The sequence below is a fragment of the Benincasa hispida genome, chromosome 5 (genome assembly GCF_027475165.1).
Source record: "Benincasa hispida cultivar pf3 chromosome 5, pf3_genome.v1.1, whole genome shotgun sequence".
NCBI classification, from domain to species: Eukaryota; Viridiplantae; Streptophyta; class Magnoliopsida; order Cucurbitales; family Cucurbitaceae; genus Benincasa; species Benincasa hispida.
The window spans coordinates 61,556,951-61,629,039 of record NC_143482.1 but is presented as its reverse complement, the minus strand read 5'-3'; the positions used below and the strand labels follow the sequence as shown (position 1 = coordinate 61,629,039).

At 33.0% G+C, this 72,089-nt stretch overlaps 5 protein-coding genes across 9 annotated transcripts; 1 reads left to right on the top strand and 4 right to left on the bottom strand.

Moving 5' to 3' along the window:
* Positions 1 to 2,609: 2,609 nt before the first annotated feature.
* On the bottom strand, positions 2,610 to 7,266 carry TOC120 (translocon outer complex protein 120). Its single transcript, XM_039032784.2, has 2 exons — positions 7,065 to 7,266; positions 2,610 to 6,687 (listed from the first exon to the last, which is right to left on the bottom strand). The coding sequence occupies exon 2, from the start codon at positions 6,656 to 6,658 to the stop codon at positions 2,954 to 2,956; it is 3,705 nt and encodes a 1,234-aa protein (XP_038888712.1). The 5' UTR covers positions 6,659 to 6,687; positions 7,065 to 7,266; the 3' UTR covers positions 2,610 to 2,953.
* A 10,088-nt stretch (positions 7,267 to 17,354) lies between these two features.
* Positions 17,355 to 21,209, bottom strand: FIO1 (methyltransferase). Of its 2 annotated transcripts, XM_039030924.2 has the most exons (8): positions 20,838 to 21,209; positions 20,108 to 20,313; positions 19,546 to 19,999; positions 19,255 to 19,462; positions 18,991 to 19,098; positions 18,772 to 18,903; positions 18,614 to 18,683; positions 17,355 to 17,874 (listed from the first exon to the last, which is right to left on the bottom strand). In XM_039030924.2, the coding sequence occupies exons 1-8, from the start codon at positions 21,053 to 21,055 to the stop codon at positions 17,801 to 17,803; spliced, it is 1,470 nt and encodes a 489-aa protein (XP_038886852.1). In that variant the 5' UTR covers positions 21,056 to 21,209; the 3' UTR covers positions 17,355 to 17,800. The 2 variants fall into 2 exon arrangements, with proteins under 2 accessions (XP_038886852.1, XP_038886851.1); XM_039030923.2 differs by having other exon boundaries at positions 18,991 to 19,462; positions 20,838 to 21,200.
* A 7,755-nt stretch (positions 21,210 to 28,964) lies between these two features.
* LOC120078604 (cold shock domain-containing protein 4-like) lies at positions 28,965 to 30,132 on the top strand. The gene has a single exon (XM_039032892.2). The coding sequence runs from the start codon at positions 29,130 to 29,132 to the stop codon at positions 29,742 to 29,744; it is 615 nt and encodes a 204-aa protein (XP_038888820.1). The 5' UTR covers positions 28,965 to 29,129; the 3' UTR covers positions 29,745 to 30,132.
* An 802-nt stretch (positions 30,133 to 30,934) lies between these two features.
* LOC120078603 (auxin transporter-like protein 2) lies at positions 30,935 to 34,828 on the bottom strand. The gene is made up of 8 exons (XM_039032891.2): positions 34,434 to 34,828; positions 34,173 to 34,358; positions 33,961 to 34,073; positions 33,651 to 33,834; positions 33,160 to 33,257; positions 32,224 to 32,431; positions 31,821 to 32,078; positions 30,935 to 31,388 (listed from the first exon to the last, which is right to left on the bottom strand). Exons 1-8 carry the CDS (start codon positions 34,596 to 34,598, stop codon positions 31,122 to 31,124), a joined length of 1,479 nt encoding a protein of 492 aa, XP_038888819.1. The 5' UTR covers positions 34,599 to 34,828; the 3' UTR covers positions 30,935 to 31,121.
* Positions 34,829 to 43,238: 8,410 nt separating this feature from the next.
* LOC120077599 (protein NUCLEAR FUSION DEFECTIVE 4-like) lies at positions 43,239 to 54,260 on the bottom strand. 4 transcript variants are annotated; one of them, XM_039031536.2, is made up of 4 exons: positions 53,869 to 54,259; positions 53,687 to 53,785; positions 53,019 to 53,470; positions 43,239 to 43,837 (listed from the first exon to the last, which is right to left on the bottom strand). In XM_039031536.2, the coding sequence occupies exons 1-4, from the start codon at positions 54,202 to 54,204 to the stop codon at positions 43,390 to 43,392; spliced, it is 1,335 nt and encodes a 444-aa protein (XP_038887464.1). In that variant the 5' UTR covers positions 54,205 to 54,259; the 3' UTR covers positions 43,239 to 43,389. The 4 variants fall into 4 exon arrangements, with proteins under 4 accessions (XP_038887464.1, XP_038887463.1, XP_090169834.1 ...); XM_039031535.2 differs by having other exon boundaries at positions 53,019 to 53,785; positions 53,869 to 54,260; XM_090313708.1 differs by having other exon boundaries at positions 43,432 to 43,832; positions 53,019 to 53,785; positions 53,869 to 54,260.
* Positions 54,261 to 72,089: the final 17,829 nt, after the last annotated feature.

The following is a 72,089-nucleotide window of genomic DNA, read 5'->3' as shown; positions in this document are numbered from 1 at the left end:
GAAGATATTGCTTTGTTTTGCTGGTTATTCTTTGTGGTTGTTGTGTTGTTGGGTTTTCTGAGTGCAGGAGGTGAAAGATACTAATAGACTAATTGTCATCATTCCTACCTATGTGCTATCTAAGTTGTTATTGTCCCTTGATTACTCAATAGCATACAACAATCATTTGCTCAATAATATTTTCGAATGTTTTCCAAAACATTTTCTCTATTATTTTCTCTAAAACAAGGATGAAGGTTGCGAGATAGGCTCATTATGCCATCTACTATTGAAATCTGAATTGCTTAACCTACTCGAGGAGGAGAGCAAGTGTCGAACAATCACTTTGCAAGTTTCAAAGAAGTACGATTGTGGCACTTGATACATATGAGATGTAGTAATATGAAGAAGTGCCCTAATAATGTCATACAAACTTTAAAAAAGATGTCGAAATTGTATTTTAGGAGATACCTAAGTTGATACAAAATAGAGTTACATCCAATGCATTTATTTATAGCAAACTCAAAATGAAGTATAGATGTGTTTATGAAATTAAAAGTTGGAGACAAGAAACATTTAATAAACTTAAGTTTAACTCAAGTTGCATTTAATGAATTTAGGTGCAACTCATGCATGCAATAAATTTATTACATGGGTCATAGCCCAATATGAAATTGAAAAGCATGTAACCTAAGCGCTTGTGGTGACTGGTGAAAGATGAATAGAAAGAAAAGATTTGCATTTTGTTACAATGAAAAATTCTTGCTAACTCTATGACTTTAAATTGCTCCATATTACAACCTATGACCATACTAATATTAATGTGGACACACAATCAGTCCAATTAGTTGTTGCATCAAAATTATGAGCCCATCGCCCTCCTCATTGGACCTCTTCTTGAAACGTGAGATCTTGCATATGAATTTCTTAAGAAGTTGTTTGAACAATGTTTTCTTTAGACACATGAAGTTATACTATACCTATAACGCAAAGCGACCTTTGCACCGATTTATACCAATACTTTCTATGATTTGAATTTATTTGATTTGTTAAAACCAAACTTATGGCCAGTTCAACTATTTTTATGTAAAAGTATCATAATTCCTTCTAAGCTTTATTGTTTTACCTTTCTAGTAGCTCCGTGACATTAAATCAGTTCATGATGACTAGCTTTTATTTGGGTATAATTGATTAAAAGACTCATTTTATAAATCCAAAATAATTTTTGTCCCACTTTTTAAAACTTAAGTTTTCAGAACTCTCGTTTATATCATCCTCAAGTAATTTTACAAAATTGCTCCCACTTTCTTTCTCTTCCTGCATCTTCCTTCTACATTTTTCTTTTCTTTCTTTCTCTCTTCATTCTATGTTAGACCTTTTTTTTTTTTTCTTTTTCTCTTCCTTCATCTTCCTTCTACGTTTTCTTTCTTCTTTTTCTACTCCTCCTCCGGACTTTTGTTTTCCTTCTTCGTTTTTTACTCCTCCTCCGAACTTCTGTTTTCCTTCCCAACGAGCAACTAGATCCAACGATGTTGCAAAACTAAGAGTCGGAGAGTGAGAAAGAAGAGAGGAGAGAGAGAGATCGTGAGAGAAGAAAGCGATATCATGAGAAAAAAGGGGGTGAAGAGAGCGATATCTGAGAGAAGAAAGAGAGCAAGAGGACGAGAGAGTTAATTCGCATGTGTGAAGATTTTGTTTTGGTAATTTCACCCGAATTTAACGTCGGCAAAGAGTCAAAAAAAATCTCATTTTCAAAATGTGGGGAAATCTCATTTTTCTCAACGATAAAACTGAATCCCATATATATATTCAACCTTAACCAACAATTTACCTTTCTTCTCATATCAAGGCTCTAGAAGGCAACTTAATTTCTGAAAACAAATAATAAAAAATAACTTATCGTGAAAACAACTCGACTCAATAATTTGACTCCAATTGATATTTTATTATCACAAAATTTCAATCCCGACAATGCTATAAAAAGAATATTACAAATAATTTGATTAAGAACAAAAGAACAGAAGTCCTAAGGATCAGACAACGACATGAAGCTAGAAGTGATGTGGCCTATTTAACAGTACAGCCATTGGCATGTAGCAGGCAGCCAAATTCTAAATGGAAGTTTATAATAATGAACCTGAAAAGAGGAGAAGAAGATGCTTGTTGTTCAAAGCTGAATCAAAACAAAGCAGCTACGACAAAAGGATATCAACAACCATCTTAATCAGCTGGTAGCTCAGCTGGCCACTGAAAGTGACTCAAAGCTTCCATCCCCACAGTACTATAAACAACCGACCAGATTGACAACAATTATTCACCTGTCTCATATAGATGTCTTGAGGGGGGCAATCATCTGCACCGGCTAGATCCTGAGACACGAGGACAGTGACTCGAACAATCTCTAGATTTATCGGTTGAATCATCAATGGACATGGACTAATTCAGCATTCATGACATCCAACAAGATGCATAGAAGCTTTAAATGTGAAAAATAGGAAAAGGTTTAACATGGGTTTTACCAGTTCAATCGATTCAGTGTTTGTTTCGTCTTTGCATACGCTAGAGACGTGCCAAGATGAAGTGGTATTGGTAAGGTAAATATTACATCCAATTCCATGCATACCAAGAACTAATAATGGTAACGGGATTGGATTGGAAAGGAGAAAGGGAATAGAGTTGTGTACAGTGTAATGCAAATGAAACTCAACTCCAGAAAAGATACTTTGCATAAAAGCATGACTTCATTTAACAAGAAACACAACTTGACCAGTGAGAACAAAAATACCAAATATGATATCTAACAACGATACCTAAAAGCACTACAGAAGAAGAAAGCTTGTGAGGGGTGGGGAGAGATGGGAGGAGCAGAGCTTAGAATCACTTGCATTCAAAGCTAACCGGTATGAGACTGCCAATTACCAACGTTATTACCTATATTGCAAAAATTCAGGCTGCATCTGTAACCAAAATTCCATTATTGTCCATCCTGCCAGTATTGATAACAACCCAGAAGCTTTCTGAATAGAGGAAAGAGCCCAACAATAGCTATCTGAAGTTGTTCTGAGCTGTTTAACCGAAAGCTGACTTGCCCTGCCCCCCTGTTATTCAAATTCACACGAGCAATCAGGTTTGTTGATCGTCCAACAGGAACTTGAGATTGTACATTGCAACCAATAGCAAGATCTCCGTGCCAATCCATGACCGAGAGCCCGAGAGTTGAAAGTGAGCGACCCAAAGGATAATCTTTATCTCTCAATTGAGCCTCCAGGCTGCCACCATAAGCTACATCTCCCCTACCAGTCATTGCACCCCCAGTCACAACTAATCGAAATCGCTTATTAGCAATCAATTTGTCTTCAACTTTGAATCCGGCAGACAAGGCATCGCCTAATAGGGCAACTGACAGACCAGCAATTGCCTTGTTCTTCCTAAAATTGATAAATGTTGTCTCACCACGTAATGTATAGGCCAAATCCTTCCCAACAGTCTGCATATCAAAACCAATGGAAGATGCTTTAGTCTCCCCATGCTTTATCGAACCGGTCATCTCTATTTGAACATTTGCATCCTTCTTATCCTTTGTAACTTGGCCACTAAAAGAGATGGGTACTGTGTCTTTGACGACAAACAACTTCTCTGCATTGATACCTTCATAACCAACATCGTGATCCCATCCATGTGTTTCCAGTACAGGCCTTATTAGCCACTGGTTAGATGAATCAAGATAACGATACCGGTGAGTGGGATTATCAGAATCAAAAGAGGCAGGTAATGCCAAATCGGGCATAGGAACTGGTACTGACGCAGCAGCACCAGCATCTTCTTCTACATTCTCACTAACATCGCTGGGTTGATCTTTTGCCTCAGCAGCCATTTTCTTCATCATCTTCCTTCTCCTTTTCTCTTCTTTTAGTTGCTTCTTCATAAAAAGTTTTTCCCTGTATTCCAACTCGTCAAAGTATGCCTTCTTCTGTGCTTTGGAGAGCTTTGCCACCTGTGCTTTTGTTAATCGTTTAAAAGGTGGCAATTCATCGTATTCGGATTCATTTTCAGAATCTGACGATTCATCGAGGTCATCCTCAAGACCATCATCATCAGCAAACTGTTCCTCTGGCAGTTTAACTTGAGGTCTGGATTGAAGAAGGGAAGAGAGAAGGAACGGTAAAGGAGGTGACTTTGACCTAGGAGTAAATGGCCTCCCAGGAGGACTATCTTGCAACTTCAGAAGAGTATTAGCTTCGGCCAAAATCTTTGAGGCAAATGAGAGCAATAATAAATGAGGTTTCCAAACCTGGCCATTTGGCAATACCCTTTGCCCAGCTCTGTTCGTTCTGCAAGCAGAGTGATTCTCCACTAATGAGACAGGATTCATAAGGCGCATATCCCCTGCAGCCTGACGTATAGCTTGCTGTACAACATGAGATCGCTGTGTGACAAACATATCATAACTAGAAGCAGTACCATTGGGACCATCAGGTGGAGCAGATGCTGCATGAGTAAGAACCACAATCGCATTGAACCATATTGATGGTCCAAATATTTCAGTAATTGTACGCAAGAGTGGCATGTCACTGAAATCCCGGGTTTGCATGTCCAACCTATCAAGATACAGAACAATATCTGGAGGCGTCTTCTTTATAAAACGCTTAACAGAGAGAAGGATCTTCTCATTTTGGCGCTGGTCTGACCAAGAGGAAAGAAGGCCAGGAGTGTCAATTACCCGTACTTTGATACCCTGCACAGTTCCTACAACATCTTGGACCTTTTTTGTGCCCATTTGAAATGCATCAGTACTGAATTTAACTTCGTCAAATATGGAGTTGATGGTAGCGCTTTTACCCACACCTGTCTTTCCAAGAACCATGATCGTACAAGAGAAATCAAGTGGTTCCTGCCCAGCTGCCTCCAGCTGCTCTGCCATGGCACTGGCACGGTCAAAGCTGAAGGCGCCAACCCGACCTCCATTTCTTCCTCGAAGTTGCTCAGCTAATCCAAGACGGTATAGAACTTGTGCCACAACAACATTGTGTGGAGTTTGCCCAAGCCTATGTGCAAGACGCAAAAATTTTACTCTTATCATCTGGAGTTGCTCGCGAGTATCATCATTTTCCTCAGCATCCCCATTAATAGGATCATCAATTTGTTGCATTTGAACATGGGATACAGTACCATTAACTCGAGGCGGCTGCACCACCCGAGGGGCAGGTTCCAATAATGGAGCAGCACGCCCAAGACCAGCTGGACGGGCAGGAGGAATGGGATTTGTAGATTTTCCGGATGATGAAGCAATGATTGATGCAGGTTGAATCTCTGGATCCCTGTTCACTTGAGTTTTGTCCTGTCCAACCTTATCTTTGCTCTCTGTCTTTTCAAGCCCTCCAATGTCGGGGCCATTATTGGAACTATCAACAGGATGCTGATGTCTAGACGTATTGTCTTCCTTCGTAGTCACATCACTTTCACTGCTCTGGATCTTCTCAATTTCCTCATCTGCTATCTTTTCAGAAGCTGAGATATCCTTAACTGTCTCCAGAGAAATTTCATTTTCACCCACAGGTTCATGTTGGTCAGCTGTAGTACCATTCAATTCACGAGAATCTCTAGACTGCTCTTCTGAGTCTTTCCCAGTAGAAGCATCTTTCACTTCCTCAATCCTGTGATCCTGATTTGTGGTGGTCATGCAGGCTGCAGAGCTTTCTTCATCTTTAATATCCTCCTTAGGATCAATTCTAGTCGTAGCCTTTTTTATGTCTTCACTCTCATTGTCTGGCAGTTCCAGATCCACGTGAAGAGAATCATCCCTTAGCTCAGCATTCGTACTATCCAGATTGTCCAAATCAAGAACAACGGGTGCATTTAATGGCTCCTCAGTCTTCTCAACATGATCTGTAGACTCTGTACCTAAGCTCTTCCCATTCAATTCCACGTCATTTCGATTTTCAGTAAGAATCTCACTGGTAGAATCCAGGTTAGTCCCCCCTACCAAATCGGCACTCTTATTCACTATTTCATCATTGATAGGCAAAACTACATTCAAATTGTCACTATCTTTATTTTCAGACTTCATAATCGCCAAACCAAATTTCAAATCATCCTCATCCCCACCCTTCAGCACTTCTTCGACCTCTGGGCTAGCACCGTTCTCTGATGTCTCCTTTCTTGAATCATCTCTACTGAAATCCAACTCATTATCCTTCCTCTCATTCAACTCAGGAGTCATAGCTTCCTCTTCAGTTCCTCTCTCATCAATTGTAGAAGCCACGACTACATTGTCCACCAATTTCCCACCCAAGCCGTCCTTCTCCTTCTCAGAAATCACATCTTGTTCCTCCACCGCTGCGTTTCCATTCACCCCACTAGAAGCCTCTATTGCCTCTTCAAACTTCTCTTCATCGTGAGCACCATTAGGATGATCAGAAGTCACTCCAGACGTAAAATCATTGATTTCTTCTTCTTCTTCAGCAACATCGCCATTCACTGAACTATATTGCGGACTCTGCTCTATTAAATGATCTTTCCCATCTAATGCCTCCTCAAAAACATCTTCGCCTTCCGTATCCTTAGATTCATGAGAACCAACTACAACTGTTTCATCTACCCTATCTCGTGAAACACCATCTTCCACAAATTTCTTCTCTCCATCGTGCAATCCATCAACAATCTCAACCCCATTTTCCATCACAAATCTAGAACCTCAGCCTCAAAGTCCTATATGCACAAAAACCCAACCAAAAAAAAAATCCGCATCAAACCAAAAACAACAACAATTCAAACAAGAAAAAGAATAAAAAGGGCATACTCAACACAATCAGAAAATCCATCACAAACCCAGAATTCAAAAAACCAAAAAATCGAAAACCCTAATGCCCAAAACCAGAAATGAACAAGTATTCCACATTCCCAATCCCCACAACAAAAACACCAAATCCCGCGTTCTCTTAATTCAGGGCCACTAGATCCTACTTAAGCAACAATGTTCCGGAACAGGGTTTCACACGAATCAAACCAAAAGCAAATAGAGACCAAAAGAAACACAAAACACAAAAATCAAATAGTTATAATCAGCAAAAGCTTAAGAAACTCACCAGATTTTGAAGGTGGGAAAGAGAAAGATAGATAGAGAAATAGAGAGAGAGAGAACTTTTAGGTAGAGAAAAAAGGTTTCTAGAGAGAGAAAACAAGTCTGTGATTGTTCAAAGTTTTATTAAGAAAAGAGAAGAAGAGAGTTTTCTCTCTCAAAATGCTTCTTTCTTACTCTTCATTCTCCATTGCTTATCTACCTTCACTATATGAAAATACGAAGAAATTAGAGATAAGACTTCCATCGACGGCTGACATTTAATCACAGTATTTTAATCCAACGGTAGAAAAGAGAGGATTAAATCGCCAATTGTGATGACGTGGATATTACGGTGGAAAAATTACCTGCTCCGATACTTGATTAAGCAGGTGTTAAAATCGTTCACGTGGGATGAATCTGAGCCGTTTGTTGATTGTTTCGTATGCAAATTGAACGGTAATGGTTGATATTGATGGTCACGGGTGTTTCACGTGGCTGAAATGGGCCACCTTTTCGGGAAATAGATTTGGAAGGAGGAATTCGAGGCCATTTTTCATTGAAAAGTGGGCATTTTATGTGTGAATTTTTTTTTTCTCCCTTTCGTTGGGATAATAATAATTTGTGTTTTCAATAATATAAAAGCATTATTTCTTCTTTCTAGGCTTCTTTTCTTACTTTTGGTAATATTATCAACTTAATTTAGTAAGTTAATAATAATTGATTTTATAAGTCAGAAGTTCGAACCATTACCTAATATGTAAGGTTGGCAATGGGATGAGGTAGAGTCAGGATGTATCCTCCATCTTCATCCACGTGGAAGATTTGTAATCTTCATCCCCGACTCATTCTTCGTTTTGAGGAGTTGGGGTCGAGAATCCCCGTTCGAGGATCAGATCCCCACATAAAAAATTTCTCGTCTTTTATTTTTTTTAATTATATTTTATTTAAAATAAATAATTTTTTGTATTTATATTAAAATGATGCATTTTTAGGTTGTACTTAGTATTATTATTGTTTTATTTATTTCAATTAATAATAAAAATAATTTAACATTTCCTTAATTTAAAATCTAATAGAAAGTTAAAGTTACTCTATTATGAATGAAATTAAAAATAAAGTAAAAAAAATATTTGAGGTGAGGTGGGGGTCAAGAATGGGGCGGGGATATCCTCCCATTTGGGATCTATTTTGTATCTCCGGTTTGACTCCGTTTCCAATCAAATCAGGGAATTCCTCACACTGATTCCACGTAGATTTTTGCCAATCCTACTAATATGTCGATAGATAAAGGTTGATTGAAACTATCTCTAAGATCACACTCATAGAAAAGAATGGTAACCATAGTTATTTATCTACTCAATTCATGCATATCTAAATTAAACAATATTTGAAAAGAAATGAGAGACTAAAGAGATATATAGTGTGATGTTATTACAATGATCCATATAATCAAGTTAATACGTCGGTGTATCTAGTCAATAATATATTTTACATGAAGAGAAGATGAAATTTCTACATGAACATTATATATAGCCTTAGAATCATTAATATTCCAAGGCTTGCATGAAATAGAAAAAGAAAATATATGGGGTCTTTGAAAAAAAAAATGAAGAAGAAGAAGTTGATTAGGAAGCAAGCATCCAAACCAAATGGGAGAAATAATGTTAGGTTTATAGGGGAAAGCAAGTCCATAAGAATGCGGTAATATTACACATTTTTACCATCTTTTCATGCACCAACTTTGCTTTTTACTTTTAAATTACTATGCTAGCAAAACATTTAGCATGTTATGCTCTATAGAGAATCTATTCAAAGTTGTTGAAGTAAGTTTATCTCCTCTGGAGACTGAAATTGACTTACTTATTATTTGAAATCTCTTAGATCAAATTACGATGTGTGATTAAGGTTCAAAGTCTTTATTGATTTCATCTGTGATATCTATGTCTCTAAATTTATTAAAGACTTTCTTTAAGTTAATCGCAAGAGTAACTCTGTTGCTCATAATTTAACTTACCACATTTGAAGATTTCATTTTCCGACGATCTGGCTTGAAAACCATTCTCTATGGACGAATTCTGCTTTGTTTGATGATTTGACAGTTTTTGAAGTTCTTTAGTTGTTTGTCTCTATTGTTGTACTAAAAAAATATTATAACCATGTATTTCTATTCTCCCATAATATAATTGATAAATTAATGAATAATATGCCAAAATGGGAGCATAGGTCATGATTCTCTCAATCCTTCAAAGATTAAAAAATCAATTAATAATCCATCTATATTCAACAATATTAGATATATTGTAAAATTTAAATAAATAAATAAAATAGAAACACACCAATGCTCAGAAGTTTGAGCACCTCAGATTTTGGTATTGGAGACAGTAAGGTGGCAATGGTTTTAAATGAAATACCTAACTTGGTAAAGTACTAATTTTCACCCAAATTTTGATAAGTATTGCAATTTTAACTGTAAAATAATAAAATGTTGGATTTTGTACCATTTAATAAAATCGTTTTTAAAAATATTTATCATGTGCTTTGGATGAATTGTAAATATATGTCTAATTAATGATGCTTTTCAAGAAAATAGACACTGCAATTGAATTTTTGTTGTGTGAATTTTGAAATGTGTATTTAATTGTCAATCTTGTTGATCGATTAAACCCTTATTTTGTGCAAAGTTTTTGTTAAAATAATTAGTGAGTTCTACAATATAAATTCAACGCGAGATATTACCTTACTGAAGGAACTCTTATAAAAGAGTACCTCTAAGCGGAAGCAAATCGTTCCAAACTCATTGTGACAAAATTACCGCATTTACAATCTAACAGAACATATATGCATTTAACAACTAATTAACGGCATGCTTTTAACAAATAAACAATAAGAGAACGCATATAAACTAGTTGAAGACTCTTCTTCAGCAAAACTCATTTTCCTCCAAGGAATTGCTCCTCTCGCTCTTGTTGGAACGTCCAAGCAATCGTTCACCAAAATACCGCCGTTTACCCATGAACGGATTCTACATGAACACAACAATGGGGATGACACCACCACTTAGAACCCTCGGTATTCTCGCTATGAGAATCCAGGAGGTGTGGGCTCTATTGGATTTGGTAGAGGGAAGGAGGAGGAGAGGATCGTATGCCATGACCAAGCAAGTGGGAGAAGGCTGATGTCTATCATATAGACGATGCTTGATCGTTTAGGAAGAGATACACGATCGTTTAGTAAATAGGTTGCGATCGTATAGACTATCGTTTAGCAAATCTTATGCGATCGTTTAGAAAGAGGTGCGAGTGTATACGATCGTGTAGAAACGTTGAGCTATCGTGTAGTCTCTCAATTGCTATGCGATAGGCTGTATACACCAAACGTGAGCGAATGACCGATCTCTTTTCATAATGAAAACAATTTTCATTTTATTCTTTAGTTACAAAAACTGAATGAAACCTTCCACTATCACACGGTTACGAAGAAAACGTCGACATAATTGTCCCATAATTGTCCAATTAAAAATAATAAATATAATCATATTATATTCATTAACCTATGGTTTAATATCACATATAAACCATAGTGTTTTCTCCTCTACTAGATATAAATCATATTCATATCCATTTTCCTCCAAATAATGTATCTCATACATAATGTCAATCATATCATATATAATTAACCAATTCAATCATATCATATACAATCAAACTCCCTCTTATCATTTTGAACACTTCAAACTGACCCAAAAACTGATTCTCAACTTAAATCCATTGAACTACTAAGAGGACCTTATAGACCTATGGCTCGAAACTCCAACGATACGTGAATAGCTGACTAAACTCTTTAGCCACGAGATCCACTATTCGTTAACTGTCAGCCATTCCACTAAAGATCAACAACTAAACTCTTCTTACCACAAATATATTTTTGTGTCCATCGGATATAACCAATCAACAGTACAATAACTCTTCACAAATGCTCGTAAGTACAGCTGAGCCAATTTACCGTTTTGCCCATGTATTTACATCTAACTCCTTAAGTACCACTGATCCCTCTAATGAATAATACAACATAGTCCTACTATGTGTGGACACCTCTCGAGCCATAAGAAGGTGTGTGGCGCCACATCGCTCAAGCCTTGGAATCAGCCCTTAAGGGAGCAATCTATCTACTTATTCCTGCTTTAGAGAAGGAGTGAATTCCATCTTGTGTAGCTGAGTTCCTAGCTCCCAAATCAGACGAATCCCTAAAGTCGTAAGTTTAGTTCGGTCTTATACAAACTCCTTTGTAAGTTTATATGAATCCCTACGTATAACACTTCGTAGTCCGGTCTTATACAAACTTCTTTGTATAGGACGCCCCCGCTCGCATGTCCCCACATAAATGATCAGGATCATACTATCTATAGCAAGTCACAACACTTACAACTATTCTACAAAGCGGGCCGCATCCGTAGTGTTACCAGGATAAGGTTTCCCTCCTATATCCATATACTACGGACCATTTTGGTTATCACTTAAGACATGATCCACTTGTATGTCTCCACATACATGCTTAAGTTACAAACAACAACCAGGGATTTTAGTTTATTGGTTTGTGGTAAAGTAAATAAAACATCCAATGTTCAAAGACAATAATTGAAAAAAAATATCATATATTATACATCACAAGCATTTGTTCAAAACTGTGTTTACAAACTACAGGACACGAAAGTTTAGGGTATCATCCCCAACACTTACGTGTTTAAGTTTAAAATTCAATTAGATAAAATTAAATTATAGATGTTAAAGGTAATTTGGATTAAGGGCAAAAGCGACCTAAAGAAAAAATAAGATAGCAGAAACAACCATGGAAAGACTAGAATAGGTCTAGGAGAACCAGGCTGGCTTGGACCTGGGCAAACGCCTAATGGGGCATGCGTACACAAAGTAACATTTTAGGCACAAGATATGTCCTAAGGAATATGCTCGATCTCAACCTCGGGTTGAAGCTCACCCTAGCCAAATGCGAAACCGGACACACCCTTGGCCCGGTAGGTTGTATACTTATCCTAAAACGACTTGAAAACCTTAGACAATACCCTAGGTTAGGTCAACATTCTCTATAAATACATCATTATAACTTCATATAAGGTAACTTGAATCCTGCTCTCAGACTCCCTAGCTTCTACATACTTTCACTCTCTGATTTAAACATTAGAGTACGTGTGGCAAACACCATACCAATGTGCAGGTTTACTCTTTTGTAGGTCACATTCTTCTCCTCGTATTACAAATTGAACCGATGGTGTCATGTGAAAATCAGATGTGTTCCTCTTGCCCCAAATTTGGCATCAACAATAGTAAAAGGAGTTTTTATTTATTTATTTATTTATTTGAAAAATATTGTGAAAGAGTTACACAAATTAAGTATTAATTTCTTTCTCCTAAAATTTATTAATATTATAACTTTAAGGAGTCGTTTGGGGCTTTGAGATGAGATATAATGTTTGTAGTTCATATGTTTGTGGATTTGATATGTCTATGTTTGGGTGTTGGAGTGTTGTGTTGAATTGAGTTCATATGTCATGAATATCTGGTATAATTTTTTTTTTTTGACATAAGTCATTTTTTTTAATTGTGATTCCTTTTGTTTGGAAACTTATTTAGTTCTACATACTTTTATTTTTTTAATAAACTATGGATTGTACTTTTTTTTTTTTTTTTTTTTAAAGTACATGTGCACATTGTTAGGAGTTTTGGAAAATGGGGTTTAGGGTTTAGGGTTTACTTTTGGATCATGCATTTAAAAAAAAATTGTAATTTAAGCAATCATTTTACAAATTTTTACATGTAACATTTCAATTTAAATTAGACAAAATTATATAGGATTCTTTGGAACAAAAGAAATTTGAATTTATATTGTAAGTGAAACATCCTCCAAATGTAATCTTTCTATAATGATCCTATTAATGATTATGTAACATGGTTGGCACAAAAAATATGTTAAAGGCCACATATTTCAACCCAGTTATTTGCTATAAAAAAATATTTAATATATGATATGGTCAACAAATGACCAAGTTTACATACATATAAAAAAAAAAAAAAAAAAACATAAATATTCATCCAAACCCTATATCTAATAGATATGTTTGACAACTTTCTTCCGCCTCCCAAACTCTAGTTCATAATCTTTTGCCATGATACAAGCTTTTGTTTGGATGAACTTGGAAAAATATGTTTTTCAAAAATCTATTTGCATTTCAACACTTTTAATAAAAATTGTTTAAAAAAAACACTTACGTGTTTAACAACTCTTTTTTTAAAGTGTTTTTATATACACCATTTTTTTATTTGTTATCTATACTATCTAAAAAGGTTACCAGAAACTTTTGATTTCTCATTTTGCCCATTTTAAATGATGGTTAGAGGGTTATATTAAATAACTCCGAACTTTAGTTTTAAATGATGGTGAAATCACATTTATTAAAGCATTAAATAATGTTTCCGCAACTTTGAACATCACTTCAAAATAAATAAACATATATATATATATATATATATATAATACTATTTTTGGCAAATTAAAAAGATCACATTTTATCCTTCTTTTTTTTTAGCATTACGTATGAAAGAACAAAACATTAAAAAAATATATCAAAATTTATACACGTAAAATATTTAAAAAAATAAATAAAATCAAAATTTGATACTATTTTGGAAAATTAAAAAGATCACATTTTATCCTTATTTTTTTAGTATTATGTATAAAAGAACAAAACATTAACCAAAAAAAAAAAAATCAAAATTTATCTCTATTTCAAAATGTATACACGTAAAAATATTTTTTAAAAAAAAATAAATCAATTTTCAAATATATCAAAAATTGATATTATTTTTTTACAAATTAAAAAGATCACATTTTATTCCTATTTTTTTAACATCACCTATGAAAGAGAAAAAAGAATCAAAATTTATCTTACAATCTATCTATATCTCATGCTATATCATGTTGATATAAAGTAAATCAAATTATAATATGAAATCTAATTTTTTATATAAAATAGCGTAATTCAACCTCTTATTTTCTATAAATTATCTCATCTATTTAAAAAAAAAAAAAAAAAATTGTTAGCCCGCTCTCCCAATTTTTTTGCTTTCACTCTTTTTTTTTTTCAATAAATTTTGTTATAAGCATTCATGTTTTTTTTAAAAAAAAAAAAAAATGTTAATAGTAACCTCTTTTCTTTCCTTTTTTTTTTTTTAAGAAAATTTTAATTATTGTGTTTTATGTATCTCTTCTATATGTAAAGAAAATTTACCTCTCTCTCGCTCATTTTTTTAATACATGTTCTATTTTAAATTTTTATCACTTTTCAATTTTCTAAAATCATATAAGGTGGTTTAATGTATTTTTTATATGTTATCGTAGTTTTTTTTACATACAAATTCGCCTATTAATCTTAAAATATTGAAGAGGGTGGAATAGAAGACCATGCTTGTGAAATTCAACAAGGTTTGAGTAATTTAGAGGTATGTACTTTTATAGTATTTTCACTTTTTAATTTTTGTATATGCACACCCATTAGTTTAGGGGTTATAATCATTATTATTATTATTATTATTTCTCTTTTCATAAAATTTTGAAATACGGTTTAAAATAGAGAATTTTACAGATCAAAAGTTAATTGGTTTTTTGGGTTTTGATAGAAAAATATGATATATTTTTTAATTAAATTTTAAAAACTAAAATTAGAAAATAATTAAATCATATTTAAATTAGAAAATAAGCAAATCATATTTTTCAACCACGGAAAAATTATTACAAAATTGTATGCATGAATAGGAAAAAAAACAATATTTTAGTTTAAATTAAAATAATAATCACATCATCAAAATCAATTAAAAAAATTAATATAGATATCAAACAAAAAATAATAGGTTAAATTTAAAATTAAGAGAATAATCAAAATATCCAATCCAAAATAAATACAAGAGTAGAAAAACAATTTGGTTTAAGTTAAAGTTTAGAATTAAGAGCTAATAAAATCATTTAAATAAAAAAAATTAAAAGAAAGAATTATCACCAAAGTCATTTTTTTTTAAAAAAAAAAATTGTTTAAATCAAAATTTGAAATTAATAAGATAATCAGATCATCAAAATTAATATATATATATATATATATAACTAAGAAACAATTATTGTGAAATTTTAAGTACAAAAATTATTTTATCTAGTTTAAAAATCAAAGTAAGAAGGTAATCAAATTATCCAACAAAAAAAAAAAATAATAAATGATTGTCACGAAATAAAAAATAAATCTTGATTTAAATCAAAATTTGAGATTAAAAAAATATCAAATCATCAAGTCATCAACACCAAAATAAAAATTAAAAGAGAATTATCATGAAATTTAAAAAATAAAATAAAGAAAAATAACAAAGTTGTTCATAATCTTATTTAATTGGTTGACATCTATAGATTCTATAAATTTCAACATTAACATTTAATAATATACATATATTTTCCTTCAAATTCAATTTAAATATGAATTTTGTTAGTTTTATGGATATATAGTGATTTTATTGTAATTATAAAGATTAAATTATTTAAAATATTGATTTTTATTATTTTCTTAATCATTTTTAAAATTATTGTTTAATCTCTACCTTTAAAAAAAATTATCGGTACCACATTAACCAATTCAAAAGACTTGTCCCTTCTATTTGATGGTTATATGAATATATGAAGTATTTTTATATTAGTTATAAAAATTAAATCATTTGTAAAACCCTTTATTTATCATTTTAAGATTTTTATTTTTATTTTTTTTAATCGTCTCTAGATTTATTTTTCAATCTTCACATAAAATTTTTTTAATCAACCACCACATTAACCAATTCAAGAGATTTATCCCTATCACATTAAAATATTTTATTCAAAATAAAATCAAATTAGTATTTGATATCTAAATTAGCTAAGTTAAAGTTATTATTAAAACCTTATAATTAAGTTCTATTTTTAAACTTTACACAATATGTACATTGCACGTAGTATCAAACTAGTATGCTAAAAGTTTTTTCTTTAGTAATATCAAATTACTATAAAAAAACAACTATAAAATACTATCACATAATAATTTAAAATAATGGTTGCCAGACTTGGCAGAGGTGGTCAGCGTTGGAGGTTGTCAGAGTTGATCATCGACGGTGATGGTCGGAGTTGGCCACCAGAGATGGTGACCATAGTAGAAATGGAGGCATTGTTAATAGTAATGAAGGTTGAGTGTACCGTTGGTGGACATGGGTTTAAAATATTGGTGACATACAAAATTGGCCTCTCAAATACTAAATCACGTTCATATCTACTCTCATATTAACTCATATCCTCGCACCAAACACTTCTAAGTCTTTAAAAAAAATTGTTTTTTTTCCTAAATAAATTGGAAGTGTTTTTAGCAACACACCAAAAGGAAGTTTTGACAGAACTTTATAATCTCTTATATTGTGCCACTATCATCCTCCGTGTTTATTTTCTTTACATATTTACTTTCGCTTTCGCAAATTGCATTTATTAAAACTAAAGTTGTCATACCCCATTGTATCAAAATAATAATAATAACAAAATAATAATTCAAATAAAACACCAGAATTACCACCTAACTATTTCACCACATTACTAGGGAACGTTTTGCACGTAAAGTTGAGTTGGTAGTTAGTATAGAAGAAGAGTGATTGAGAGAGTTAATGCGAATAACGAGATGAAAAATGTGAATTAAAATGAATAACAAGATAATAAACTTCTTTAATAATTGGTGAACTAAATAGTGGGTGGATTTTTTTACCCACCCAACCCAACTTGGGACCAAACACCCCTAAATGTGAAACATTTATAATGGTCAACGACAATAATAGAACTTTGATGAATATGAATATTTTTTTAAACACGTGGCAAAATTTCAGATAGAAAAAATGTCTGAAATAACATAAATAAAAACTAATAGGCGTTGATAGAAGATTAAGATTTCTATAACCAATAGACTTCTATCAACCAAAAAAGATTAAAATTTTACTACTTTATGGAAATAGTTTCTCTTATTTTTCTATTTTTGAAAATTTCCCTTCTTAAGATTACGAAGAAGCTCCAAAGATAAACAAACAGAAATCAGTTGAAGTAGCCATCGACATAATGCGAGAATCGTGAAAACAGAGAAGCATCATCACGTTGAGCAAGACAGAGGCCAGAGAACAGGGAACAAAATGAAACAGAGCAGAAGAAATGTGAGTGAATATGATAAACAAAAAAAAAAGGTGATTCAAGCAGAAAAGAAAGGGTGTTCTAGCAACGTGCTTTGTTAAAATATTGAGAAAATCTTCTACTGTTGTTCATGGGCTATGTATTGGAATCAAACTAGTAATAATACAATGGTAGTTTTAAGGCTCACCCACTACAAACTATTGACTGTTCTTGCAGAAGACTGGAATTCAAGCTTCAACAGATCCAAAAATAATTAGCCTCGTTAGTTATTATGACAAGAGCAGAGCCATAATGTTTGATACGAAGGATCAAAAATTTCCATGTGAACTTTCTATATAAATTATCTTTCAACTTTAAAAATTTAAGGGAGAATATTAGAGAAAAATTACACATCACCCCCTCTTTTCTTCACTGCATCCCTGCATAGAATGCAATACAGGTCCCCTGTTGTGGAGCTTCCACATAAAGAGGATCTGGTTTATAAGTTATGCAACTGTTTCCTCGAGTGTTGAGGGAGGGGATTTCTTATAACACCTTTTCTTTACAAGATTCGGCTTTCAGGAATTCCTCTAATCCGTGGAAAATCAGTGAGAATGAGCCTGCAAGCAATTATATATACCATGGTCATGTTGCTATTTCATCTATATTAAATAATGCTGAACTGCTTGTTGGTATGGTTAGCTTGTAATCTATGACCACCCTTGCTTTATGGTTTGTTAGTTTGGTTACCACCCCTATCACAGTTTAGGATTGAGTTTCCGCTTTGGTCGGTGATTTATCCTTACTTTTACAGCTATCAGGTTGCACTTTTACCCAATTTGGTAAGCTGCTTTCTTTGATGTATGGTTATACAATGGCGGCCCTTATAAGCTAATTGTTCTACACCATGTTACATACAAAATCTCCTTTTAATTCTTGGCTGTTGGATTTCTTCCTATAACTCTTGAGAATATAATAATAATAATAATAACAACAACAACAACAACAACAGAGCCAGATGCTTATGCCACACAAGAGTAAGAGGTTTTAAACTCACAAAACTTGCTGTGTTGTTTTCTCTCTATTTTATGATAACAATTCTAGTGTTGTGTGAAAGTACTAATAGGGGATATATTGATTATATCAGTAGGGTATCGATAAGGGTATAGTAGCTAGAGCTCTTGATTATAAATAGAGGCAGTTAGAGGAAGAGGTCTATTTTGGTGAAGGAGAGATATAGCCCTCTCGAAAGACATTGATATCGTAATTTCTTTTGATATTATTGAATTCAGTCAAAAATGAAAATAGTTTTAAAAATTAAAGAAAGGTCCGAACTTTGGATGCATGAGTGAGTAGTACCTGCAGAAGGACTACTCTTATGATGCAAGGAGCCTTTCACAAGAAGCGAGCCAGGGATTTGCTGAAAGACCTATAACAAAGAAAATTGCCACAATCAAAAAGTATGGGCCTTAGTAGTAATGAAGTTGCACAACCAGAAAATGACAAGCAAGAAATACCGAAACTCGAAAACACAAATCAGAGGAGGGTTGAGGCTCTGATTTCTCCACAGTTGCAGAACTGGCTCCCTTGTCCACTTCACATGCCCTATTCTTGAGAATTGCTCGGCAATGATCCTCAGATGCAGTAATCTACCAAAACATTTGTTGTGAAGTAACTTGTAAGCATGAAATCATCACTTGCAACGATATTAAAAGAAGCCAAGTGAACACCCATACATCTACTGTGAATGAAGAAGTGTTCAATTTACAAGAAGCTCCGCTGGCACTAAGAAAACGTTCAACTGATTGCAGTATACTTGTGGCACTGACTTGTGGAAGGAGGCCCTGAGCAACAGAAACGTACCAAAACTGAGCTACATATCTACAGAAAAGGATTAGTATCTGGAAAAACATAGGAAAGATTTGATTGACAAATCTGAAGCGTGTGTGAGCCCAACATAATGTTTCTTTTTTTAATTGGGGAAAAAAACATCGATCCACCTCGAGCATGAAAGACATGACACTCTTGTTAGTGACATGAGGAGATATAATCTTTCGTGCTGTGGGCATAAAAGACCAAGCAAGTCCCCATCGGCAAATTTGGCCTTGAACAAATTCTGTAGTCTTGACTACCGTCACTCCAACTTTCCAAAGTTTAGATATCAGGAAGCTGAGGTTTGATTTCTTCCCAATCATTGAAGTATACCACCTGCAAAGATCAATGAAGATAAGAAGATAAGATTTCTAAAAGATGTATAGAAGAATCAGAAGCAATTTTGCAATAAGGAATACCGGAAAGTCTGCCTCAAAACAATGCTGTCTTCTATCATACGGCTGATAAATGCCCTCTCCCCACCTGGACAAACCATCTCTTGTGGAGTTCCACCACAAGAAGTCTTCGGATTCAATCCCGCTTCATCCATGCTCTCAAAAAAGGGAGGATTGCACATGCAAAAGTCAAACTCTTCACCATCTTTGACAACACCAAGAAGAATGGGAGGACCATGATATCGCTTCTCCAAGTGGACTGTCTCCTTTGACAAGGATGAGGGCAGGGGAGGCGCTACTTCCATACCATCCTTCTCATTTAAAATCTTGAATTCACTATCGACTGCTACACTATTATGTAATTCTGTAGAAAGATCGTCTGAGATATCATCTACCTTTCTAATTTCAATGAGTTCAGAAACATGTGGATTACTTTTAACATTTCTTTCAGCCCACTCTAGTGCTACATCAGTCACATCTGCACCAAGCCGAATGGAACCCAAAATCTGGTCATCATTAAACATACAAATCAATGGGTAATATATAAATTTGAGAACAAAACCAACTATATGTTAAGGAAAGTCACCTGTCCCAACGAAACTCCACCCAAGAAGAGAGGCTCCAAGAAGCGGGTAAATGCAATTTGCCCCAGTTCCTATGTCCAAACCTCTTACAGGGCCACTATCACTATTTTTCTTAGCAACGATATCAGATGACAAAAGATCTTCAAGCCAATGGATATAATTCGATCTATTAGGTACTGTTGGACAGAGCTGTCCATCAGGAATCCACCTGAGATGTAGAGATCTACTTACACTTCAATCATAAAGACATCCTAATTTGACAAACAAAGCACCTTCAAATTGCCAACAAACTAACAAGCGAAACACAATCAAAAGACTCTCAACACATATGATTTCTCAAATCAAGAGACGTGATTTGAAACAAGTTCAAACTTTAAACAAAAGTGTACAGTACGGTTGGTCCTCTTAAACATAATAACATGGATTGGGTCCTTAGGATTGTATTGATTTGATCCCACCATTAGGATGGTTAGCTCAATTGCATCACATAATCAGTTAAAAGGGGATAAAACCAGCCATTACCCTACGAAATCCTAAATAACAAAATTGAATGAACCCATTATCAGTTCAAAATGGAAGTCCAAATCTAACTTAGCCCACATAGTTTGCAGCAGCAAAACAGTTCTCATATGAACAGAAATTAAAACCTTCAGCTATGGGAAGATAAAACATGGAATATAAACAGGGAGACAGAAAATAGAGCAGTGGAAAGCTAAAGGGGAGGAGTGATACCAATGAAGAGCATGGTCATGGAGAAGCAAAACCCGGGTAAGTTCACGGGTGGCATTGAAATCGGTCCAGTCGATTCTGGGTCGGGGATGGAGAAAAACGAAGGGTTGAAAGGAAGGGTATAGAGAGGCTAAGAGAGCGAAATCTGGGGGATTTTCAGCGTATTTGTTTCTGGGGTGGATTGTGGCTGCCTCTCTCGTCTTCCTCTTCTTTCTCGTCATCGCCAAATTTCAAACCCTCAGCCTCGGACTCGGGGCTCCCTGTGTTGTTGTTCGGTGTTCCCTCCGGCTGATTGTAGCAGAGGGATGTTTCAATTTGCTGTCATTTTTTCCTAAGTAGTAAAGTGTGAGTATGAATTTTGAATTTATTCCGATTGTTCTTCTTGATTTGCCCCTTTTTGAAAATTAAGCCCTTCAATATTTCTAAATTTTTCTAAATTTTTGTACTTTATTTTTTTAATTTTTAAAAACGCATTTTTGTTTTTAAAATCTGATTAAAAATTCAACTTTTCGAAAGACGCAAATTAAGAAAATGGGAGGAGTAGCTTAATTTTTTTATAAAAAAAAATAAATAATTATCAAATTAGACTTAAGTTATGATATTTTTCCAAGATGACCTGTATAATAGAGATTTAATGTTCAGTTACAAATAAAATTCAATTTTATGTCTAATATATTTATTTAGTATGAGTGAATTTAACGAACCCCTAAATTAAGGTGGATTGTTACAAGAATGCTAATATAAAATGAATAAATTAAATATTTCATTCAAAATTATCATAATAATTCGTCTATATTAAAAACCCAGATTTCCAAATCACTCTAAACACAAACATTTGTGATTTTTAGATTTTAGAACCCCTCCAATAAACTTCTAATGATTTGATTTTTAGATTTATGATTCTAGACATGCACACAAAATGGAGCAAAGAGCATAGTTTTGAAGTTTGAAAATTTATAGAGCATGCAACATAAGGAGTAATAGACATGAAATTAATATTTTTTTAATCGTAGAGTCCAAATTAGTTCAAAACATCCCATAACATATATAGGAATGACGGGTGCTTTTGCCTTCAAAACAACTTCTTCATCTCCTAAAGAGAAAAAATGATCTCCCTAGTTAATACAAAACTTGGCAAATCCTATCCTTAATGTAAGAAAGTAATTTACATTCGTCACTGCCCGATCAAAGACATGAACTCAAGTATTTTTTATAATATTATTCTCACAGCACTAACCCAAGACATTGTTCAATGTCATTTTTTTTAACAAAATTATTAGGTTAAGAGTCCAACGAGATCGATAATATAAATTTATGTCAATTAAAGTATTAAATTCATATTGACTAATAAACAATGTCATTTATTACTATATTTCAAATATTAGGCCAAATGCGTATGGCATATTTGTTAGGTAATTCTCCTAACCTATGTGGGAGAAAGAGAAAATTGTCATGAATAAATAACAATAATAATTAGAGAATAATATCATTTTGGTTCTAGATTTTTTAGTTTAGTTTCTATTTGATCCTTATGTTTCAAAGTGTATGTTTAGTTGTTAAATTTCGAGTTTGATTTTAATTTAGTCTTCAAATTTTAAAACATTACAATTTTACTCGACATATGAATTTTGTTTCAATGTGGTCTTTAGATTTCAAGTTTTGCACTTTTAACATCAATTTTTTATTAAATACTTACTTCATTTTTTTTTTAATCAATGTCTATTACTTAATTTAAAATAATTATAAGACGAAAATTTAAATTTATTTTTAATAGTAATGAAAAAACAATGCAACTTAATTAATTATAATGAAAAAAATTGTACAACTTAATTAATTATAACTCTTCTGGATTAATTAATATATGTTAAAACTAAAATCTGAAAGTGAGTATTTGTGATAATCGAAGTTAAGGTAGTATATTTTGAAACTTATAGACCAAATTGAAATAAAACTCAAATCTCAATGAAAGAATGACGATGACATTTTGAAATCGATAAACTAAATCGAAGTCAAACTTGAAACTTAGAGAATTAAAGATGTCATATTTTGAAACATATGAACCAAATAAAAACAAAATCCAAAACCTATGGACTAAAAATATATTTTTCCCTAAGAATAATAATAAGGTTTAACTACTACTTTATTCTATATACTTTTGACTTTTATCCATTTTAGTCATTGTACTTTTAAATTATTCATTTTCGTCTCTATACTTTTAACTTTGGTTCATTTTGGTCAATGTATTTTCATAATGTTCATTTTCATCGTTGTAATTTCAACTTTTGTTCATATTAGTCATTGGACTTTCAAAAATAGACCATTTTGATCCATTTAAGAATGAAATGAAAATGAAAACGAATTGACCAAAATGATCACTTTTTGAAAATACAAAAACTATAATGAACATTTTAAAAGTATAAGAACTAAAATGAACCAAAATTGAAAAATATAGGGACCAAAATGAATATTTTGAAAGTATAGGAACCAAAATGTAGGAATGAGCATCGGTCGATTGGAGTTGATTTTTCGACCAAACAGCCACTGAATCGACTATAGTCGGTTTAGTAAATATTCAAACCAATCTTGATTATGAAGGAGTAAAAGTCAGTCCATCGGTTTGGTCGATTTTATTCTTTATTTTTATTTTTTTAAAAAACTTTCCAATTTGTAATTTTCCCAAACTGACACCGATCAACCCCTCTCTTTCTCCGACCGACCGAATTCATTTCGATTAATCGGCTAATTTTTCGGTCTATCATGCTTATCTCTATTAGAATGAACTAAAACCAAAATTATGGGGACCAAAAGTAATATTTAAACTTAATAATAAGGTTTAAATCTTATTTTGGTCTTTGAACTTTGAATAATATTATATTTTGGTTTCTACACTCTTAAAAATGTTCATTTTAGTCCTTAAACTTTGAATATTATTTTATTTTGATCTCTAGACTTTTAAACTATTCGTTTTGGTCCCTTTTAAAAATGCTTATTTAAATTCATGATATATTAAGATTTTGTTAACTTTTTAACAAAATGACCATATGACTCGTATATTTTTATGACTATGCTACCAGATAAGTTAGTCACACTAAAAAAGTATAGAGTTTCGATTTTGAAGGTGGCAAAACGGGAGAATTTTTAAAGGACATTTTTAGTTGAAAATTTGGTGGCTCAATATAAGCGTGTTGGTTATTGACATTTTATTCATTTTACTCGATACATCTAGAGTCTATTCATAAAAAATTACAAGCTCATTCACATTTATGTTGAAAAGTTAACATAATTTTAATAATATAGACTCAATTTTTAAAAGTTTATAGATTAAAACAAATATTTTTTAAAGTTTAGAGACCAACATAGAATAAGATTTAAAGTTTAAGGATTAAAATATGATATAAAAAGATAATGATATAATACATAAATAAATAAATAAATAGAAGTGTCATAATCAAAACATTACCAAATGGCACACATACACACTTACATCCAGTCAGCTATATTTTGACCCATCAATTGAAATTTTGACTGTATGTCTCTAAACGTCTTTTCGCCTTTATTTATTTATTTAAATTTTTAAGATCGCGAAATTTTTCTTTCTATATTTTAACAAACAAACAAAGAATCCCTATTTTCTTCACTTCTACGTATACTTATGAGGATGTAATTTATTTAATTCTCTGCCCCTTTTTTTACTCTCTTTTTGGTACTCACAGAAAAAAGTCATGTAAATTTTTTTTCCAAATAAATTAAAAAATTACGCAATTAAATTTTTTAACCATAATTTTTCTCAATAGTATGATTGGGAGCGTTTGGCCTAAAAAATTCGAGTTTGAGGAGTAAAGTTGCTTGTTTGGTCCACGGGTCCCATGGCTAAAAGACATTGATTTTATAATTTATTAACTTCTTATACTGTGTGTCCTATTACTTCATAATTCATCCAAATTCATAAGTGCACTTTTCGTCCCAACATCTTTTAAATATTATTGGTAGGGTGGTTTACAATTTCAAATAAAAAATTAGATTTGGCTATATTGTAATTAATATCTTATGAAACATAGTCACATATGTTACAACAATGCAACATCATAGAGTTGCAAATACAAAGTGAGTATGTGTTATTATTATATAAGTAGACAAATTAAAAATATATATAAAAAAAAACTCAATATTTGGTGCCCACAACTTGGGCATTGCTACTATAACATAAGTAAGAAAATTAATTCTTCAATTTTTTCATGATTAGAAAGTCATATTTCTTTTTTCTTTTTTCTTATTATAGTACTTGATATATGTACGTATTTGCTTATTATCGTAGTATTTTGAAGTACAAATTTAAGTATCCTTTCTTTCTCTACTATTATATTACATGATATCCTTCAAGAATAGTTGGATTGGGAAAAAAAAACCATATCTATATTATTTGATACAAATATATATTTATATGAGCGACCTTTAAAGTCCCATAGTTTTGAATTCTACTTCACTGACTTTTGTTTGATCTCTTGATCACGATTTTTATGTGGACATTGATTGTCGTGTTATGTTTCTTTATGTTTGTTCATGCTTTTGCATATTTAGACTTTGTATATGATGTTTGAACTGACGACTATAAATATTGTCATGTTATATTTTCTTTATATTAATTGCAAGCAATGTTTTGACGGTTTATAAACAATTTTCTCACTCTTAGACTATAAAATGAAATCATTCATTCAACATTTCCTTGAAAAGGCGACCAATATTATATTAAGAATTCCACCATTCACAAAATATCTACTATAAAATAAGAGATCATCAAAATGTCTCTTTAAGTTCGCAATTTTTGGGTTAGATCCTAAAGTTTAACTGAATATAGTTTGGACATCATAGATTATGACATCATATTAGATAAACATGAGATTCCATCTAAAAACCAAATGATAATATATGAAGAGTAACTCACGTATCTTATAAAGATTGTGAGATCTCATATTATTGATTTCAAAGGTAAAATTGTAATAGCTTGAAACCTAAAAATTAAATTGAAACTAAACTTAAAATTTAAATATTAAATGTGTAACATTTTGAGATTTATAGACCATATGAAAATTAGACCCAAAACTTAGGGATAAATTTTTATTTTTTTCCCCTTTTTTTTCTAATGTTTAAAGAAATCGATTTTGCATATGAAATTTTCAAAACATCAATGTTGGTATTTTAGGCCTATTTAGTATCATTTAGTTCTAGTTTTTGTTTCTCTTATTTATTTATTTTCTAGCTTGAAAAAAAAAAAGGCTTATTTTTTACCTATGTGTTTCATCTTGTTTTTTCATTTACCTTTTTAAACATTACAAATTTTGAGTTATATTTTAAAAGTTTAAAAATAAATAGTTTTTACTTTTCAAATTTGGTCAATAATTTAAATACTTTTTTAAAAGAAACGTGAAGATATATTGAGAAATAGTGAGAATAAAACATATTTTTATTTATTTATTTAAAAGAAACTAAAACTCAAATTGTTATTAAAAGATATCTTAGGATACTTTTGATTAGCCATTTGAAAACAATGGATTTGATGTTTTAAAAAAAATGTATTCCATGTTTTCTACTAATATATGCCTGGTATCATATTAGACTATTTCTATTTAAACAAATATTCCAAATATGTTGAATAATATATTTATAAATTTCAAACCATAAAAATAGTGATAATTTCTTTAATACGGCAATTGTGATAGTTAATTACCAACTAAATATCATATTCATTAACCTCAACTATTATCAATTAATTAATCTTTTAACATTTTCTATGTTATAAATATTGTATATCATATAACACATAATAAATACATTTTACTTACTTTAATTTAATAAAACCAAAATAAGTTTACATCATCATATAACATATAAAGTTAAAATAAGTTCATATCATCAAGGTTGTGTTTAATGTAATTCTACCTTTTTAAAATTTTGAAACTATAAAATAGAATCTCGTTTGAGAAACAAGAATTTATTTTTTTTGAAACAACATATAAAAATTAAATGAAGATAAACATGATAATTTTTTTTTGAATTCCTATTAAGTAGGATGTCCATCCTCTCCCACATGGAGGTCGAGAAATGGAGAGGGAATAAAAAAAAATCTCCGTGAACTAAATGAGGTTTGGGACGAAAAATACCTGTCCCGTTTTTTATCTCTATTTTCCACCATATTTATTCCATCTATATGTAGTTTTATTATTTTTATTGTAATCATATATACATAATATTTAAATTTAAAATTTAATTTTATAGGTTTGTTTCACACAATCGAACATTAGCTTTATATCAATATTAAATTATTTAGTACTTTTTTTTTTGCTTAGATTAGAAGGCTTAAGAAATGAATTTTTGAATGAAATGCCCTATGAGAGATTGAACATCCTATTCAATTCTCAAATACTGTATTTTGCTTCACTAGTTCCACTTCAACCTATTTTGTTTTATTTTTAGCCAAAATTAAAAAAAACATTTTGCTCACAGATTTTGGGATTTATTTGATTTATAAGTTTCAAAATTTCATACTTTTAGTTATTAAATTTTGAGTTTGATATAAGTTTAGTCATTACGTTTTAAAATGTTACAATTTCATTCTTAAAATTTTAATTTTGTTTTAATTTAGTTAAATAGATTTCAAAATTTACACTTTCAACATAATTTTGTCACCAAGTACTCACTTTAGTATTTAATGTTTATGTCAATACTTAACTTAAAATAATTATGAAGTGAAATTTCAAATTTAATTTTAATAGCGATGAAAAATTATTAAAATTTAATTAATTATATTTTTAAAATTAATTAATAGACAATAACACTAAAGACTCGAAGTAAATATTTAATGAAAAATTGAGGGTAAAAGTGTAAATCTTGAAACCTATAAATTAAATTGAAACAAAACTCAAATATCAAAAATAAAATTGTAACATTTTCAAACATGAGACTTAATTGAAATCAAACTCAAGATTTTAAGATTAAAAGTACAACATTATAAAATCCAAATACTAAATAGAAACTAAACTAAAGCTTAGGACTATTTGGGGCACCCATTAGAAGTTGGTATCAACTCCATGTTTGGGAGACCAACAACAATAGTGACGTGTACAACAATGGTATTTACTGTTTTTTTTTACTATTTTGTTTTGTTATAGTGTTTGCTATCTCTACCCAAATAAAAATAATTTACATCCCCATACTAAAATAATTTGGTGTGTTTGGATAAAAATTATCCTAAGACTACAATACCACCTTTTAGTATAGTAAATACTATTTTGTAGTCTCCAATTAACTACTGTAAACACTATTTCAAAACCATCATTTACTGTAGTTTTTATTATTTTACATTAATCATATTTTTTATTTTTTGCTATAATGTTTACTATTTATTTATCAAACTAAAATAATTTACATCTCAAACACATACTATATAACACAAATTAAAATAATTTACACCCAAAACACAAACTATTATAACTAAAATTAAAATGATCTACACCCCAAACACAAACTATTATAACCCAATTAGACTATAATAACCAACTTCTTGCCTATCCGCTAACTATTATAACCTATTGACTATTATAACAAATTGTGTAAGATAATCATCGATTATAATAACCAACTAAATACTCCAAAGACAATTATGGGACAAAAAATATTTGCCCATGCCCCCTATTTATTATAACTATTATAACCAACTATCTATGATAATCACCGATTATAATAACCAACCTAATGCTCGAGAGACCATTATGAGACAAAAAATATTTTCTCATATTTTTATTTTACTTGATTTAAGAAAACATCACCCCAACAAAATTTGTTATACTAATTACTTTACCAATTATCATTTACCACTGTAAAAGATGATAATAAAAACAAAATCCCAAAAACTGCAACGAAGATATTTTAGGAGTGAAATCCCAAAACTACCCTTGGCCGTTCGCAAATCCCACGGCGAGTTGCTCCATTCCAATGAAGAGAAGCGGAAGAGCCCTGGCCGTCAGATCTCGTCGGAAACCACCCGCCGTCGCTGAGAATCGGACGGTCATTATCGAATAATGTGACCCCACAAAATCACAAATGGAAAAAGCGTCGTTTACGGATGACGGGGCGCTCTTCCCGTTTCCAAGCTTTTCGATTCACAAAGTACGTTTTTTTTCCCTTTCTTCTTATTATATATAAAAACCCTTTTTCTCTCAAATCTAGAGAGAGAAATTTTGGTGATTAGGGTTTTGCAGTTGTTGGGTTTTCTTTGTTTGAGAGAAAAAAGATCGAGAAATGGCCGAAAGGGTTAGTGGGAAAGTGAAGTGGTTCAGTGACCAGAAGGGCTATGGCTTCATTTCTCCCAACGATGGAGGTGAAGATCTTTTCGTTCATCAGTCTTCCATCAGATCCGACGGTTTCCGGAGCCTCGGCGTTGGTGAGGATGTTGAGTTTCTGATCGAAGCCGAGTCCGATGGCCGTTCCAAGGCCGTTGATGTCACTGGCCCAGGAGAAGCTTCTGTGCAGGGAAGTCGCGGCGGCGGCAGTGGAGGTGGAGGTGGTTACTCCAGCGGAGGAGGTGGGTATGGAGGAGGCGGCGGTGGTGGAAGAGGGAGACGTGGTGGTGGTGGATATGGGTTTAACGGTGGCAGTGGCGGCGGTGGCCGAGGTGGGTACGGCGGTGGTGGAGGTGGGTACGGTGGTGGGGGTTACGGAGGAGGTGGTGGCGGCGGCGGAGGTGGTGCTTGTTTCAAGTGTGGTGAGACTGGTCATATGGCTAGGGACTGCTACCAGAGTGGATCTCAAGGCGGTGGAGATAGGTACGGCGGAGGTGGCGGTGGTGGTGGAAACTGCTATAGCTGTGGTGAATCTGGGCATTTCGCAAGGGAGTGTCCAAGCAGTGGTCGTTGATCGCGTAAATTGATGAACTAGCAAGGCGATTTACTTTTGTTTGCTTCAATCTGGGGGTGTTTTGTTCGGTTTTCCTTCGCCTTTCATCTCAGTTTTGATCTACTGAGGTCTGTAAGGTCATCTTTTAATAGGATTCGAGTAGCAGCTTTTTTTTTTTTTTTTTGTCATCTATGGATTATCAGTTTAGTATCTGGTTTGACTATCTTTTGGGTGTTGGATGATTATGTTGGTTGATGGATTTTAGGGGTATTTTATCAGCGATCCTTAGAAAAAGAGATGATCTATGTGGGAAGTCTTCCTTTGATTACTCTGGTTCTTTAACTGTTGATACAAGTGTTTCGATCCATCTCTAAATTTCTTGTGTAAATTGAATATGGATTTTCATCTACTACTCTATACCCTTTTTTCTTTCCAGTTCATTTCAATTGAACATATCTCTTGATTGAATCAATGCCATGGGGACACTGCTTTTCTCCGCTTTGCTTTTTTTCCCTATGCAATTATTGTTGGAATGAGCAGAGACTGGGAAAGGGAAAAGGCAGGCTGGAAAGAAATAAAGTGGTTTCACTTTTGTGAAAGAGCTCTTTGTCCAATGTAGATGGATTTTGCAAACTGTGATAAAAAAAATTAATTGAAATTAGAAGCTTGTTTCCATTACTGCGCTCTAAATGCCCTTTAAAAGGATCCTGTTTATAGCAGTATTATTTATTATGGAAGATGCTAGTACTTCTAATTAAGAATTTGAATGGATGTTCAAAATAATCTTCCTGAAGGAAGAAGTAAAGGAGATTGCTTCATTTACTAGATTCACAGTTTCTTGTCTTTCCCACATTGTCCAAGAAAACCAAAGAATTAAACAAAGCAAAGCAAGTTTCTTTTTGGTGTAAAAGTTGAAAGCTTCTTCTCATGTTTTTTTTCCCTCCCACTGTGAAGCAGACTTATTATGAATACAAGAATTCTGAATCTCTTTGCTTTTTATTTACATTTTTCTGTTGTTTCCCATTGGTGAATTCTGAAAACTCTCGAGTAAACCCATATTTAGTTGGGGATGATTGTGATTATGGAAAAGCAGCTATATTTGCATCACTGGGGTGCAGGCAGGTTGTAAATTTTTAGATACAAAAATTTCTCAGCTTTTTTCTTTTTTAGGTACCATTAAAGAAGAGAGGCCCTACGCCAAAGTAAAAAGAGACAGAATAATAAGGATAATGTACTATTTTGGATGAAAAAGAGCGACATTCGCCAACTCTGAATTTTACCCCTCTTCTCTCTGTCTCTCTAATCAAACCAAAAGCTGCAGTACAGAGCAAAGAAAACACATCCCAATCACCCCTTTCCTTAACCGCAACAAATTCATCATTCTGCTACCTTCAATCATCAATGGTTGCCAGGATGGTGGAGGTGGTGCTGATGCTGTGGAGGTGGCGCCGCTGTAACATTGAGCAGAGACGGCGGCGATTGTGGTGGGCATTGGTAACACTTGGTGAAAAGCCCAAAAGTGTCGATTTGATGTACGAAATTGGTCACACTAGCCCACCCACCAAAACCAAACCCAACGACCAACACCCAAGCCACCACGAATGCGTTGATCACATATGCTCCGACCCATCTTCCGGTGAACTTCGGCGGTTGCTCCACCGCATTCTGCAATGACAAAAAGGTTCGTTCAGTCTCATCATAAACAGCCATTTGACATGTGGAAGGTGTCAAAAGGACTGTCACAGAACAGGGGTGGTGAGAATCAGGGTACGAACAGATACTCTGTCGCATCGCATGCATATGGCAGCAGCAAAGACAAAGAATCTCGTGCCTTTATCTTTTTCCCTTTTTTTCCCCCTCTCATCGTATTATGAAATGGACTTTTCTAGGAGAGGGCAATTCCAAAGACGATATCTTTTTCAAAAACCAATCGAAACTTTTTAAACCAACACTAAACTACTAAATTAATTAAACTAATACCAAAGACAAAGACATAGGAGAGTGAGCCGTTTCTTGTCTGCTAGACTGTGACCACACGTTACCAAAAAAAAACAACTCACAGTGAGAGAGAGAGAGTAACATTTCAGTGCGGCGTACCTCACGGGAAGCAGGCGATCGGAAGGTGAACATGTGGGCAAGAGCAGGAATGATGTAGACGGTGAAGCTAACGAGGAGAGATCCAACGGTGGAGTTGATAGGACCAAAGAAAGGGAAGATTATAGCCAAAAACCAAATGGGAATGACTACAGGCAATCTTGCAGCTGCCCTTTTGCACAAGCTCTTACATTCATGCATTCCAATGGCTTTCTCCCACACAAAGTAAAGAGGTGTGCAAGCAAATCCAAATGTGATGAACTGCAAGAATTACAAAGAAAGCATGTCAATTTTGAACAACTCGATAATTAGCATGTACTCTTATCGTGGTTAGAAGTTCAAACCTCCATACCCCACTTGTCCTATAAATAAAAAGGTAAAGTAAAGGAGATGGTGATGATTATGCCTGGTGGATGAGCATTAAGATGACAGCCATGTCTCTGAGGGGTGATTTTGGGAGAAGAGAGAAGGCATTTGAGTGATTAAGAAGCATGTCTCCAAATGCCCAATACACAGCAGCTGCAGATGGGAGTGTCAGTGTTAGCACATACACAGTGGCCACCAAGTAAATTGCCTTGAATTTCTGAGGTTTCCACATTGCATGCATGATTTCCCTGCATTTCCACAGCTTTTCTTTAGTTAATTCCATTGTACAATACAAAAAATTAATTGGAGTTTTAAGTCTTGTTCAGATGACCCGGTTCATAAAAGGTTTGAGTTTGATGGGCTTTTTTCTAATTGGGCCAGTGGAGAAAAAAGGCCCATAGAAGAATACTAAGGTATGGAGACACTGAGACATTCTCCCTCATACTTTTTCAGATTCTTCATCAGGGTTTATGATAAAAGAGAAAGGCAATTAGAGAGAGAAACTTCACTTTCAATGTCTATTAGACTATTACTAAACATGAGAAAGAAAAAGGGTTTTCTCCAGGAAAAGAGGATATCTTTTTATGCTGATAAAGACAACTCAATTCAAAAAGTGTAGTTAAAATTACAAATATTAAATTCATAAAGGTAGAGAAAAGGGGAAAGATGAATATTTCTACACTGGTGAGTGTAAAAAGAAATTTAGAAAGACAATATACAATTGATAATAGCATATTGGTATTGATTTTAAAACATGGAATCCAACTGGTATTGAGATCTATAATGGCAACATCAGCCAAAAAAAGGGAAGAGATTTTCATAAATGACAACAAACAATGGAGTTTTGACATTTTTAATTGGCACAACAACAGAGACGGCCAACAAACATATGCACATTCCACAGCTAAAATTTGAAGACACTAACAAAACCAACAAGAAAACATAAATAACATAAAAGATTTTGAGATTGTCTTACACTGTAACAGCATGCCCACCAAATGTGTAAAGAATGTTGGTGGCCCCAGTGAAGTAAAGGACCAACTTGGTTGGACCAGAGTGCTTAACTCCCTCCACCTAAAAACACATCATTAAAGATTAAACCCCAAACAACCTTCATTACTTACCACCACAACCAAATCCATTCCAATCCATGCTTTGACAAAATGTGTTCATTACATTTTTTTTTTAAACATCCATGAGTGTCCACACCAGTTTACATGCACTCAATTAATGGGACAACCCTTGACTCTACAATGTCTGGGTGTTAGTAGGCTATTAAATCTTAAATAGGTGATTATCATGGATTGAACCAATTTTCTCTTAGTCCTCTATCAAACTCATGCTCTTTATTTATAAGTAGGCCAGCCCACGATGGTTCATTAGCATTACAATCTATGTTTAACAAAATGAGTTCACTACAATCCATGTTTTACAAAATGGGGTTTAGTATAATGGAATATGTGGTACCTGGCCATGGAGGATGGAGGCAATGGTGAGGTACCAAGCTGTGTAAGTGGTCATTAAGAGACCAAGAAAGGACCAGATTCTGTAGTTTCTAAAGGAAGGAATGAAGACAGTGGTGGCACAGCAAGCTCCAAAGATGTATGTCCAAGTTCTCTTGTCTAGGTTGTCATTTATGTAATAAATATTACTGCATACCAGATTTTAAGAAGAAAGGATAAGATTAACAATGTCAAGTTGAAGATGGTGAAATTTACAGAGATGGAATGAAATTAAGTAATGAAACAAAAACAAACAAACAAACAAACAAGAATACCTTGCACAAGCTATAAGTTGAATAACAGATCCAAACAGAAGAAAAGTGCAGTTAAATGCCAAACCCACATTCCTCCAATGTTTCCCAAGCAACCCATCAAGAACTTCAAACCACTGGAACAAAAGCACCATTAGAAATCAATACTCCTAAAAGGGGTTCTTCTAGTAATGGAAGTAAAATCAAGGCAACAAAAAGAAGTTGAGTTAATGAACCTGAATAACATGGTTTCTGAAATCAACTTTTTCCCTTTCTTTTCTAGTTCTGTATTCAATATAGAGTACACTAATTAAATAAGCAGTCCAGCTACCAAGCAAGCCATAGAAGAGCTGAAACAGAACTCCAGAGAGCATTCCCAGTTGGGAAAACGAATAGGGTAGAGTAAGCAAAACTTGGGCAACCTGTAAGTTGGGGGGAAAATGATCAAACCCCAGAATGTAAATGAGAACTCAAAATGAAAAGGGGGGAAAATAGACCTGATTTGAAGCACAGCTAAACCAAGCATCGTAAACGGAGCCGCCATGCCAGAAGAGCTTGGAGAGCTTGGTTTTGACATTGGGAGGGTTGCCGTCGGCTTCCATTTCGACATAATTTCCGGCGATCACTGTCTCCACCACTTTATCTGTTGCTGTGGTGGCCATAATGGTGTGAAGCTGTAGATTCTGTATGAAATGAAGAGGGGATTTGGGGAAGAAGAAGAAGAAGGGGATTCACTGAAGAGGAAGTTACAGAGATTTGTGGGTATATATATACTACATAAGGGCAGCATGTGGGCTCTTCAAGAGTGGGAAAAGCCTGTATTTTCAACTTCGAGAGGAATTTTGGAGACCCTCTTAATAAATTAATCTCTACTTTTTAAAAAACTTTTCTTGTTGGTTCTTCAAGTTTGTACTAATTTAAAGTATGTATTTTCAATCAGAGATTAAATTTATTAATAATAAATAGAATATTTACTGCCGTTTTAATCTTTCTTAGAAAAAATGGATGATAAAAGCAAAATTACAATAAAATATGTCTCTAGGAACCATTACATCCACTTATAGGGGATCTTCTTCAATCTAGACATTAGAAATGTTGATCATCTTTGCATGACAAACCAAGCAATGTGTTGCATTATACGAACTTGAGTTAGACCTTGTCGTTGGAAAGTTTGGGTATCAACAAAAAAAAAAAACTTGAACTTCATTGATGAAATGAACCGAATCTTATAATAACTGCCAAAGGATCATTGATTCAGTCTCAGTCCATACATGGGCAACTACTGCTTCCTTAGTGAAAATAATACCATCGAATAATGCAATCAAATTGATAGTTGAACTTCTTTTTACTGAAGACAACAAATGTGAGGTATGGAGACTTGAACTTTAGACTTAAAATTTATCAATTATTGTTGAACTATGTTCATATTGACATGTATATTTTGAACTATACTCATCAACATTGACATAATTAAATACATAAATAAATAATGTACTTGTTACAATTTTTTTTTCAAAGTAAAACAACAAAATTACAATTTGACAATTGGTTAAATTTTAACATGAATTCTAGAAATTTACTCGAAACCAATAACTAAACTCAAGAAAAAAAAATATTGATAAAGAAAGAAAGAAAAAAAAAAAAAACTCATGAAAGAAATCACTTGTCTTTTATTTGCTTTTCAATTATAATTAAAAAAAACTAAGGGTTCGTTTCGCAATTATTTGATTTTTGATTTTTTGTTTTTGAAAAGTAAACATATAGACGCTTCTTCAACCTCCAAATTTCTTTATTTGTTACATAATTTTACCAATCGTTTAAAAAAATTACGCCAAAATTTGAAAAATAAAAAAAATGACTTTTAAAAACTTGTTTTTGTTCTTAAAATTTGGCTAAGAATTCAACCATTGTATTTAAAAATGTACTCATGTAAGAAATTGGGAGGAAATAAGCTTAATTTTCAAAAATTAAAAACAAAAAAAGACGTTTGGAGCAAGGAATTGGTTATTATAATCCTAGGTTATTATAATTGGATTATAATAGTTTGTGTTTGGGGTTTAGATTATTTTAGTTTGAGTTAAATAGTATGTGTTTGAGGTGTAAACTATTTTTGTTTGAAAGGAAATAGTAAATACTGTAGCAAAGAATAAAAAAACGATGAAAGTAAAATAGTAAAAATTGTAGCAAATAGTAAATACTGTAGCAAATGAGAGTTTTGAAATAGTATTGATTGTAGGAAGAGATGATTATTATAGACTTAGGATAATCCTTTTTCTAAACGTCTCCGAAATAATTACCAAATGGGGCCTAAATTACAAATTTTGTTCTTGTGAATTTTTATGTTTGTATTTATTAAGTCTTTAAACTCTTAAAAATATCTATAGGTTCATGAGTTTTCAAATTTTTTTTAGTATAATTGGGGGTAGGGAAATTTGAACAGCAAATCTCATGATTTCTAGTACACTCATATATCAATTGAGCTATACTTGGTTTGACTTATGAACTTTTAATTTGTGTCAAATAGGTCAACTTTATTTATTTATTTATTTTATTTTTAAAACACGAATGAATCTATAAGAAATAAAATTGAAAGTTGTATTTAATAGGACGTTAAATTTACGATTTTTTTTAATTTTATAAAATAGGTTTGTCATTTTTTAAAAAAATTGAAAATGTGAATGATCCAATACACAAAATCAAAAGTTTTAAGGCTCATTAAACAAAATTAAAAGTTCAAAAACTTATTATAGAACACGTATATTTAAAAACTTAGGGACTTATTAAACATAAAATTAAAAGTTTAAAGATCTATTAAGCGCTTTTTAAAAGTTCACGAAACTAAACTTATAATTTAACCTCAAAATAATACCTTAGAACTTTGTAATTAAAATATTTTTACATACACATTTTTTTTATGGTCCATAAGGAAGCTACTGTGTTACACATCTATAAATAGGTTTGATAGATTGATGGTTTATCTGTACTAATCTTTATGGATGACAAAGATGCATGGTGATGAAAATTTGTGCTTGAAGTGACGTATATTTAAAAGCTGATATGGGTCTTGAAGGAATTTAACAAAATTTGAGGCCCCTAATTGTTATTAAAGAAAATGTAGGGGGTGTTAAAATAGTAAAAAATGATATTTTTTTAAAAAAGGGAGGGGGTTATATAATTAGAGTGAGTGGGTTTTTTCGCACGAGTGGCTCTATTTTTAGGTTCCCAAGCAGATTAATGTATTATTTAATTAAACATTGATTATTGTTCCTAATCACTAGAATGCCACCCTCTATTTTTCCAAACAACTTGTGCAACTAAATTTTTAAAATAAAATATATATATATATTAGCCAAATTTTAATTTAAACATAACTCAATCGGTTAAAGAGTTCAGAAAAAAAAAAGTAAAAATTTAAATTTTATCGAGAATTGAATTATGAAATTAAATAATGGGTAAAAACAATATCCTTGATTATTTGAAATTTTGTTTTATTTTATTGAGAAAAATCGTGTACGAAAAGACTAGTTTTGTAAATTGTGCTTTTATAAGAATTTGCAATGCTCTAATGTTAGCATTTTGTTGTCCTTTTAACTTGTTTGATTTTCTAGCTAGATCGATGCATTTTTTGCTTCAAACGAGTTATACTTTTTAGTAGCAAACTCATAAATTTATGTATATTCATTTTAAATACGAATTTTTCCATTTTTCTCAATTTAGTTAAGTTATATTTAGATAATATATTAATATGAGCATAATTCAACTGATTATGACATGTGTCGTCAATGAAAAAGTCAAAAGTTCAAATTTGCAAATTTCAACTATTGCATCAAACTAAAAAAAAGTTATGTTGTATTAAAACTCCAATTCAAATGTCACTATTCACTAACATAGAATAAATACAAAAGTGCAAATCTATGTAACCTATAGAATAATACCAAGATCAAGACAAAAAGAAAAGTTCATATGAGAAAGAGCAAATAAGCTAAAGAAAAATTCATATATATATATATATATATATATATATAATTTTTTAAAAAAATTTAGGAGAGAGAAAGGGAGACAAAAGGGAGTATAAAGAGAGAGAGAAAAAAAAAAATAATAAAGAGATGTTTGGGAAGAAGAAATAATAAGAAAGTAGACCACATGATTACAAACCAAAATCACTTTTCTCACATGCCCCTCTCTCTCTCTCTTTTTCAAAAAAGCCCCTAAAAAGAAAAATAAAAGCCAAACAAAGGGTAAGAACAAAAACATGTTGATTGTATTTTGGGAGACACTCAAAAAACAAACTTTTTATTATTTATTTATTTATTTAATTTTCTTTGCTTAAACTTTGTATATTCCTCTGCAAATTCACACACACCCCATTTCCAAGCATTTCATTTAGTTTAATCTATAATTATCACTAACCTCTTAAGTCTTAACTAATAATCATCATTTGTTATTCACTAATCTCTCTTTTAATTTGTGTTTTCTAATTATTATTATTATTATTATTTTCACTTCCTTTAGCTTATATTCTACATCTTAATTCACTTTCACTACACTCTCTTTAAACAGAGATCTCATTATTATGTTTTTTTGTGGTGCATTTGGTGCCCATTTTGAAGCTATAATTATGTGTTTTGTTTTTCTTCAAGTTGGGGTTTTTTCCATTTGCATCCCAATTAACTTTCTAATAGTGTTGACAGACACATTATTCCATTTTTTTTTACATGTGTTTCCTTGGTTGGACCTCAAGATTTTGAATTCAAAAGTGGTCAATTTTTATACTCTTTTCAATCCTTTGGCTTTTGTTATTATTATTATTATTATTATTATTATTATTATTTTTTTTTTGAGATTTGTGGCTAAAGTATGGGTTTCTTCCTTGTTTAAATTGACTTAGGTTATGTTTGACACTGCATTAGCTTGATCAAAAAAAGTAATGTGAATTTATTTATTTATTTATTTTTCTTCTAATTTTTAGGTTCTCCTAGAATTTTTAATTAATATTTAGTTTTCAATTTTATAGAAGATTTATTTTATGTACTTAACTATTTCTCACCTAATCAAATCTATTTTCTATTTTTCATGACCATCGTTTTTTAAAAAATATATCATATTCGTTTTCTTTATAAAGCTATTTTTCTTAATATTTGAAAAAATCTCTAATAAACAAAATTTATCATACTAAACGATTATTTAAAATTTTAAATTACAAAAAAATTGATTATAAGTCTATTTTAATTATTATACCTAAAATAAGATGTTTTTATATTTATTTACCAAACACTCTAATATATTTTTTTCAAGTTTATGCTGAAATTTATCAAATACTATTTTACTTCTTTTCATAACTATTTTTCTAAAAGTACAACTGCCAAAAATTATTTTAAAAGTTACATCAATCTCAAACGGATCATTAATTATCAACCTAAAACTAAGGTTGCACTTGAGATCAACATAAAATAAAACCCAAATGGAACAATTTTAGTTATTCTAAAAAAGTGTTCATTCCTTTTTTAAATAACAATGTTAAATGATAAATTTAGTCCATTTAATTTAGAGAAAGTTAAAATTCAGTTTCTAATTATAATTCGAATTTAGTTCTTAAAATTTGGTAAAAAAAATCGAATATAGTAAGAACTATGTTTGAATTATCCAATCATAAGAATTATTTATGAAGTTTTATGAAATTATAAGTACTAAATTTTAACTTTTAAAACTATATGAACTAAATTCTATTTTTTTCTTTCAAATTATAAGACCAAGTTTATAATTAAACCAAAAAATAACTTAAAAAAATGTTACCAAATTATATCTTTACTAAAATTTTATTCTTAATCAAAAGATAGTAAAATCTGTTTTCAACAATTTTCAAATTAAGTCAACCTACACACCCCTCGACCAATAGATTAGTGGCTCAAATTCCTTATCAGTGAAAAAGAAAAATCCTCAAATTCAAATAATATTATAGTAAAAAAGTTGAAATTATGAGCATTTTCAAACACTTAAAAAAACCATTATAACAACCAATGGTCTTCCATACCTACTCTAAAATTTCATCTTTCATGCTATTTCTATTAAAATGATTCCCTATTCTTGTGTACTTATATGGAATGATTATTTCTTCAAAAAAGGGGGGAAAACTCATAATTTTGTTTGGTATATATATGATGAAAAATTCATGTATTAATGATATTACACAATAGATCTCTCTCTATATATATAGGTAGAAAACAATACAATTTAAGGGGTTTGAATTCTATTTTGGAGTGTATAGTAGTAGACAAAAAGAGGCAAAAATAAAAGGATGAAACTTGAAAGTGATTGGATTTGGTTTATATTTTTTGGCCCCCCAAAAGAGTAACCTCTTTCATCTCTCTAAAGTATCATTGTCAAGCTATTAAGAAACCAAAAAAACAAAGCTACTTATAAACAATAACATGGCAAAAAGGAAAGGATATTTTGACATTGAGCATGCCTAGTTATGTCCTATGTGTTATAATGACCCATTATTTCTTAAGATTATGTAATACTACAAACACATTTATATGGCCATATATATGTGTGTATATAAAGTATATTAACAAACTACTTCCCATATATAGTGTGATGAAATGTATTATCATTTGATACAATCATTATGCAACTCAATATCAAACTTTCCTTTCATCTAAAGAATGATTTTCAACAAAGATAGATTTTGTTATAATCATATGAAAGATTATAGAATAGCATCCATCTAAGAAGTTTAAGTGATTATATAAAGTATTACATCATTTATGTGTAAATATTAGGAAGTAAATTTTGGTTAATGTTATTCGAGTTGAGATTTTTTCTCTAATTAGTTTTGTTGGTAAACTCTATCTTAAAATAGACGGATCTTGTATTATTAGTTAGATCTATTGAAATTGTTACATGTGATCCGCTTAGAATAAGTAATCAACCTATACTTAAAAAGAAAGCCAAAGTGTAAACTTTTAATAAGCATATGGGATGGCTAGATTATACTAGATTCTTTTTTTTTTTAGGGCAAATGTCAATTTATACCCCGACATTTTCAGGGGTTGTATTAATTAAAACCCTAAACTAATAATTGAATAATTTAAACTCTCACATTCGTGGGTTGTATTAATTTAAACCTCAAACTAATAATTGTATCAATTTAAATCCTGAACTTTTAGGGTTCTATCAATTTAGACCCTAAAGTTTCATAAATATATTAATTTAAATCCTTCATTATGTGTCATTTGGATAAACATAGTGTAAGATTTGTAAATCAATTAAACTTCTAAACTTAAATAAGTTTGATTAAAAGAAATTAAATGTTTTTCCTGATATTTTTCAGACTAAATATGAATAAATGTGTAAATTGATACAATTATGAAGGTTTATATTTAAATTAATATACTTACGAAAGTTCAGAGTTTAAATTGATAAAACTTATAAAGTTTAAGGGTATAAGTTGAAATTTGTCCATTTTTTTTAGTGGGTGTATATATATAACTTTAGCCCATGTAAAAGGGCTTTGAAGAATACATATATACAAAAATCCCAAATCCAAGAGGAAGAAACCCTAGCTAGGATTGAAAAAAGTGGAGCACATCAATGATTAAAGCTTTAAAGTTGTTCCAAATTATGAGCTTTATAGCTGCCTCAGAACAATATAATTTTGATGTTCTTGTTGGAAAAGAGAATCACCCTTTTGGTGGGGGAAAAAAAATAATAAAATTGACAACATTTTACCCACAAAATTAAAAGGTGGGCCTAAAAACATTCCCTTTGCTTGCTTTTATGCACAATAAAGGGACTTTGGTTATTATGGTCAACTATATATACTCTCTTGTAATTATATCTTCAAAATTTTTACATTTTACAGCTGCTGTTTCATAATAATTTTGCATTATTAACCCTTCCAACATAAACAAAAGGAAAAAAAAAGAAAAAAGAAAAAAAAGAAGAACAACACCATTATGGATAGATGAATTGGAGAAGGAATCTCACTGCTTTTTATAGAGGGGAATTTGATCATTTTATGCCTTCTCATAATACTTTATGTCCATTGTGTCTTCCACTTAAAGCTGCCACTATTAATTCATATGTTGTTTGTTCTACCTATTTTATGAGGGACTTCAAGTTTTATGCCTTTGATTGTTCCATAAAGTTTGGTACTCTTTTGAGTGTGGCAGATTTGAAATTTTACTTCTATACATTGAATTGTGGTAGCTAGTATGCAGTGATTCTATATTACTTTAATTACTTGTAGTTAATTTATATTTGTTGATTCAAATATAATTTAATAGGTCAAAAATATTGTTACATGCCGTGAAAAATAGCTCGACAATGACTAAATTATCTACTCTCTCCTCATGTTAGAGGCTCAGATTCTCACTCGATTATATTTTTGTTGTCTTACTTATATATTTTATATTGAAGATAATCTTACAATCTTTATAAGATATATAATTAGTTACTTCTTTCATTATCAATTTGTTTTGAGATTAAACTTTATGTTTATTTAATATGGTATCAGGTCTATGAAGCTCACAAACAAGTATTTGGTTGAAAAAAAAATTGACTCCAAGAATATTAGTGGAAACGACGATTGAAGTGCCATCTTAAAAGGATATATTGAAGAATTAACGACCATAATTATAATTAAGGAGTAATATATCTCAAGTTGGGTAAATTAAATATTTGAACCATTTTGATCCTCTGTGTAGATTAAGCACCACTAAAATATGCCCTAATCACATTCTAAAAGATTAGTGGGAATTTATAGTAGAATTAGAAGCATTTTCCCAAACTTGGGGCTAAGTTAGGAATGTACAAGATGTGCCTTTGCAAGCCATTTGTTTTATTAATTTTGGAAGATTAAATTAGCTAGATTCCAAAACTTTCCATTTTGATTTGTAGTCCAATGGGAGTTATGACTTTTATTTAATTTTCTTTTTTAAAATCAATCAACAATCTACATTAAAAACTTAGAATTTAGATTTACAAGCTTTTATCAAATCATAAAGATTAAATTCTAACTTTTTTTCAAATCATAAAGATTTTAATTTTGTAATTAAATCTTAATTTTTTTGTGATAGATGATTAAACTTTTAATTTTATATCTAATAAATTTATAATTTCAAAAAAATATTGAATAGATCAATGACCTATTAAATTCTAAGGACTTATTATTAGACACAATATCAATAATTAGAGATTTATGAACGACCAATTAAATGTAATTAATTAAATATTTAGAAAACTGTTTGACACAAATTTGAAAATTGAGAGGTAAAATTGCAATGCAATCCATCTAATTAAGAAAAGTAGAGCATATATTCAAACCTCTCATATTTACAATAATGTATTATTTTTCGAAACAGTAATAACTATTTAAGACTTCAAGAATAAAGGGGAAAAAAACATATATCTGTAGAGATGCAAGTAAAGACCAAATGGCTTTGTCACCTTTTAACTCTTTATAAGAACCCTCATTTTGGAGTACAATCTCTTGGTTCTAGAGGCCAAAAACAAGTCCATAGCAAACCCTATCACACATGAACAAGCCATTACAACAAACACAAGCCTATAACAATGTCCTCCCACACACGAATTGCCACCTCCCTTCCTTCTTGTCGCCTCCATGTCGTAAAGGATCCCGGCCAGTAGCCCCGAGAAGAGGAACGAACCGAGAGGGAGGTTGAGGATTAGAACGTTGTAGATCATGCCATAGTTTTTGAGACCAAAGACTTCAGAGGCCATCGGGACGGTGATGGCAAGACGAACGCCGTAGCAGATCCCTACGATGATTGAGCCGATGTATAAGGAACCAGGCATGGCAATGGCTAAGAGAATGTAGCCAAGTGCCATTAGAACTTGAGAAGCTGCGTTCCATAGTGGCCTTGGCATTCCATCTTTCCTGTGTGTATACATGAAGTCTGTCAAATGATATTCTTAGAAAAAACAACTCTAATTACCAAATATATTTGTTTTTAAAAGACACTTTTTCTTTTTTGTTAAATAAATATATACTTTTATTTTTAAACTTACATTTAATCTTTCACTAACATTTTTTCAAGGGAGCCCATAGTGCAACCCCTAGTTTGTTCTTTTTCTCTTTATATATGGTTGGGTATCATTCTTCCAAAAATATGTAATAGAAGCAAAATATTTCTTCTTACCTTAATTTTGTGCTATTTCTTCTAAATATGGATGTTGAGTTCTTATTTTTATATCATCTTCCTTCACTTTTTGTAACTATAAATTCGTCGGCAACTGAAATTCCAACTACATAAGCGAGAGCCTATGATGTAAGATTATTTATTTATTTATGTTTAGGAAATTTGAAAAGCTTGTGACTTATAAAAGTAGCTAGATATACAAAAGCATCATAATGAAGACGACCAGGCCTAGGATGGATCTCAGACGATGAGGATTTTGTTGGGTTTATTTCACTTCAAGTGAAAGGCAGTAGAGAAAAATTGAAAAGAAACTCAATCTGACCAGCAACTTTTTTCAACCGTTTGAGGGTCGATCCGTGGTCCGATCGAACTGAAATTTTGATAGTGTATTCTTGGCACGAGGGTCTTCAATCTGGATGATGGAGATTTCATTTGGAGCTACCTACGGTCAGAAACCGTGAGTAATTGATTGCCACTTCAAGTGAGACATTTCTAATTTTGTTCTTCTCTATTTATTGTCGTTTGTTGCCGAGATTGTTAATCTTGAGATATTTATTTGTGTATGCCTCTAATTGTGACTAGGGAAAACTCGTTGTAACCCATTATTGATTATAGGAGATTTTGACTTCGGTCCGTGGTTTTTTACTCCTCACATTGAGGGATTTTTCCATGTTAAAATTCCTCATGTCTTTACTCAATTATTATTGTTGTTGCTAGTTGATTAGTATTATATTAGATTCACACAAGAGTGCGATAATTGATCCGAAAAAATATAGTGTTTATCTCAACCAAGTGGTATCAGAGCGCCAGTTAAGTTAATTGAGTTTGCCTTGTGTTGAATATGGATACTAGTTCAGCTAAGATGGTTACCTTTAATGGGTCAAATTATCAAGTTTGGAAAAGAAAGATAGAAGATATTTTATATGTGAATGATTTGCATCTTCCGATTTTTTTCTGAAGAGAAACCTGATGATAAAACTGATAAAGAATGAGAATTATGTCATAGGAAAGTGTGTGGGATTATGAGACTATGGGTAGAATATGATTTTATAAACCATATTGGTGAAGAAACTCATGCATGGACTATGTGGAGCAAGCTTGAGTCGCTATGTGCCCCTAAAATGGGCAATAATAAAATGTTTATGATCAAACAAATAATGGTGTTGAAGTATCAAGACGGAACACCCATGTTAGATTACTTGAATACATTCCAAGGTATCATTAATCAACTATATAGGATGAATATCAAGTTTGAGAATGAGAAACACGAGTTATGGGTCCTTGTCAGACTCCTGGAAGACATTTAGAACTTCGTTATCGAACTCAACCCCAAATGGTATTCTAAGATGAGAAGAAAGTCATATGGCTCTTCTTCACAATCGGATGTTCTTGTTACTGAAGGGGGAGGGGAGTAAGAGTAAAGGTTCGATGGATACAAATAGAAGCAAAAGTACGAGTGACTGGTTTGAAAATGTTGAGTGCCATTATTGTCATGTGAAAGGGCATATAAAGAAGCATTGTCGGAAATTTAAAAGGGTCAATAAAAATGATAAAGGCAAGGAAAAGAAGAATGATAACTAGATATAATTACTATAGTCACCGAAGATATTTACATCTTATTTGACGGTGATGTTATAAATTTTGCTACACAACAAAGTAGTTGGGTGATTGACAGTGGTACCTCAGTTCATGCTACATCAATGAGGGATTTCTTTGCATCCTATACATCTGGTGATTTCGGCAGTATTAGGATGGATAATAATGGATCAACAAAAGCAGTTAGCATCAGAGATGTACATTTGGATAACAATAATGGTTCTAAGCCGATTTTGAAGAATGTGAAGCACATTCTTGATTTTCGCATAAATTTGATTTCTAAGTAAGCTTGATGATGGTTTCTGCAATACCTTCTATGATGGTAAATGGAAGCTTACTAAAGGCTCTATGGTGATAGTTAAGGAAGATAAATATTCATCATTGTATTACATGGAGACTAAGATCTCTGATTGTGATATAAATACAGTGAATGATGAAGCGAGTATTAAGCTTTGGCATAAAATACTCAGTCACATGAGTGAGAAGAATTTGAAGATATTAGCCAAGAAAAATCATCTTCCTGATATAAAGAATGCACCTCTAAAAAGGTATCCTCATTGTTTGGCAGGAAAGCAGGCTAGAGTTACTTTTAAGTCATCTCAGCATTCAAGGAAACCAAACCAAATGTACCTTTAAGATGAGAAGAAAGTCCCAGGGCTCTTATTCACAATCATATGTTCTTGTTACTGAAAGAGAGGAGGGGGGGGGGGGGAGTAAGATTAAAGGTCTGATGGATAAAGACAAATGCAAAAGTACGAGTGACCGGTTTGCAAATGTTGAGTGCCATTATTGTCATGTGAAAGGACATATAAAGAAACATTGTCGGAAATTTAAAAGGGTCAATAAAAATGATAAAGGCAAGGAAAAGAAGAATGATGACCAAACATAATTACTGTAGCTACCGAAGATATTTACATCTTATTCGACGGTGGTGTTATAAATCTTGCTACACAACAAAGTAGTTGGGTGATTGACAATGGTACCTCAGTTCAAACTACATCAAAGAGGGATTTCTTTACATCCCATATACCTAGTGATTTCGACAATGTTAGGATGGGTGATAATGGATCAGCAAAAGCAGTTAGCATCGAAGATGTACATTTGGAGAACAAGAATGGTTCTGAAGAATGTGAAGCACATTCTTGATATTCACATAAATTTGATTTCTACAGGTAAGCTTGATGATGAAGGTTTCTGCAATACCTTCTATGATGGTAAATGAAAACTTACTAAAGGCTCTATAGTGATAGTTAAGAGAGAGAAATATTCACCACTGTATTATATGGAGACTAAGATCACTAATTATGATATAAATACAATGAATGATGAAACGAGTATTAAGCTTTAGCATAAAAGACTCAGTCATATGATTGAGAAGAGTTTAAAGATATTAGCTAAGAAAAATCATCTTCCTGATATAAAGAGTGCACATCTAAAAAGATGTCCTCATTGTTTGGCAGGAAAGCAGGCTAGAGTTACTTTTAAGTCATCTCAACATTTAAGGAAACCAAATGTACTAGACTTGATACATTTTGATGTATGTGGTCTTATGAAAATAAAAACACTTGGAGATGTATCATATTTTGTGATGTTTATTGGTGATCATTCAAGGAAAATGTGGGTTTATACCATGAAGACTAAAGATCAGGTGTTACATGTTTAAATAGTTTCATGCCCTTGTTGAGAGAGAAACTGGTAAAAATTTGAAGTGTATCAAGACTGATAATGGAGGTGAGTATTGTGGACCTTTTGATTAGTATTGCAGAAATCATAGTATTCGACATCAAAATACACCTCCTAAGACTCCTTAGTTAAATGAGATAAGTGAGAGAATGAACAGAACATTAGTTGAGAGAATGAAATGTTTTCGGAGTTACAATTATCGCAATTGTTCTAGCCTTCTAAGGTGAAGCATTGAATACAATTGTACATGTTTTGAATCTCACGCCATGTGTTCTTTTGTGATTAGAAGTTCCAAACAGAATATGGTCAAATAAGGATATATCTTATAATCACTTGCATGTTTTTGGTTGTAAAGCTTTTGTTCATGTTCATAAAGATGAAAGATCGAAGCTTGATGCAAAGACTAGACTATGTATGTTTTTTGGCTATGGGCAAGATGAGTTCGATTATAGACTATATGATCCAGTATAGAAGAAGTTCATATGATCCAGTATAATTTGAGTCAGTTATGGGGGAGCAAGGCTACAAGAAGACTACTTCTCATCATTGCATTTTTGTTCAAAATTTTATGACCATGATTTTATTATATTATTGCTTTATGTTGATGAAATTTTGATTATTGGCAGGAATGTTTCAAGAATTGACAGGTTGAAGAAATAATTGAACAAATCCTTTATCATGAAAGATTTGAGGCCAACAAAGAAAATTCTCTGAATTCGAATAGTTCGAGATAGAGCTTCCAAAAAGTTATATATGTCACAGGAGCAATACTTGGAAAAGGTGCTCGAGCGTTTTAACATGAGTAAAGCGAAACCGATAAGTTCTTCTTTATCTAGTCATTTCAAACTGAGCAGCAAACAGAGTCCTTCTACAGATAAAGAGACGTAAGATATGTGCAAGATCTCTTATGCTTCAACAGTTAGGAGCTTGATGTATGCCATGCTATGTACTGGATCTGATATTACTCACATTGTCGGTGTTGTTAGTCGTCTTATGTCCAATCTAGAAAAATAACATTGGGAGGCAGTCAAGTGCATCATGAGATATTTGAGAAGCACTTCCAGTTTTAAGCTCACATTTGGAGGTGGAAAGCTAGTACCTGCTGGGTACATTAATTCAGATATGGCAGGAGATTTAGACAACAGAAAGTCTATTTTCGGTTACTTGATGACATTTACAGGTGGTGCAGTGCCTTGGCAGTCAAGGTTCTAGAAGTGTGTTGCATTTTCTACAACTAAAGCAGAGTATATTGCAGTAGCAGAGGCTTGCAAAGAGATGTTGGGGATGAAGCGCTTTATACAGGATAGCTTGACTTCAAGCAATAAAGATATGTGATATATTGAGACAATCAGAGTGCTATTCATCTTGGTAAGAATGCTACATTTTATTATAGAATGAAGCATATAGATGTGAGGTATCATTGAACGAGAGATGCTTTGAACGACGAATTGTTTGAGCTAGAAAAGATACATACTGATCATAATGAATATGGTATGTTGATGAAGAATCTACCAAGGGAGAAGCTTGAGTTTTATCGTTCTGTTGTGGGAATGATAAGTTCCTCCACAAAGTGAAATAGGGGGAGATTTGTTGGGTGCTACCCTTGCTTGAGTTTGGGTAAGCCTTAACTTAACCACCGGTGAGGTATATCACGTAAATCGAGAGACTTAAAAACAATTGTAGAGAAAATTTGAAAAGAAACTAAGCAATGTTTTTCAACTGTTTGAGGGTTGATTTGTGGTCCGATTGACCTGAAATTTTGACAGCGTGTTCTTGGCACGAGGATCTTCAATCTGAAAGGTGGAGATTTTATTTGGAGCTACCTACATTTAGATATTGTGGATAATTAGTTGCCACTTCAAGTGAGACGTTTCTAATTTTATTCTTCTCTATTTGTTGTTGTTTGTTGTTGGAATTGTTAATCTTGAGATATTTATTTGTGTATGCCTCTAATTGTGATTAGGGAGAACTCATTGTAATCCAGTATATATTGATTATAGGGGAGATTTTGATTTCAGTTTGTGGTTTTTTACTCCTCACATTGAGGGGGTTTTTCAACGTTAAAATTCCTTGTATCCTCAATTGATTATTATTGTTGTTGCTAGAATTAGATTTACACAAGAGTAATTTGAAAAAATATAGTGTTTATCCCAACATATTTGACTCGAGAAAGTGAGAGGGAAGTGTTGAAAACGAGGGAAGGTTCTCATGTTCCTTTCCCACGGTTATCTGAATAGATAGAAGGATGGCGAACCTCATTGGTACCAATGGAGCCTGAAACGAAGATCTCATAGAGATATATTTTCTCCCTTAGATGCAGATAATATTCTTAACACCCCATTGGGGATTTTCCAGGCTAGAGATGAGATCATTTGGAGCTTGGATACAAAATACATTTTCACTGCAAAAAGTGAAAAGTGCTTATCACCTCGCGACAAACCTTGCCTACCAGAGTTTGGCTTCCTCTTCTAACCATGATTCTAAAACCTCTCTTTGGAGGCATTTATAGAAAATCAAGGTCGTTCCTAGAGTGAGCATTGGTGCTTGGAAAATAATCAAGAACATTATTCCTACCAAGAAGAACATATCCCATAAGGGGATTGATATTAACAGTCTTCTCAAAACTATTAACATATCCCATAGAGTTTTGAGAAGTCTTTCACCCATGTCATATGGTCTTGTAAGTTTTCTCCCTCTATTTGAAGTTTTCTCTTCCCTTGCTTATTAGTATCTTTAGTTTTGGATAGGTTTACGGCTAGTTAGAAGGATTATTGGCAGCTTATGATCGAAAGTTGAATAGAGAAGAGAGGGACAAAGGCATTATTATCATGTGGCAGATTTGGTCCCATCATATTAGCCTATATCAAGATGAGTCTAAAGCCAATCTTCAAGCTATCATTTAGAAAATCGAGAAGGCTCTGGAAGTTCACCAAAACCACTCAACACCCATTTCAGTTGTGTTAACAGGCTTGAGGCCTGCGAGAGCGAGAGGTGGATTCCCCCTGTGACCAAATGTTGAAAGCTCGACTGTGATGCGTTCTGGAGCAAGTTGAAGCGTAAAGGGAGACTTAGTTGGATTATCTGTTACTCTTAGAGCTCTCCAGTTGGGGCGGGTTTCAAGTTCGTTCATCAAAATTGGTTGATCTTGTGATTCTTGAGGGTTTGAGATGCTTTAAAGACAACTTTGAAGATATATTACTCCATTTAGAGGTTGAGTCAGATTCTTTGGAGATGATCAAAATCCTTAACAAAGATTATATGGACTACGTATCTGAGACGTCAAATGGTATTGAGGATATTCATCTCTTTGTTCCTTAGGATCATATCCTAAGGTTTTCTTTTTGTAATAGGATTGCTCAAGCCCTTGTGTCGGCAGAGGCTTGATTTTCCCGCGACTTCTTTTGTATTTCATCTTTCCCTTCTAAGGGTCATGAATCTTTTTTTTTTTTTTTTTTTTAGTGATTGATTCCCGAGTAGAGTGTCCGTTTTATCTGAGGACCTTCTTTGTATCTAATTTGTTCTTGGTTAGTTTAATTTCTTTTAAAAAAAGAAACTATTACATACATATTTAATCCCAAATATAATTTGAGTAAAATTGAAAATTAGAAGACATAACAAACAAGGTAAGAAAATTTGAAAAAAAAAATTGTTATTGAAAATTTAGATTGATAAATATAGCTATAATTGTAGTATAATAATAAAAAAATGGCAAACATTAAAAATGCATACAAACCTCATAATCCTGGGTTAAACAACTATACACCTTAAACACAAAATTTCTAAACTTAAACACAAATTATTTGATTTCATAGACTTATAATTAACTCTCCAAACTAAACAGCTCTATACTTAACTCAACTCTTCAAATGCCCTTTAGAGAATGTTTGAATTCATAGATAAATTTAAAAAAAAAAAAGAAAAGCAACTATTAGGTATTCTAGTTTAAATAATTGCATCGAGTGTTAAACTTTAAAGGTTGTGACGAGTTTGCTTTAAAAGGTTGTTAATTCTATTTCTATTTGTGTCAAATCCAATCCTAAACTTTAAAAGGTCTCTAATACATCCTTCAACAATTTCTAATTTTATGTAATAAATTTATAAACTTTAAAAATGTTAAATTTCCCATTTTTCTATTTTGTGTTTGATACATGCTCATCAATTTTTAAAATTCTCAATCTATTGGACATAAAATTAAAGGAGGATTAAATTTTCAATTTAAAATTCAAAATGTTCATGAATTTTAATTGTTTTTGGATAGTCCACAAATTTATTAGACACAAATTTAAAAATTGAGAACTTATTAGACCCGAGTTAATTAATCTCGAGATAAAGAGAATTAACTTATAAAACCCTTTTGAGGTTCATGACCAAATCAAATTTAACCCAAATATATTAACCAAGTTAAAAATGATATTTGAACAATTTAATCCATAAGTTTTAGTTAGTAATGATTTGTATTTTTAAACTTGTAATAATTCCGTCCTTCAACTTCAATAAGTAACCATCTCGCCAATGTTCACAATTTGTAATGATTTTATCAGTGAAAAATATTTATCAACATTTAATTATATTTCTTGCAATGAAGGATAAATTTAAAAATACAAAGAATTAACTTATTATTTATGAAAAATTAAATTGTTTTAAGTTTTTTAAAATTATAAGGATTAAATGTTATGTTTAAAGTTAGACTGAATAGTTACTTTTTTATAAAGGACAAAGTGAGCTTAAGTCAAAGAAGTTGAGATAATCGAGCTTAGATTCGAAGATTTAATCTCATTCTTTATCCACAAAATAGGAGCAATAATTAACTGAACCTAATACTATACTTTCACTTTTTCTAACCCATTGAAAATAAAATAAAAATTAATTATTTTTTAAATTACACTATTTTTTGGAAAAATAATGTTATTTTAATATTTATTGGTAAAAATAGTATTTTAAAATCGTGGACGCACGAGTTTTGAGTTAAATCGTACCCGTCCACGATTTAAGGCTAACCATAAGGTTAATTTTTTTTTCACATTTTCTCCTTTTCTTCTTATATTTTTTTAGCATTTTTGCATCTTCAGAGAATTTTTACTGTTCAAATTTTTAAAGGTCTATAGTAAAATAAAAATTAATCAAAATTAAGGTTAAATCTATTTTTTTTCACATTTTCCTCTAACTTCTCTCTTCTTGTTTTATTTTTAATGTGTTTTTGCATTTTCGAAGAATCTTTTATTATGAAATTCAAATTAAAAGGACTACGGTAAAATAAAAAATGAATCAAATTTCTAGCCACGAATTAAGGCTAAATCTATTTTTTTCACATATTTCCAACTTCTGTCTTCTTCTTTTATTTTTTTTTAGTGTTTTTTTTGTATTTTTGGAGAATTTTTTAGATTTTTTCCCTAAATTTGTTTTAGATTGGTTCCTTTTGTATCCACTTAAATCAAAAAACAATAAAGGTCCACGAGTTTGTTAGCTGACATAAAATCGGGCATTCAATACTTTTTCTCTCTACCTTACTTTTATAATTTCTTTCCTATATATACCGTTTTTGTAACAAATACATTATTCTCGAACTTACCCATTTTTTGCAGCCAAGTTTTTCTTTTTTCTTTTTTTAAAAAAATTACTTTAAACAATATGCATACTTACCTGATGAAATGCTCCGACACCGATCCCGATAGAATACGGCCAAAGAACCCCCAAATGCTCATCAGAGATATGAAGATGGAAACGTCGTCGTATCCAAGAGCCAATCCAATCTGTCCCATATTGTTCATTACTGCCAATCCCGTGCCCACTCCACACAGAAACGACCCAAACAGAATCCAAAATTCAACCGTCTTCATCGCCTCAACAATCGTGTGATCTTCTCCGATCACCGGCTGCCCCTCTACCACACCCTCCGCCACACTCTCATCCGCCAGCAACGCCTCTGCGATCTCACCGGACCGACCTCTGTTCTTCAGGAACGAGTGGAGTGGGATTGCCAGAGGTGAAGCGAGAAAAATCAGCAATACGATGGAGAAGATTCTCGATATAGATGAGGTGGGATTTGGGATCGAATCGAAGGCCAAGAGAGTGACGGCGACAATGACGGAAACAGCGTTGAGTATCCAGAAGTATCTGGAGTCCTCTGTTTCGTTATCGGCGGAGCAGGGGATTTCACGGAGGAAAAGAATAGCAGTGAGACAAACGGCGAAGGGGACGAGGGAGAGGAGAGCGAGAAAAGAAGAGGGATTATCGGAGAAAAGAGCGGAACAGATATCGGTGAAAATGGCGGTGCTGAGAGCGATATAGCCTTTGAGAATACCGGAAACGGTGCCTCTGTTTCGCCGGAAGTTTCTTAAGCAAGTAACAAGCACGCCGGTGTTCATCCAAGTGGTACTATTACCTCCCATACAAAGAAAGATACACATCTACACATTTAAAACCAACCCAAATCAACAAAAACACTCGATGAATTTCATTCTTTTAAAAAAAGAGATTGAAAACATAGTACCTGCCAGTAAGGGAGTGGGTTGATTTTTTGACTGACGACGAGCCATTGAGCGCCGTAGCCAATAAGGCCCTCGATGGATCCGATGAGGAGGAGGAGGGATGTGGAGAGGCGGTCGGAGGCGATGCCGGCGAGAAGACCAAAGGCCTTTCCGAGGTCTTTTGCGACGGAGAGATTGTTGAGTTGGAGTTGAGAGAGGTTCATGAGGGATTTGAGGGCAGCGGAGTAGTTGGAGAAGGTGTAATTGTTGCCGGAGATGGATTGGACCCAGACGGCGGTAACTAAGCCGAGCCATTTGAGGGCGGAGGAGGACGGCGGAGGGCGGTGGAAGATGCTCATTGAAGTTGGAAAAGGAGGGAAAAGGTAGAAGAGGCTGTTTGTTTTTTGGGAAGTTGTGAAGAGCATTTTTAAAGTGGAAGGAAGTGACACGTGCAAAGTAGTTAGAATGTCTTTACACGTGTGGAAGAGTACGCAAATTCTTCAATTTGAGGGATTTTTTTTTTACTCAAAACTCAGGATGTAATTCTCAAAATTATAGCTTTAATATCCAATTCTATATATTCAGTTTTGTGTTTAATAAGTATTTGATCTTACTGAATATAAATCAATTGAATAATAATAAAAACAATATGAAAGAAGTAAATTGAGGACTATTAGTCTTAGAATCAAATTGTAGATTGGTGCTTTGATCGAAAAATTAAAAAAATAAAAGATTTATAAAATTGACCTCAATATTTTACTAATGTTCTAAAGTCAAATTATATTCCATAACTAAATTTTTGGATTTTTGTTAGACAATTTTAACCTTATAATACACATGCTCTCATATTAAATGTTCGTATTATTTTATAATTAAATTATTTAAAATAATTCAAAACCTTTTTAGTAAAGATATATATAGAGATTCTTTTTTTTAATAATTAATTTCTTATATGTCATCATTAATTGATATCTTCCTTTAATGATTTTTTATTTTATTCATCAATGAATATGATATATATCCGTTAATTTTAGTAAAATGTTTTATAATTTTATAATATATTATCTCTCCTATAAAAATTTTATATTATTTCTTAATTAAAATATTTTAAAAATTCAAATCAAATTTAATATTTTATTAAATTCGATTTATATTACATTAATGCAAGACTTGTCAATATTCGTTTTTCAATCACAATTTTTTTTGTTGTATTTAATGTAGAATTATTGTCTAACAATATTTGCTTTCACCCATGTTTCATTTCTTATGTATATATATGAGGTGTATTTCAAATATACACGAGATTTATTCCAAATGTTAGTTGAAATTTAAGGTTGTTATGTACTCTTTACTACATATTTTAATTTTAGTCTTCTTTCTATTAAAATATATATTCTGCATATTCTGTCATGTAAATACACATATATATTTGAAATTGAGATATATATTTAGTTATTTCCCAAATATATACTTTTTCCTTATATATATATATATATATATAATAGATTTTGGATTTTGAATTAAAATTTAGAATTCCCAATTTTTATGGACTACATTTAATGCAGAATTATGGTTACAAATATTTATTTTTATTTATGTTTTATTTTTTTAATATATATACGGTTATTCCAAATCATTTAAAAACAAATACTAATATATACTCCACATTTTAATTTTAGTCTTGTTTCTATTGAGATATATCTTCCATATAATTTGTCATATATACACATGTATGTTTAGTTGTTTTGCAATTATATACTTTAATATATATTATATTACAGTAATGCTAACACGATAAGTTAGGACATAAAAAATTATTTAAAATAAACTCATATATATTTGAAACTGATAAAAAAAAATGTAGAGAAGATAGCGAAGGTGCTGTATGTGGTAGGTAGGGGTGATCATCGACCAGTTGGGGTCGGTTTTCCAACCAGACCTACCCCAAACTGACCAGAATCAATTTGGGATATATCCAAACCAGTCTCGGCCGACGACTGAACGCAAACACGACCGGCCGATCGGTCGGTTGGTTTTTGTTGGGTTATGGTTTTTTTTGGCTTTTTTTTTCTTCCTTTAAAAGAAATTATATTTATTTATTAAAATTCTAAGAAAAATTGCTATTAGGTAGAAGTTATATTTAGTTATAAATCACTATCGTTATAAATAGCAATTTTTTAATACAAATAAAAAATCAACTATTTATTAACTTCCTTATCAATCATGTTTAGTTTTCTCTTTTAATTTGTGATGGTAAGTCGGAATTCAAGATACTATTTCACATTTTATTATTTTAATACTTATGGAATAGAGTTAGCCTAGAGGTATTAAAAATAAGATATTGATATGATTTGATTTGTCAACTCTTAATATTTAACAATTAACATGTCCATTGTTTGGGATTGTGTTACTGCTCGCTTCGCTTAATTGCTTAAAGAACCTTTAATACATATTACATATATAATTGAAAACAAAACTAATATGAGAGTCGAGAGTATACGTCACAAATAGAAATGTCACATGACACATAGTCACACTTACATATAATACAATCAAACTAGAAATTACAACAAAACATAAAGTCAGTTGTCAAATACAACCCAATTACAATAAAACATAAAGTCAATTGCCAAATACAACCAAATTACAATAAAATCAAATGATAAATGCTTAATCGCTAACTGATAACTTTGCAAAATCTGGAAGGTCTTAAATGTCTTTTTCATTATCCATAACCACTCTGAATCCTATATAATTAAGATTAAGAAGAGAAAGACGACCTCATTAAGATTTTAATCTAACAAGTTACAACTACAAAATACAAATGATGAATAAATATCTTCTTCAAATGTCATGCTGAACTTCAAGATCGATTGGACCAGAAGTTAGCCAATTTTGAGTACAAATGAGAGCCTCCACTATTTTTGGAGCCAATGAACAACGTGATGAATCAACAACACGTCCTTCTGTTCTAAAAGCTGACTGCTACAGTAGATATTGGAATTGCCAAAATATCTCTAGCCATACGACTAAGAACCTCAAACCGATGACTGTTCCTCTTCCACCATTGAAGTATGTCAAAATCATCTTCATTCTTAACATTCGCTTCCAACAAATAAATATCAATCTTTGACCCCTGTTCGAAAGGTGTAGTCTCATCGCCTTCAAAATCAAGATCAATTGTATCATAGACAAAATCTTCACCCACCTTTTCAGTTGGATCACAATCAATCATGGTCTCCAAGGCTGAGACAATTGGTGTTTTAGTAGTAGTACTCCCACTCCTATTCCCACTCTGAGTATGAGTAATACTGTAGACGTCTACAACATTTTTCCACTACATTTCCCATAGATTTGGCAACCTCTGGTCCAAAAATTTTTTTAAGGCAAAGAGATACACGCCTTAGCTTTTTTCGAGGATCTAGCACAATAGCAACATGCAACAATAGATTATTTTTTCATTGTTCCCCCAATACTTCTCAAATTTGGCCTTCATGCTATTAGCCATTCCAACTAGCATTGCATTTGCACTACCAACATTCAAACGTATACAATTATGAACCACTGTAATTTGATGAAAAACCATATTCGAAGTGGTGTACAAAGATCCTGAAATTTTCAATGTCACATCATAAAAGACCTTTAAAAACCTAATCAACATCTTAGCATTTGTCCAATCTTCCTTATTTGGTGACAAATCATGTCTATAAGAAGCATCTTCATCTTCTAATCTATCAAAAACCTTTTCAAACTTCACAGCTACCTCAAGCATCCAATATGTAGAGTTCCATCTAGTGGGAACATCAAGACATACATGATTCTTACAAGATTTTTTTTCAATTTCAATGCACTTTTTAAATTTCAAAAAATGTGCAGGAGAAGATCTTATAAACCGTACAACATATCGGATCCTTTCAATGCAATCATTATGTTCTTTAAAAGCATCACATACTATGAGATTTAATATATGAGCACAACAACGAACATGCAGAAATTCTCCACCAAACAATAATCCCTTATTGAATCTTTTCAAAAGATAAGCAATGGCAGTATCATTCGAACTTGCATTATCAACAGTCAAAGTCATTACATTTTCAATGCCCCAATCCTTCAAATTCTTTTCAACGGTTTTACCAATAGTATCACCTTTATGATTCTCAATTGGACAAAAACTAAGTATTTTTTTTTGTAATCTCCAATCAAAATCTATGAAATGGGCAGTTAGTACCATGTAATTTATATTTTGTCCCGATGTCCAACAATCCGTAGTGAGAGAAACTCTATACTTCTTGTTCACAAACATGTCTTTTAAACGCTTTTTCTCATTAACATACAACTTAAGCACATCTTTAGCCACAGTAAACCGAGACGGAACAACAAATCTAGGTTGACTTGCACATGTTAATCTATCGACAAATTTCTTAAATCCTTTACCTTCCACAAATTTGAATGACAATTCGTCAACAATTACCATTTCAACCAATGCTTCTCGAAAACTTTCTAAACTATATGACTCACATACAAGTTTTGACGTATTATCCCCAATATTTTATTTGGAATTTTTTTTTGAAAGATAATGTCATTTGGGTTGGATCTTTCTTTTTCTGGTAAGGATATTTTTTATAATTTTCTAAATAATTCTTCATAGTCCCAGTACCATTACGTGTGGAATGACATGCATAGACAACTCCACAGTACTTACATTGAGCATGAGGATTTTTAGGATCACCTTTTAGCCTCTTAAAATGATCCCAAACCATGGATTTTTTTCACCGCTTTCTTTCTTTTTGGTGGATTTGGAACATCTGATGTCTCATTTGCTGAATCAATATTACTGATATTTGTACTGGCATCCATTTCTTTTGCATCTCATTCATTTTTTGAAGCATCAGTTGCAGTTCCATCAAACTCCATATCCGTTGAATCCATGTAGCTGAACCACAACATGACAACCGTCGTTAGTATCACACAATTCACAAAAACTCAAAGGATTTTAGCTTTACATAAACTCAGCAAGATTGTTAAGTCAGTCACTACCCACACATCCATAAATCAAAGTCAAATTAATTTCTATTGTTTTCAAACTCCATATCCGTTGTTTTCAAACTAATTTTCATTTTCTTGGCCACTGTGTACAATCTACAATACTTACAATCAATCAATCACTACCCACCATATCCATAAATCAAACTAATTTCCACTGAAACGGCTAGAATCTACACTCCATAATACATTAAAACGACTGGAATGGAAGATATCAAGCTACGAATATATGGACCTGCGGCTGGAATTACGAAGAAAGAACGACTGGAAGGATGGAGGCTCTAGATCTCTGGCTGGAACTACGACTGCCGGCTGGAACGAACTATGGACAAGACAAGAACGAACTACAACTGGAGCCTGGAAGTGGAACGATGTACGGTTAGGCTAGATCTATGGCTGGAAAAACTACAAAGTACAAAGAAAGAAAGAATGAAAATGAACTATGGAGTCGGAGCATGTGGTGTGGCGGCAGCCTGCGGGTGTGAAAGAAAAATAGAAGGAAGTCAGCGGCCTGGGATGTGGAAGAAAAGCAGAGGAGTCAACTCAACCCTAACTCTAACTCCTAATAATATATATATATATATATATATATATATATATATATATATATATACTAACCCCTTGTGCACTCGATCGCCTGTTCATTTGGTTCGAAAAATCGAAAACCGACTCCCGCCGTTATGTTTAGATTTCTGATCAGTCGACCATATTTTGGCCGGTTTAGGTCGGTCATGTCGATTTTCGGTCTAACATGCTTACTCCTAGTGGCAGGTGAGGGGGAGGAAAAAGAGGTAATTAAGGAGTGAGAAAAATAAACCCACTAGGCCATTCATGAAAAAAGTGGTGAACTTGAGACATTCTTACAATTTAGCATATTTAATTAGACTATTAGCGTAGAAAATCCTTCAAAAATTTAGATTTAATTGTAATATTTGAAAAAAAAAAAAAAAACAAAGAAGATGGGAAGAAACAAAAAAGAAAAAATTTTTATGGGAGAAACCAACTTTGACGGTTGTCAAGTTGTATTAATTTTCACCTAAACTTCTGATTTCATTAAATTGTACCATAAACTTAAGTACAATAATCTTCATTTTCAACTTTGAACAATTTAAAAATTTTAACCATCTAATAAGTTCTTGCCTCAAATATTGTTTGAAAATATTTCTTGTATAAGTTTTGTGAATAATATAACATAGGTGTAATATGAAATTGAGACTTTTTTTTTTAGAAAAAAAGGATATTAGAGCCAATTTTTGTTGATAGGTTTATAAATTTTGGTAAAATTATTCAATTGTCAATTTATGATGTGGTCAAACTTATTTTTGTACAAATTTTATTGAAATTAACGAGTTTAGAAAAATATTTACACTATTTTTTTTGTTAAAATTAGTAAGTGAGTCAAAATTGAATTTAGAATTAAAAATTATAATACTTATTTAAGTTTATGATTCAATTTGATGAAAATAAAAATTTATGATCTAAATTGGTACAACGGTACAAATTAATTAATTACCAAACTCTTAATATCAATATATAATAAAATTTCAAATAATTTATTTCAAAATGATCCCTTATTTGATAGTATGGTAAATGATATAAGTATAAATTTGGATGAATGAAATTCTATTTAAATCCTCATCACACCTATTACAAACTTCTTTTTTAAGAGGAGGTTTGAACTCACTTTTTAGTTGAGAATGTAATAAATTAACCTATTGAACTACTTTTAGATTGACTATAAATTCAAATTTTTTTATAGTGTCAACAATTATAATTTGCCCATAATTTTCACAAACTCGACGAAAGTTTTGCCCTAATTTTTATGAAGTTCTTGTTATATATACTTTCATTTATTCGTAATTTGTTCAATTAGTAGTCATATCTCATTCTAATTATACTAAAAACTAAAAATGCACTTGAATGTGGAGGTTTCAAGTCCTTTCCAAGGCATAATACAGTTGAAGATGCTCGTTGAATAGGAATGAATAAGTATGATAATGAATCACATAATCTTGACGATCTTCTATATCTAATAAATGAGCGTTCGTATGTTACAATAGAAATACTTTAATTGAAATTAAATTAGAGTAGATTGGTATAATAAAAATCTTAGTAAAATGTCTATCTGTAATCCAACCGATAAAATATATTGTATAGGCCGTTTTAGATCTTGTTCCTTCAAATACAGTATAGTTATTTCTTTTTCAATTTATTCCATACAAATACATTTACAATATTAATGATCGATGTGGCTCACAATTAAATTGACGAGTTAACAATCACTTACACCATTTTGTTAACAATTTAATTATCTCGTCTATATCATTTTTGGATTTGTGGAAGCAAAGAGTTAATTCATTCTTTTGTGTTTGCCATATTTGAGTGCCTATAGTCCTTACCATACTATCAAACCATGGTATTTAAAACACTTTTTCTTAAATGACAATATCATCATTTATTTGGATTGATACCATTTGAAATAAAATACAATAGAAGTCCATATCATGACAAATTTATATCTTTTCAATGACACTTAATTAATGAAAGAATTCAAAATATATGTGTAGTCATATATTTGTGATTCATCTTTGATATCTTCCAAGTGAAATTAAACACAAAATTATCAAGAGTAAACAAATGATGGAAAGTTAGGAAAAGAAAAATGACGACACGCCAATAATAACTCAACATGTACTTTAGTTAACACGTATGAGTGTTTTTTTTCTAACGTGGTTTCATTTAAAAATATAAAAACTAATGTAGTAATTTTTTTTTAAAAATAATATGTATCAATTTAATCATATTTGAACAATCGAGACCTTATTAACGTTTTCGTGTTAAAAATATTAGGGTAAACTATAAAAATTACCCCTAAAGTATGGTGGAAGTTGAAATTACACACGGACACGGTCAAGTTCTTATTTGTAAAATTTGAGTCTTCAAATTTATACAAGTGTTAAAAGTTTGACCATCAAACTTATAATAGTTGTAGATATCTGTTGTAATACAAAACTCTTTCTATATTTCTTGTGATAATTTTACAAGAGGGAGCATCCCTTATATATACAACTATGATAGTTAATTATGGAAAAACTTATAACAATAAAAAATTGTACATATGGTAAGAATAAAAATAAACCCAAATTATAGGGAATAAAATCATATGGACAAGATAAGAGGAGGTTTTCCATATTCAACACTCCCCCTCAAGTTGGGCAATATATGTTGATTAAGTCTAGCTTGGTTTTTAAGTCTTCAAACATATTCTTGAATAGGGCCTTTGTTAGTATGTCAGCAATTTGCCTCTTGGTAAGTATGTAGTTGAGTGAGATGCTTTTGTTTTCAATTTTTTCTTTAATAAAGTGCCGATCAATGTCCACATGTTTTATGCGATCATGATGGACTGGGTCTTTGGCGATACTTACAGTAGTTTGATTATCACAGTGTACCTTTATTGGTTCTTCTGATTTGATTTTAAGTTCAGATAGAATGCTTTTGAGCCACATTCCTTCATATATTCCTTGAGCTAGAGCTCTTAGTTCTGCTTCGGCACTGCTCTTGGATACTACAGATTGTTTCTTGCTTCGCCAGGTGACTAAATTTCCCCAAACAAAGGTGTAATATCAGGAAGTTGATCTTCTGTCTATTTTTGAGCTTGCCCAATCGGCATATGTGAAGATTTCAATGTTTCTTCTCTTAGATTTCTTGAAGTATAATTCCTCTCTTGGAGTTCCTTTCAAGTACTTGAGTATTCTGTATACAACTTGCATATTGTCTTCTGTTGGACTGTTCATAAATTGAATTACAAAGAACTGCAAAACAAATATCAGGTCTTGTGTGAGTTAGATAAATCAATTTTCAACTAGCCTTTGATACTGATCTTTGTTAACCATTTTGTGATTGTTTTCTTTGATTATGTGATTGTTTGTGTCAATTGGAGTATTAGCGGGCTTGCATCCAAGCATTCCAGTTTCCTTTAACAGGTCAAGGACATATTTTCTTTGAGAAATGCTCAAACCTGTTTTTGAGCGAGCCACTTCCATTCCTAGGAAGTATTTAAGGTTGCCTAAGTCCTTTACTTCGAATTCCTTGGCTAAGAGAAGTTTTAGATTTCTTATTTCTTCTTCATGGTCTCCTGTAAGGATAATGTCATCTACATAGACAATGATAATTGCTATTTTACCCGTGCAAGAATGTTTGACGAAGAGAGTATGGTCAGATTGACATTGTGAGTACCCGTTTTCTATTACCACTCTTGAAAATTTATCAAACCACGCCCTAGGGGATTATTTTAGGCCATATAGAGATTTTTTGAATTTGCATACCTTATTTATGGTTTGAGTAGATTCTACACCGGCCGGTATATCCGTATACACTTCTTCTTCTAAGTCTTCATTAAGGAAGACATTTTTTATGTCTAATTGGTGAAGAATCCAATCATTATTCACAGCTAGAGAAAACAGGATACAGATAGTATTTAATTTTGCCACCGAGGCAAATGTTTCTTGATAGTTAATGCCATAGGACCGGGTGAATCCTTTGGCGACGAGTCTAGCTTTGAACCTATCTATTTCTCTTTTAGCTTTGTACTTGATGGTGAAGATCCATTTGCATCCTACTGTTTTCTTTCCTGGAGGTAGGTCTGTTATTTTCCATGTGTTGTTCTTTTCCAAGGCCTTTATTTCGTCTAATACAACTTGCTTCCAATTAATGTCCTTGAGGGCTTCATAGACATTGTTCGAAATGTATATTGGGATATTGTAGTTGTGAATGCTTTAACTTGGGAGAGAGTTTTTTTTGTAGGACAGGTAGTTTTGGATGGGATGCATCGTACAGGTTCTTACCCCTTTCCATTTTGCAATAGGAAGATCAATGTCTTCAGTAAGTGTTTCTGCTGTGGAGTTGGAGACATGATTTTCCTGTATTTCGTTGGGTTCTGATTGAGTACTGGTGCACGTTCAAGGGTGTTCTTCCTTCTGGTATAGACTATAAGATCTTTCCTGCTTTATGGTGGGCCTTGATTGAGAATATCTATTTCATGTATATAAGGAACACACGAAGCACTCTATTCAATGATATCTAGTTTTTGGTTTCCTTCGTTTTTCTTCATTTTTCGTTTTCTATGAGGGTGGAAGGTTCAGTGATGTCTTGCTTTTTGAAGTAAGGTTGGGTTTCAAAGAAGGTTACATCCATAGATGCATAGAACCTTTTTGTAGTTGGTGAGTAACATTTATATCCCTTTTGGCTTGGAGCATAACCGAGAAAGATGTATTTTATTGCCTTAAGATCTAACTTACTTCTATTAGGTCTATGATCTTGGACAAAAACTGTGCAACCAAATATTTTTAAAGGGACTTGAGAAAATAATCTATCATGTGGAAAAACTTCCTTAAGTTTTTGTAAGGGAGTTTTGAAGCCTAATATTCGAGAGGTCATTCTATTAATAAGGTAGGTGGCTGTTAGAACCGCTTCTCCCCAAAAAAAGTGGAGGGTGTTAGCGCGACACATTAAAGCTCTAGAAACTTCTAGGAGATGTCTGTTTCTTCTCTTCGCAATTCCATTTTGCTGGGGAGTGTTAGGACATGTGCTTAGGTGGACAATATCTTTTTCGTTTAGAAAATTTTTCAAGGAAGTGTTAAAATAATCCTTAGCATTGTCAGTGTGAATGATTTGCATTTTGGTGTTAAAGAGATTGAGAATCATGGCAAACAAATTTTGGAATATGGAAGTAACTTCAGATTTTTCTTTCATTAAAAACACCCACAAAGTGTGATCATTGATAAATGAAACAAATCATTTAGCTCCTATTACATTCTTAACCCTACTAGGTCCTCAAACATCACTATGCATCATAGAAAAGGGATAAAAGGGTTTATATGCACTTACCGAATATAAGGATCGAGCCAACTTTGCCATTTCACAAGACTTACATTGAAACACCTGAGAACTTTTATTGAAAATATATGGAAACATTTGTTTCAAATATAGAAAATTGGGATGTCCTAAACGATTATACCATACCATTATTGTACTATCATAATTGTCTTTAGAAGCAACAAAAGTAGATGTACTAACATAATTATCTTTAGAGAAAACAAAATTAGATGTACTATCATAATAGTCTTTAGAAATAAAAAGAGATTTGCTAAGACCTAACTCCTTGACTTGTGGCTTAAGAGCATTTAGTATGTAAAGACCTGAGGTTTTCTTAGCATTGCCAATCATCTTCCCCGAATTCAAATCCTGAAATATGCAATTATATGAGTAGAAAGTTGCACTGTAGTTTTTCATAAACATTAGTTTACTTATGGAAAGGAGATTGCATTTAAGATTTGGGACATGCAACATATTCTCTAATACTAGATCTTTAGATACAAACACATTGTCAATTCCCATTATTTTAGAATAGGTACCATCAACAATCTTTACAGTAATTTGACTATTACAATGTGTGTAGTTAGTTAAAAGTGAGATCTCACCTGTCATGTGATCTGATGCACCAGAGTCAATAATCCAAGTACTACAATATTCTTGCGTTGCATTAAGAGCCCAAAGAAAGTTACCTGATTGTGTCATTGTTGCTATACTGGTTTCTAATGTTTTTTTAGTAGGTTTCGGTTGGCCAAATAGTTTTTGGAGAAGGTCCAACTGCTCCTTAGTAAACACATTATATTCAAGGTTGAAGTTATCTTCTGATGATGTACTTGCTTGATAGGCCTTTCCACGTCTATCTCTTGCACCTATGTTGGGCTTCCAATCTGGAGGTTTTCCATGAATATCCTAACACACTTCTCTAATGTGTCCTGGTTTTTTACAGTATTCATGCAAGTGTTCATGTTATGCAATGAAATAATGGTAAGGAATGTGATGGTGGAAAATACGTTGTGCATGCAAGTTTTCTTAGTAAGACCCAAGTATAAATCCTATTAAGTTGCCTGGTAAGCCCAGGGTCGAACACAAGGACAAAGGGAAACAGTATGCGATGGTAATTTTTTAGATCACTTTGCGGTAACAAATAAAATAATGCGTTGGTTGGTTGGTTGTTTAAATATAAAAGCTATACGATGGATTTGAGAAAAGAGTTAATAATACGAAAGATGCAAAGGGTATGTGGGAGAACGGGTTGAGAAGGGATTTAACTAACACTTCCTAGAAATGCGTTCATGTTATGCGATCACACATACAATAGCAAGTCATCTGTCAATGTAAATGCTATGGCTTCTAGTTTTAGAACGCATGCGATGGTGTTTATAGGACCTACGTTTAAGCCTCTATTCTTGTCTACGCGATGACGAATGACACACACATACACAAGGTGACCGCATACTATCCTAACCTATCTCTAGAGTACATGCGATGCATGTTGGCAAACAGAGTTTATCTCTAAGTCTCTATCTCCTGCTTATGCAGATCTAATCTTACTCTCGCGAGTCTAGATTCTAACCTAGCTCTCTAAAGTATTAGGTTCTTTCTTTAGACTCTCTCTCGAGTAGCTCTAAAAGGTGATGGGCGCAACATAAGACAAGATGACCGCATGCAATGAAGATTCTAGGTCATGTTAGCTAAGTATTTCTCAACCCATTCGACAGTTTTAGCTACTCATGCGTATTTTATAGAGAGAGAACATTGTAGAAATGCAAGTTCCATTATGTATATATATATATATATATATATAATCGAAGTACAGAATGACAATGCGAATTAAGAATAAAGAGCCTGGTAGCAATTTCTTGCTTCCCACGACTTTTACACTGTTCTTCTCTACTTTGCTCAAAAGATATTCTCGCTTTCGCGAGAGTCGGCCCTCTCTCTGCTTTCCACGCCCCCTGGCACTCTCTCGAGCTTCTGGACGATCTTCTGGCGTATTTTCCTTTCTATCGCTTCCACCTTCTAAGTATAAAAAAAAACTAAGAACAAGGCTAACTATCCGAACTCTAAAACTGGGCTAACTCCTTCACTGAAGGTGGCCTTCGGTATTTATAGAGCTTCGGGGTGAAAAGCTTCTTCTCTCTTATGATTGTATTGATGGGATGACATTAATTCTCTGTCTGATGCGCCGAATAATTGTCATCGAAAAGTTGAGTGTACTTGCTACAGTATGTCGTTAATGGCTTGTCAACTTAATTCGAATCGACCATCATTAGCTTTCTGTCCCATCATGATTTATTAAGCTTTCACCCAGATGTGCCCACCTTGATGTGTCGGTTCTATGCGGCCACCTTCTTGAGCAGATTTTCGCGAGTGCAAATGATCGCATAGCCTTGCGAGCATAATCTCTTAATGCGCTCGGACGTTAATTTCTTCGGATCGCATTTCCGCCTTATGCCAACGCATTTTCTGCAAAAAAATACATAAGTTAGTTGTTTTAATACGATGGACGCATGCGATCGCAATGTTGTGAACTTAAAGCTTTTGGACGCAATATTGTATATTTTTACCATCGCAAGCATTTCTGCCTATTATCACACCCCTAAATTTAAACAGTTTATCAGGTTCTCAAGTGCACGGAGGCGACCTTGCGATGCCAGTCTTCTTCGTGATATATTTTCACTCGTTGCCCATTGACTTTGAATATGTTGGTCTCATCTTCATTGGATAACTCAACCGCGCCATGCGAGGATACCTCTTTGACTATGAAGGGTCCGGATCAACGTGACTTTAATTTTCCAGGGAAGAGTCGTAGCCGCAAATGAAATAGTAAGACCTTTTACTCGACTTGGAGATTCTTTTCACATAATTGTTTGTCGTGCCAGCGCTTTGCACGCTCTTTGTAGATCTTTGCGTTCTCGTATGCGTGAGTTCTCCATTCCTCCAGCTCGACCAATTGAAGTTTCTTTGCTTCCCCTGTGGTCTTTAAGTCAAAGTTTAGCTTTTTCACCGCCCACAATGCTTTATGCTCCAGCTCGAGTGGTAAATGACATGCCTTTCCAAATACCAACGCATACAGGGACATGCCTAGAGGTGTCTTATAGGCGGTCCTGTATGCCCACAAGGCATCGTCCAGCTTTGTTGCCCAATCTTTTCGTGAAGACTTTACCACCTTCTCTAATATCAGCTTGATCTCCCGATTGGACACTTCAGTTTGACCATTTGTTTGTGGATGGTATGCGGTGGCCACTTTATGGAGGATATTATATTTGAGCAGTAGATCTTTGACGATGTGATTAACAAAGTGGGAGCCTTCATCACTTATTATGGCACGCGGAGTGCCAAAACGAGTGAAAATATTTTTCTTCATGAACTTAGAAACTACCACCGCATCGCTTGCGGAGCATGCTACCGCTTCTACCCATTTGGAAACGTAGTCGATGGCAAACAGAATATATTTGTGACCATTCGATGGTAGAAATGGTCCCATGAAGTCAATGCCCCAAACGTCGAATAATTCCAGTTCTAAAATGATGTTTATGGGCATTGCATGCTTCCATGGAATATTACCTATGCGTTGGCACCGATCACACTTCATCGTGTAGTCTCTTGTATCTCTGAATAGTGTTGGCTGATAATACCCACTTTGTAATACTTTCGTTGCTGTGTCATGGCCTTCAAAGTGCCCTCCATATGGCGAGTCATGACATTATGATAATATGCATTGGTGAGCAGTATCTGGTACGCTCAGACGCAAAATCTAGTCTGCCCCCTCTTATACAGATTTGGCTCATCTCAATAATATGATTTGTATTCATGTCTGAGCCGCCTCTTTTGGTGGTCGGTATAATCTTCGGGAAATTGCTTGCAAACTAGAAAATTTACCACGTCCGCGTACCATGGTAATTCTTCAATCTTAAATAGCTGCTCGTCTAGGAACGTTGCGCTCACTTTTGACTGGTTGCGGTCAACTTCTGGATTTTCTAATCTGGATAAATGGTTCGTTATCTGGTTCTCTGTCATCTTACGATCAATGATTTCCATATCGAATTCCTAGAGGAGAAGAATCCATCTAATCAATCTCGGCTTCGCATCTTTCTTTGTCATCAAATATTTTATCGTCGAGTGGTCAGTGTGAATGAGTACTTTAGTTCCCAGCAAATATGCTCTGAATTTCTCCAACACAAATATCAGCACAAGTAATTCTTTTTCTGTGGTGGTGTAGTTTTTTTGAGCAGGATTCAAGGTTTTACTCGCATATGCGATGGGATGTAGCATTGTTTTTCTTTTCTGGGCCAACACTGCTCTCATCGCATAACTGTTTGTGTCGCTCATTAATTCAAAGGGTTGTATCCAATTTGGTGCGATTGTCAATGCATTCTTCAAAATCATGAATGCGTTGAGGCATTGGTCATCGAAGTCAAACTTTCTATTTGTCTTCAGCAACACACTCAGTGGTCGTGCAATCTTTGAAAAGTCTTTGACAAAATGTCTATAAAATCCAGCATGTCCCAAGAAGTCCTGATAGCCTTTACATTCCTTGGAGGTGGGAGCTTTTCAATTGCTTCAATTTTTACCTTGTCCACCTCCAACCCATCCTTGGAGACCTTGTGCCCAAGCACAATGCCTTCCTTCACCATGAAGTGGCATTTCTCCCAATTAAGCACGAGGTTCGTCTCTTCACATCTTTTTCAATATCTTCTCCAGGTTGTTGAGACAGACTTCGTATGTTTGCCCATACATAGAGAAGTCGTCCATGAAAATTTCCACAGAGTCTTCGAGATATTCACAAAAGATGGCCATTATACACCTTTGGAAAGTGCTCGGCGCATTGCAAAGGCCAAACGGCATGTGTCGAAACGCAAATGTTTCATACGGGCAGGTGAATGTAGTTTTTTCTTGATCTTCAAGAGCAATCATGATCTGGTTATAACCGGCATATCCATCCAAGAAGAAGTAGAAATTATTTCTAGCTAGGCGATCTGGCATTTGGTCGATAAAAGCCAAAGGGAAATGATCCTTCTTTGTTGCCGTATTTAATTTGCGGTTGTCCATGCAACTCTACCATCCGGTGACGATCCTCATTGGTATCAGTACGTTATTTGCATTAGGGACTACCGTCATCCCTCATTCTTCGACACACATTGCACGAGGTTGACCCACGTACTGTCGGCTATTGAATAGATGGTGCCCACGTCTAACCACTTGATTATCTTCTTCTTTACGATCTCCTTCATCGTAGGATTGAGTCTACGCTGATGTTCGATCGATCCTTTGTGATTCTCGTCGAGACGAATCTTATGCATGCAGTATGCGGGGCTGATCCCTCTAATGTCTGCGAACGTCCAGCCAATTGCTTTTACTTACTTTCTTAGAATGCTCAGTAATGCATTTTCTTGTTCTTCATTAAGTGCAGAGGAAATAATTACAGGTAGCTTTTTATTCTGCCCCAGAAATGCATACTTCAGGTGGTTAGGAAGGATCTTCAGCTCTATTTTTTGTGGGTGTTCCAAGGATGGTTTTGTTGTTTTTTTTCTTCGTTCACTGTCAGCTGGTCTTCTTTGGATGCGATCATCTCATCATCGTTAGTTGTTTTTTTTGTGATCGCATTGCATGCTGCAATGGACGCGATCGCATCATCATCTTCATTTTCATCTTCAGACTTTTCTTCTTCATTCAAACTTGGTTCATCGTCGGATTTATTGAGGTATTCTTCATTAGGATATTTCATGGCCTGTATAATGTCAAACCTGAGCTTCTGTCCATTCACGCTCAATGTGATCTCTTCTTTGTGCACATCAATCTAGGCACGATCGATGGATAAAAATGGTCGCCCCAGGATGATGGGTACATTCTTATCTACTTCGTAGTCCAAGAGGATGAAGTTTGCTGATAATATGAATTTGTCGATCGTAACTAGGACATTCTTCACCTTCCCCTCTGGATGCACAAGAGATCTATCTGCTAATTGGAGAGTCACTGTTGTGGGTGCAAGCTGTCCCACATTCAGCTGCTTGAAAATTGATAGGGGCATCAAGTTGATGCTGGCCCCGAGATCGCATAGCGCTTGACCGATGTATAACCCTCCAATAGAGCAAGGTATAGTGAAACTTCTAGGGTCACACATTTTCGGTGGGATTATAGATTTTGAACTTTGCGTCAAAGCCACCATTGTGAACTTACCAGTGCCTCTCTTCTTTGTCACCATATCCTTTAGAAACTTCTCATATGCAGGCATCTGTTCAATCGCTTCAGCGAATGGAATGTTAATATGCAACTGTTTTAGCATATCCATGAAGCGTTGATATTGTACCTCATCATTTTTCTTCTTTTTAGTCTCTGAAGGAATGGTGGCAACTGTATTCTTACGATCCCTGTTTTTTCAGCTCCGAGATGGACGCAATCTCTGGTTTCTTTGCCTTATTTTCTTCTGTTTCTTTTCGAGTCAACGCAATCTCTGGTTCCAGCGCAATTGGAGCAGTCTGGCTAGGCTTCTTCTTTTCCCCTACCATAGTCTTTCTGCTCCACAATGTCACAACTTGACATTGCATTTTTCCCAGGGAGTTCTGTTAAATTCGGCAGGGCCCCTTACGGTCTATTCTTGAGTTCGCCCGCAATCTGGCCTATCTGAATTTTCAGGTTACAGATAGACGTGGCTTGATTTTGAAGCACTGTTTTGTTCTTTTCAATATATTGCTTCAACAAACTCTCCAAAGAGGAAGATTGCGGCGCCTGCGAACTACTGGCTTGATTATGCATTTGACCGTTGGTTCGCGGAAAAAATCCGGGTGGTCCTTCTTTTTGTGCCACTGATTGAAAATTTTGCTGTTGATTTTTTCACACGAAGTTAGGGTGGTTTCTCCACCCAGGGTTGTACGTGTCAGAAAACGAATTATTCTTCACAAAATAGACTGACTGTGGGTTTCGCGAGCATTCCTCCATTGGATGTCCTTTATCACAAGTAGCACAACTTGCGGTCGTCTGGTTGATTGCGTTCACTTGCCCACTATGCATTGCTGGGCTATTGATTGCGATTCCCTGTATCAAGTTCATCATCGCAGTCATTTAACTCTGAAGGGATGTGATGGCCCCATTATTCACGTCACTGTCCTTGATTCTCAATCTTTGATCGCTTTCTCTCTAGTCTTCATGATTTTTAGAAATGCGATCAAGGATATTCTTGGCCTCATCATAAGTTTTATCCATGAGACCTCCAGCTGCTGCAGCATTGGCAGCCGTCTGTGATGCAGGGTTTAATCCGTGGTAGAAAATCTCCATCTATAAGCGGTTTGGTAAGCCGTTATGCGGGCAATCTTTTACCAGCCTCTTAAAC

Bases quoted from the DNA above. Each gene is read 5' to 3' on its own strand.
- TOC120 (XM_039032784.2), bottom strand. From the start codon at position 6,658: ATGGAAAATGGGGTTGAGATTGTTGATGGATTGCACGATGGAGAGAAG.
- FIO1 (XM_039030923.2), bottom strand. From the start codon at position 21,055: ATGACGAGAAAGAAGAGGAAGACGAGAGAGGCAGCCACAATCCACCCC. The intron at 20,000-20,107 runs GTGACTTTCCTT...GGCTTGGTGCAG, and splicing joins GTGGAGTTTCGTTGGGACAG to ATGTGACTGATGTAGCACTA. The intron at 18,684-18,771 runs GTATTTCTTGCT...TCTTTGTTATAG, and splicing joins ATTTGTGTTTTCGAGTTTCG to GTCTTTCAGCAAATCCCTGG.
- LOC120078604 (XM_039032892.2), top strand. From the start codon at position 29,130: ATGGCCGAAAGGGTTAGTGGGAAAGTGAAGTGGTTCAGTGACCAGAAG.
- LOC120078603 (XM_039032891.2), bottom strand. From the start codon at position 34,598: ATGGCCACCACAGCAACAGATAAAGTGGTGGAGACAGTGATCGCCGGA. The intron at 33,835-33,960 runs GTATTCTTGTTT...TCTGGTATGCAG, and splicing joins CAACTTATAGCTTGTGCAAG to TAATATTTATTACATAAATG. The intron at 32,432-33,159 runs GTAAGACAATCT...GTGGAAATGCAG, and splicing joins GGTGGGCATGCTGTTACAGT to GGAAATCATGCATGCAATGT.
- LOC120077599 (XM_039031535.2), bottom strand. From the start codon at position 54,204: ATGAGCATCTTCCACCGCCCTCCGCCGTCCTCCTCCGCCCTCAAATGG. The intron at 53,786-53,868 runs GTACTATGTTTT...TTAAATGTGTAG, and splicing joins ACCCACTCCCTTACTGGCAG to ATGTGTATCTTTCTTTGTAT. The intron at 43,838-53,018 runs GTAAGTATGCAT...GTATACACACAG, and splicing joins GTGTCGGAGCATTTCATCAG to GAAAGATGGAATGCCAAGGC.